Here is a 72089-nt window from a genome sequence, read left to right as displayed (position 1 = left end):
ACACCTATAATACCTAGAGACATGGAAACACTCAAGGCAAGCAATCTGTCAGTCAAAAACAAAAATGAACTTGAGAACTGACCTGCAACATCCCTGTGTGACTAATCATGAAGGTTACGAAATTTCGGCCGTGAGGTCGGGAGATTAACTGCCAAGAATGCGCAAGGCACAGTCTAGGCTGCTGAGAGACTGATTGATTGCTAGAACTGTGCAATGCATAGTCCAGTTTGGCTGCTAACTGTTGGAATTGCGCAATGCGCAATCTCAGCTGGGAATGGTTGCAGGCTCAGTGACTGCATTGCGCAATTTTCTGGGCCAACAATCATTGTCCCTCAGAAATGTGCAAAAAAGTCCTGGGGAACAGTCACTGGGCAGAAATGCGCATTTCCTAAGAGGAAGACAGAGCCTTCCCTCTTAGGATTGCACAATGTTGTCTTGGTGAGGCTCTTGGTGAGGCAGAGTCTGGGCCAAGGCTGCCCAGACTCGCCGACGGGCAACTGAAAGTGAATGTGAGTGCGAATGCATGGTGATACTAAGTGTAAGCATAAGTGAATGATCATGCATGCAAACGGTGAATGACTGATTCAGAAAACGAAGCAACATGCATGTGGGTGAGGCGAGTCGTCGAATCAGCGACCGTTCGTGAAAAACAGTTTCATGCATGCGACAACAGTGAGATAGAAACGAAAACTGAACAGTGCTAGGACAAGCTAATATACATGTAAATGACAACAAGCGCTCACTGAAATCAAGCAAACAGTACTCACACAAGCGAAAACACAAAAAGTGATAGAAATGCAACATAAGGCATAGGAAGCGAGCTTACCCCAAAATAGTTGAGCTGAATGTACCAACAACTCCTAGATGTGATGTGGGATGTCATAGTTGCAAGGTTGATGTGAGGAATGAGATCTATAATGTTCGGTTGATGAGTTTTGATAACATCGAGGTTGTGACGCGCATGCCACAAATCTAGGGAAAGTGACACTTGGTGGGAGGTTTCTGAAATGATCCTTGCATGTAACCTCCAACTGCTAGAAAAAGATCCCTGAAACAAGGGATGCCTTTGCATGCTGCCTTGGGAGAAGCAGCCCATGCATGCTGTTAGTGTCGGTCTTGAGCCCTCCATCAGTGATCAATAACTCTTTGCATATGCATTTATAGGTGTCTCATCAGTGTCACTTTTGCATCCCGCTAGGCATGCCATAACACTGAATGGAGGAGCTGGTCTTTGTTCCCTTCTTGGCTTTGCTGGATCAGGTCATACAACAATGTAATTGAGTCAGGCTTGTTCTTGTTTTTGTCTTGAGGTCCCATGGTCTTAGGTCTAGGGTTTTGAGTCAAATCATTTCAAGGTCATGAGTCATGGTCAGTAGGTGCCCAGCAAGCCGGAAGGAGTCTTGTACATACATTTCATTATCATTTTCTTCAGTTATAGCTCATTTTATGCCTTGGGTTTAAAAACCCTGTTTTTAAATCCAAGGTCATGTGGAATTTGAAAAAATAAAGAAATTTTCAAAAATTTGTAAAAGTGCCGGAAATAACCCTGGTTCCTTCACTACAGTCCCTCAGGCGGTCAACCTGCAAAAAGAAAGGAGTCAAACGCATCAGAAGGCTCATTTCAGGACAAAATGACTCCAAAACAGTGTTAAAAAAAATGTCCAAGTGGAAACATTATAAAGTGGGTTTTTGAGTTAAATTTTTTCAAATGTAAGCATATAAAGGTAAATTCCCTCTTTGAAGACCCTCATTGTGCATTTGAAGGCAAGAAAACGCAAGAGAAAGAGGTGAGAAGGCAAATTGGCAATTTGCAGCAAATTCTGGGCTTTCTGAGCGTGCGCGACCAAACCACAGGTGTGCGCGACCACGTGGGTGGGCGCGACCAAACAAAGCGCTTTTCTCTGTGTTAAAATACACGGGCGCGACCATTTGCTGGTGCGCGACCATTCTGGGGAGGTGCGCGACCAAAAAGTCTGCCCGCCTTAAAACTCACCCAAACGCCAAATCTCCCTCAAATTTGCTCGATTTTGTTGAGGTATGTCTCTTCCACGTGTTGTGTGATGGTTTTGTGGTTGCAAAGGAAGGTAATGCTCATGATTTTATGCAAGGAATCAATAGAGAATAAGCTAAATGACTTGATGTTTTGCAAGCAATATGCATGGACAGTTTGTGTGTTTTCAAGGCAATTTTTCCCTTATGTCCCTCCTTTCATTTTCCCATGTAAATTACATATGTTAACATGTCATATTTATTGATCTCATTTGCAAATTAATCATACCAACCCTACCCCTAAATCTTATCAAACCCTAGTCCCCTCTAATCATTTCATACATTTTCCCCATGTTATATGCTCAAAACCTAAACACTAGTATACACTGCAAATTATATATCAAATGCACAGCAAAAGAATGAACAGAAAACATTGTAAAAAAACAAATAGAAAAGTGATGACAAGGCATACATTCAAGAATTGTAAAAAACAGTGAAAATTGCTACTTGCATAGCCTTAGAAAAAATAAAGAAAAATGTCATCTTGCTGTATGATGTCAAGGACTTGAAAGCTGAATAAAGTCATGACAAAATTCATTAAAGGTATCAGCTGCATAGCTATCAAAAAAGACCAATTTTGCTGTGATTAGGGTTTTGCATTAACATGGTATTCTTCCCCATCCTTAAGACTCTGTTTTTCCCCACCTATTCCCTATATTAAAACCCTAATTCAATTGCATTTCCCTTCATTAAAACTCCTTATGCAATTGAATGTCCCTCCCTATGCTCAAAGCACACAGTGAAACCCTAATTCCCCATGGTAAAAGCATGATGAAGCTGCCTCTGTTCTAAATGAATTGCTGTTATGTAAATTAGATTGGCAGTGATTTGTAAAGAGGGTTTCATGGTCCCCCTAAACCTAATTCCTAATATCCTTTTTTTTTCCCTAATTCCCAAGTTACCAATTCCTTCTTCCTTCCGCTGCAGAATAATCACAGCAACCCCTTCCCATCATCTTGCAATCAAATACCCTAAACCCCTGTTTTTTATTAGCATCAAATGGATATTTTCACATGAGTAAAAACAGAGTATGCTCCTCAATGACATTCTAAACAAAATGAAATGAGCTGCCTGTTACTTGTACACAGTTGATGCTACCCTATTCCCCTATGCCCATGACATCCTCCCCTCCATCATGAAGATTTTCATTGTCCTTTCCCTTGATGCTTAAAAAACACAGTTTCCCTAAATAAAGTATTGATTTGCAAATGTTGAAAGATGGAATGACATGTTTAGCATTATGTGATGTTTTCCTTCAAAATTCCCTGCTTATATATATTTTTCCCTTTCCTATATTGTAAATTCCCTCCCCTAACATATCCCTCATGATGTTTCCCCTTGAAAACAGCATACTTCACAGCATTTTGCAGGCAGGGCAGCGGTCATTTTGACTTGTTTATTCCACCTTGCTCAATAACACCATGTCAACCACTGAGACTAATGAGCAAGGTGATGACCGGTCTTCTTCTACAGAGGTTGAGACACAGCAGAGGCCTCGTAAGGGTGGCAAAGGTGTTCATCATAGAGGTTACATGTTCGCAAGGCAAAAATGAAAATTCTCCAAAGGAAGCTGTCAGAGGCCCCGAAGAAGAAGAAAAGGACAAACCCACTCCGCATCTTGGCTGAGGCATCTCTCACTCATCATGGTACTGATCAGCCTTGATCTAGCATCAAAATGTGAAAATTTTGAGAATTTTGGAGCATTTTGGAAATTTTTGATAAAATTACAGGTTTTGCCCATGGTTTGGTCTCACCCCGGGTGAGACCATTTTGGAGGACTGCTCGGAATTTTGAAAACTTGGCATTTTTGGAAAGGGCTTGCAAAAAGAAAAATTACCAATGCTTGGGAGAAGCCTGGTTTTGAGTTTTGAGCCTCCAAAAGCTCAAAATACATCAAAAAAATGACTTTCTGCCCACTTTTTGAGTTGCAGAAAGTGACCTTGGGAGAAATGGTTTTTGAGGGGTCAAATCAACACCAAATTCAGAAATTCCACTTGGGATGGAAAGTAGACAGGCCAAGCTTTCCAATGAGCCATCTTGCACATGATTTGGACCAGTGGAACCCACTCAAAAACAGCTGTAAAGGGGCGCGACCAGAACTTCCAGGGGCGCGACCAGAACTTCCAGATTTGCCAGAATTGCCATTTTCGGTCAAAAAACGCTGTTTTGACTATGGTTGACTATTTTTACTTGTAGATGAAGGATAAATGTAATATTTTCATGGTACTTTGGTAGATTTTATCTCTCTTTACCCTTCTAGAAGCTTCTTTGATGTAAAAAGTGAAAAATTAATGCATGGATAAGTTAGCTAAGTAATAGAGGCAAGTTGTTTGGCTGCCTATTTTCTAGTTCTTAGTTTAGAATTAGTTCAAACTGCTCCTAGGAAGCTGAGCTCGACCCCTAGAGGTGGGGAAAGGAGTTAGATGGTCTATATTATGCTCTCTCCTTCTCATTTTCATGGTTGGACTCTTGTGGGAGAAAGCATTATTGTGTATTGTACATCTACTTCTGCAATTTAAGGAAAGGAAGGCCAGGGTTTTGCAGACTTCATTGTGGATTCTTGTGGATCATTGTGTTGATGGTGTGTCTTCTAATTGTTACTGTAAGTTTGTTTATGTGTTACATCTCTCTTTCTTTGCTGCTAATTGAACAAGATGAAGTGATAAAGTTTGAATTCATGCATGCCATGCTCAGCTTTTAATTCTGTTCAATATCTATGTTTTCCACTGTTTAAAGAGGATTCAAAGTCCTTGTTTTCCCTCTTTAACCTCCTCTCTTTCTTCCCTGATCACTCATCCAAGTCAAAGGCATCAGCACAAGTTCCTACCTTGCCCCAAAGATCCCCCTGCAAAAACTGTGCTCAATCCCCGCACCCTAAATTGCACTCCCTCCAATTGCCACCAAAAAACCAAAAATCTTTAAATCAACCCCCCTTTATCAATTTACTAGCCTAGTATCTTTGATCCTAATTGGTCAGCCTAATTATATTATAAGATCTATCAAATCTGACCCGAGAGAGCCTTCTCATACCTCGTAGGGCTAGCTACGAGGTGAAATGGTTTGATGTAGCCTTGAGAGTTTGTCTATCTCAGCCTAGGTGAATTCCAAGCGCTAACACATGCAATGTAGTTTTGCTTGGTCCCGGAGGGAACCGGTCAACTCGGCTGCACATGCAAGAGACTCCTTGACTGTTGGGCGAAAATGCGCAATTCTAGCTAGGAGCTGGGTTGGTTACCAAGGAGATTTGCACAATTTCTAGGCAGAGCAGCTGACTGCTGCCCAGATTTACAAAAATTCTGGGCTGAGCAGCCCTACTGGGGAAAATTGCGCAATTCCTGCTGGGAGTGTTGGCTGGCAGAATTGCGCAATCTTGGAGCCTAGCAGGCTTCCATACAGGATTGCACAATTTCTAGAGGGAAGGCTGGTTTCCCTCTAGAAATTGGCAATTTTCTTGGGGAAGTTGCTCAGCCTGCAGCTGGACCAAGTCTGGGAGAACAACCTGTGAGGGGAATGCATCAAGCTGTGATTGACAGGTTGCCTTTGTGCAAACAAAACACTGAAGCTTGTGAACTTGATGAAGCAAGACAAGTTGCAATGAAGGTTGGAAGGGAGGCTTTGAAATGAAGCTAAGGAAAAATTTTGGAGGGTGGTTGTAGCTGCTACAACACTTGGTGACACACTCGTAGAACTCCAGCTCTCTAAATGGACCTTGTTCATGAAAAGCAAGTCTAACACCTCCGGAAGTATTGCTCAGTTCTCGGCTCCTCTTGGTTTCACACTAGCTTGATTGTAAGATGTAGCATCTGCCAAACTCTTGATCGATTGACATGCATTCCAAGCCAAGTCAACACAGTTGTTTCGATTGGGGTTGAGGGGTATATTGATTCACAAGCAGTATAGTCGTCAAAGTCTTGGTTTCATCTCTGGTGTTGCTCCGCTGCCAGCAGGCCGGGATAGTACCCCTGCGAAGTCACATAGGAACACAAGCATGGCTATGCTGTCAACGAGCCTGGTCAGTACCCCGACAAAGTTACTTGCATCACCTCTCTGTGCAAGAAGCCTGTCTCTTCTTTTGCATGATTCATTTTCATTTTTTCACTTTCTCATTCCATTTTTTTTTCATCTTCGTAACTGTGCATAGCACTTATTCATTTTAGAGGCAGAAGAGGGATCCTGACTTATTAAGAGAAGAAGATTTTGTTCCTGCAAAGAAGTAGTTTATTATACCTCTGACGTACCTGTTAAGGTCTTCCCCCTCACCTTACTCTACTTGATTGAGCTAACAAGGGTTAACCCAAAAACAAATGACTGGAGTAGGTGACACTGGTTAGTGCACAAGCATTGTGTTTTCACCAAGGTTCACTTCAAACAGTATGTATTTTCCATCGACGTATCATGGAATGAAAGTAAAAAGTTCTTCATACAGAGGGAGGATGACAAATAACCAGGTAGTGATAGCAGCACACGGCCTCTTGTACTTTACCCAACTTTCTTCAAGAGTCATACATGGTTTCATGTGAAACTATCCTATGAAGCGAAACAAGTGAACTAACAAATAACAAAGCAAAGCAAGAGCAGAAGCAAAAGAGAAAGCAAAGAAAGTAAGCAAACAAGCAAGCATACAAACAAACAAACAAAGCAAGTAAGCAAACAAGCATGCAAGTAAACAACTCAAAAGAAAATACTACTCCTACTCCTAAGCTAACAATGCATGGGTCATCTCACGTGAAGTGATACTTCCAATGCACCCACCGGCGCATTGGTTGACCCATGTTGGTGAAGGAAAGGTTCGCGAACAAGACAGTTATGCAAACCAGCAAACAAGAAAGATGTAACAGTGAAGACAAACACACTCCGAGGTTACAAGTGACCACAGAACAAAGATGAGTGATAGTGCATGACATGCATTTTGTGTTGTTGCCATGATGTTGTGCTACACTGCATGCAGATGTTGAGTGTATGCATTCTCTCGATGATGACATGCAAGAAAACGCGAGAAAGGTAGACAACTTGTGTTGTGCATGTGTGCTTGATGTGTAAGATTCCTCCAATGCATGAGCAATGGGATCGTGTAGTTCGATTGGAGGAAGTGAAATATGGGTGTTTTCTTGATCTTTAGTGCAAAGCAGAGAGTGATGAGGAGCCTTGAGTCTTTCAACAATTTCCTAACCAAAAGTGAGACCAACCTCAAGACAACAAGGGCCTAACATAACCATCAGCTCGGGCTCAAGTGCCTCGATAGTCTGGGGGGTTTCGACCTCATGGAAAGATAGATCATCGTAGACCAGTGTCTTGGATAGATTAACAACAGTTGAATAAACATCATGATCAGATGAGGAAGTGAATAGATCGCGACAACCAAGATCAGAAAATTCAGGATGTTTGTTGGCATCCTCATGGTTTGATGAATCAGGTAGAGGGGTAGATGTGAAGTAAAGATGTTCACCCTCTGTGTTTTCGAGAAAGATAAATGACAGATTGAATGGATTTTCTAAGGAAGATGTGTCCTTTCTGCAATGTGATGACATACTGACATCCGAGGTGTCCTGTGAATGATCGGAAGTAGAAGCATCCAGAAATGAGTTTTCACAGATAAAATCAATAGTGGCATAACCACAAGGGATGTCAGGATGAAGTGGATGAGGCGTGGCCGGAAGGAAGTCACCCTTCACCACGAGATCTTCTTTAGATTCCACACACACTCATCATGAATGATGGCGCAGGTTGATTGCATAACACCAACTCCGTCGACATCTTGATCCTCGTTCACAGCGGGTGAGGAGTCAAAAATGGAAGAACACGAGACAGTAAAATCCATAGGATCAACAAAACGCGAGGATGAAGGTCGAGGGAATGAGTCCATGTGACAAGCAGCAGGCTTGCAAGCCAAATCTACGCAAATATCAAGAGCAGGGGTGGGAGGATGTGACGGTTCAACCGAGATGTGTGTATGATCTCCCACATCACTCTGCGGTGGTGGATCTGTTTGATGAGGTGGAGGTGGACAGTCACTTGTGACAACAACTGTACCTACATGTGATTACGTAGCTCCATCACTGGAGTGTGCTGAGCGGGGTTCAGATTACGTGAATAAGATACTCAAATCTTCCATCAAGAAATTCCCAATCAATATCATCTTCCAAGAATCAGTATGCAAGATTACAAAAGAACATGTAAATCTGCTCAACGGATTCATTGGTTGCTTTTCATAATTTCATAATTTCTTTGTTGAGTGTTAAACGGTCGAAGTGATTGGAAGCACGGTCTATCTCTACGACTAGATGAGCAAGAGAATGAATGGATTTTTCGAGCAGTGTGGCACACTAGTGCATAGGGTTCCCTCGAAGTGTGTAGATGAACAACGCGTAGGTCATGTATTCTTCAAAGAATCCATGTATTTCACATGAGCCTACAACGCCGACCGCGTACCTTACCAAGGCTACGTAGACTCCACCATCATATTTTTTATGAGACAAGTTATCCGAGATCTTTTTCGGGATGGGAATTGTTTCCATAAGACATACATTCCAGAAGAGAAACTTGGTAGTTAGTCATGATAGATGTGTAGAGATTCAAAACAGATGTGAGGAATCAGCTTGTCATCTGGCCCTCCTTCTAGTGCAAAAATGTTGATGATGTTGGACCCGCCAACATGTCAAGGGGATGTCCCCGGTAAGAAGTCCCAATTAGACCTTAGACCATTTGGTGTAGGAGTCCCAACAATGGGTCGTAAGGTAATGCCTTGACCGCGATGTCGCATAGAGGCAAGTAAGATCTATGTCAGTAGCAAAGGTGTGACCACTACAACGAGTCAAGGAAGGTGAATGAGAGGTTCTAACACAAGCGGGTTAGGATGAGTGTGCCACTTAACAACCTATATCAGTACTCAGTTGGGAAGGGAACACACGAGCGAAGATGCATCATAAGTTGGAAAGCAGATCAGTCGGCAATCTAAAGTGATGGTTAAACCAACAACACATTTGCAACAAGATTCATATAATTGCATACGAAGAAGTTCATACACAAATACGTAAGTTAAACAACATACATCATCAAAGCAAACGGAGTAGTCCAACTACAATAACAACATATGCATGAAAATGTGCTGGCTCTTATTATACATAGAAGTGTAAGTCCCAATCAGACAATACATCCATTTAAACATGCTAACCCCAACAATGAAGCATTACAGCCACATCCGCCTGCTCCTCCAAAGAGATGTACCAGCTCTGTGCAGTGGAGAAGCCAAGGTGCATTACAATATTGTCCAAGCTTTCTTCAAGATAGTCTTGGCAGAAGCTTGGATGACCAAAAGACCTTACAATGAGTTATGAGGGACCATTTATAGCAAAGGGTGGGGTGACACTTGACATTCCCCTTTGTGACTGTTCAACTACCCTCATGACTCTTCACCTACTCTATGACTATTACATCCAACTACTGACACTTAACGTACACTTGACATGACTCAAAATTACAATGCACATGTACTCGTGTGAGACAAAATGGCTTGAGCAAGCCATGCAAGGCATCACTAACACTCGGTCCGTTGTGATGAGACCAGCTCTTTGACATGCATGTGATGGTGAAGGTGGTGAGCTGATGCCAAGCTTGGTCGTCCATGATGGTGTGCATGCGCCCCATGGTGACATCTTGCTGAAGTGAACTCTTGCCTCTGTTATATCAATGCATTGGTTCGGTTCCTTCATCCAACTTGTCTGCCAACATGTGCATGGTCTTCTTGGGTGCGGTTGAACTGACACACACTGATGCATAGTGTCTATGCTGATCTTCAAGTGTATGTTGGTGGTCATGTGCATCAACTTGCTGAAGTACATGTTCAGCTCCATTTGGACTTGCTTCTTGTCTTCACCTTGGTGAGTGTGCTGAATGGGTTGGATTGCATGCGTGCACGTAATTACATGCATGCTGCTGAATCCCTTGCATGCGATCAACAACACTGCTCACCATGTCTGCTCCGTGCCAGCAGTTGGGATGGATATTTAACTTGTACGGACACAATTTCATCGTAAGTGCATGTTGCACCCACTCCTGTTCCTGTTCCTACTGCAACTCATTTGTTTGTCTATGCAGCTTCATGTTCTTCCTTGAGTTGTTCCTTCAACACATGCAACTCCTTCTTTGTTCCATTCTCTGCCTTCACGCGATCTTCATGTGGTGTCATCACCTCATAGCCTGAGTCTCTCAAGTTGCTTTCATCATAAGTGGATCTGCTTGATCTTGCAACTTTGTTTTGCCTCTGTGTTGTCAACAACCTTCCTCTTGCATTCATTGCATTCGTTGTGTTCACTGCATTCGTTGCATTCGTTGTGTTCGCTACATTCGGTATGCTGCCTTTAGCTGCTGTTCATGATGCTGCTCACTATGATATCTTGATGTTCTTGTCTATGAACAACTTGATGTCTTCGTGAGTAGGCAAGCTCATAGACATTTGATCAACTGCATCTCCAGGTGTGCTCTAAGAAGTGTCTTTGACTCTGCCCTCTTGGAAACCATTTCATCTGCATTGCTGAGAGGCAGATGAACACCTATAATACCTGGAGACATGGAAACACTCATGGAAGTCAATCTATTAGTCGAAAACCAAAATGAACTTGAGAACCGACTTGCAACATACCAGTGTGACTGATCATGAATGTTGCGCAAGTTCGGCTGGGAAGTCGGGAGATTGACTATGCAAGGCACAGTCTGGAATGTTGGGAGACTGAATGACTGCTGGAACTGTGCAATGCATAATCTAGTATGGCTGCTAACTGTTAGAATTGTGCAATGTGCAATCTCAGCTGGTAATGGCTGCAGGCTCAGTGACTACATTGCATAATTTTCTGGGCCAGCAGTCACTGTCCCTCAGAAATGCGCAAAACAGTCCTGGGGGACAATCACTGTGCAGAAATGTGCATTTCCTGAGAGGAAGACAGAGCCTTCCCTCTCAGGATTGTGCAATGTTGTCTTGGTGAGGCACTTGGTGAGGCAGAGTCTGGGGCAAGGCTGCTTAGACTCGCCGATGGGCAACTGAAAGTGAATGTGAGTGCGAATGCATGGTGATACAGAGTGTAAGCATAAGTGAATGATCATGCATGAAAACGGCGAATGAATGATTCAGAAAACGAAGCAACATGCATGTGGGTGAGGCAAGTCGCCGAATCGACGACCGTTCATCAAAAACAATTTCATGCATGCGATAGCAGTGAGATAGAAATGAAAACTGAAACAGTGCTAGGACAAGCTAATATACATGTAAACTACAACAAGTGCTCACTGAAATCAAGCAAATAGTACTCACACAAGTGAGAACACAAAAAAGCGACAGAAATGTAACACAAGGCATGGGAAGCGAGCTTACCCCAAAACAGCTGAGTTGAATGTGCCAACAGCTCCTAGATGTGATGTGGGATGTCAGAGCTGTTGGCATTATGAGACAAGTGTTGTCCTTGATGGCAAATCACACAGATGACAGATCATAGTGCAGTAGGTCAGCAGCAAGGATTTGATGATCAGACTACAAGAATGAAGAGAAAATATATATACGCAGGTTCATCGTGACCAAGCCGCGTATACACGCGGGTTAGACGTTACAAAGGCGCGTATGCGTATACACGCACTTTCATGCAAGGAAAAGCGCGTATATGTTGGAGAACTTACTTTTGGTCCGTGGTAGTTAGTCCTTGGTATTTGAACCTATGGTTTTGGACCATGGTATTGAGCAAGGCCTAAGACTATAAAAGGAGAAGAAGATCATTAGGCAATTGCATCCGAAAAGTCTTGAATATCTGAAGAAGGATGAGATCCAGTATGCAGGTTATGGGTTGATGATGCATTGCTTGATCTGAGCTAAGGAGGGATCTTACCGGTTGATGGAGAACAAGATCTAAGGAGTGATCGGGATCAAATGGTTTGAAATGAACTATCTTTATATGGTTGATTATGCTTATTCTAGATTTGCATACTGACGCATGTAATGTTCTGAACTAAGTATGATTTAAGTTGGAAATAGCCGCAAGTCATGTTTGAATATTTATAGATCTATACGCGGGTTGGCTTTGGTGTAAGCGCGTATGTACGCAGGTTTGGTTCATTGTAGTAGCGTATACAATTTGAGCTATGATATTTGAAGTTACATGTGGTTCTGGTTGTTGAAGGGTTCTGATGACAATTTAAAGGTGTCAGTATTCTGCATATCTTGTTTGGTTGATTGTGTTTAGCTTCAGTATTGATGGATGAGAACTAATATTGGATCAGGATCATAATGACTCATATTTATGAGATATGATCTGGGTGCTAACACATATATTATCCTTGTATATGTAATGATCTGGTTATGTCTGAAGTCAGGAAGTGCAACGAAGTTATGAATAAATAATTAATGACATATACGCTGGTTCGCTTTGGTGAAGTTGCGTATACACGCTGGTTCGGCACTTCGAAGTAGCGTATTCACTTTGATGCATGATTTTGATGGTACAGTTGGTTCTGATTGATATTGCAGAGTTCTGTGTCTGCTCTGTGTTCTGGTGACTGTGTTGATGATAGGGTTTCAGTGTTTCAGTGATTAAGAGATTGATGATGCTAGTATTGATTGTTTTGTGCTTCAATGATATTTATGGGTCCAATATGAAAACTTGATGAAACATGGCCTTCAGATTATAGTGTTGTGCTTCAGGAGTATCCAGTCTGAAAATGTATGAAACGTGGTACCTGGAGGAGAGAAGATTGTAGGCCGGCGCCTACGTACTAGTATCTTAGCTAGTACAAGAGCTAAGGGGGTTGTAGCTCCCATCCAGGAAAGTCTGGAAAACGAGAGAGGGTTGTAGCCCTCTGCAGGTTGCAGCCTGCGTACTGGTAAAGGACTGCACCAATACAAAATATTGTAAAATGAAGTTTCTTATTGAAAGAAGATAGAGATGACTTGCAGCAGGTGGTTTTCACCCACATTGGGTTTCCACCTTATATCATGGTGTTCATGTGTGCTTCTTGTGTGTGATGATATGTTCTATTTTACTGCACCTGCTTACTATACATATGGTTAATGAAGTTTTGATGCACTAACTAAAGATCAACATTTAATGGATTAACTGAATCATAAGTATTTTGGATATACGCTAGTCGCATTAGACACAGTTGCGTATACACGCGGGTTCCCTTGAATGAAGTAGTGTATATATGGAAATGGAAAAAGTTTTATTGATCTGATAATACTGATTCACCCCCCCCCCCCCTCTCAGTATTATTTCCAACAATTGGAATCGGAGTAGGTCCTTTGGTAGAAGCTTGATCGCTTGAAGGAGATCCGTGGAACTATGGGAAAGAAGCTTAAGAAGAAAGCACCTAAGAAGAAGAAGACATCTCAGAAGAACTATGACAATGGGAGAATCGATTGGGGACTAGGTGTAAGAAGCTCTTCAGATTCAGAATCATTTCAGAATGAAGATGAACTATCAGGTATGAATTTGTTATCCTCTGATGTTCCAGCTATCTATCCATTTGGAAAAGATGAAAGTGATAGCGAAACAACTAAATTTGCTCTTATGGGTGAACAAGAAAGATATCAAATAGAGGCAGAATTTAAAAGACTTTAAGATAAAATCAGAGATCAACAAGATCTTTTGAGCAAAAGGGAATGTGACTTCAAAGAAGAAGCTACCAAACTAAAGGCCCAACTAGAGGAAGGAAACAAGGTAAGGAAGTTATTTAAGGACAAATATCAAAAGTTGCAGGATGAAGTAACATCACTAAGAGACGAAGTCAATGAAAGAAGCACAACCATCAAGAAACTCAGAGATAGACCCAGTTACTATGAAAGTCTTGAAGCCACAATCCACTCACTAAAGGAAGATCTTGAAGAATCAAAGAAGCAAAATAAAGATTTACTCCAAGCTATTGAAAAACAAGAAAACGAAGTCATCAACTTAAAATCTCAGCTGGAATGTGCCTTCAGAATTCGTCAAATGCAGCAGGATCTGAATGAAGAACAAGAAAAGGAGATACTCAAACTAAGGCAACAAATGGAAGAAGGAAGAAAGTCTGAAGAAATTTTGAAGAAGCAATGTCTGGAAAGGGAGGAACAACTTCAGATTGAGGTAAATATCTTAAAAGGTAAATTAGAAGAAAAGGAGAAACTATTACGATTTCAAGATAGTACTAAAGCCTTGGATGATATTCTTAGTAGTCAAAGGTCTCCTACTATCAAGACTGGTCTTGGTTTTCATGAATCTATTGAAGGTGAATCTAGTTCACAAGGTGAGGCAAGGAACTCTAAAGAGAAATCTAAAATGATCAACAAGGAGATAAGAGAGATGAGAGGTCAACCCCATCAACAATCAAGGGAAGAGATTCTTCAAAGAAAATCTTTTACTCCTAACTATGGAAGTAATAGTCGGCCATTTACTCAGATGAATAATATTGAATGTTATGAATGTCATAATCTTGGACATGTTGCAGCTAGATGTAGAAGAAGAATGGTTCAAGATCATCACACAGAAAGGTACTTTAATGGATATTGTTTTTCTTGCAATATGTTTGGTCACAACGCTGCTGATTGCTACAGGAGGAATATGAAACATGTAAGATGTTATGCATGTAACAAGCTTGGACATATAGCAAAGGAATGCAGGAACAAAGGACGGACATCACACCAAAAGGAGAAAACATCATCACACTTGAAGATATGGAAGAAGAAGGAAGTATAGTCAGAAAGATGTGGCACAGCACAATGTACTGAGACACAGCACAACACAGACATAACAGACTCAGGGGGAGCTGAAAGTGTAAAACTTCAGTGTCCTGAATCTCATACACAAGTTTCTTAAAGGGAAGTCACGTATATATGCGAGTTAGACACTGAAAAGTCGCGTATATGTTAGTCTGAGGAAAAGCAGGGGGGACAGGCTCAGAAAAGGTGTCTGATATGATTCAGTCCATTATTTGCTCTATTGATTAATAGTTACAGTCTGTTGAGGATGTGTGGAAATGTCTTGTTACTTGTAAGATGTTTAGAAGTATTTTGATCCTAACTTGATGATGATGATGTCTTGATGCTTATTGTTGATATATGCATGATCAGATCTAACAGTAAACAGATGGCACAGGTTGAGGGGGAGCATATGCCTTTAATAATGCATTGTTGGCATTATGGTTAATAGTCCTTGGTGATGATGATTATATGGCTAAATGATATATCTTGCTATGATGTGGTTATGAGTTGTCCATATGATTCTTGGGGTTACATAGTTGATGTTCAGATCATATTTGTGGACTGATTCTTAGATGGTGCATATATGATGCTTACATGGTGATTTTCATAAGGATAAGGAGAAAAAAGCTTGGATACACATCTTCTTTACTTGATGATGAGTCACTCATATGCTGTTGTCGTCATATGCATAAAGATCATATATTACAGTTATGATGCGGGATTCCTATTGTTCTTGATGAGGATTGTTGGCTGGATACATGGATGATTATTCAAAGTTGCATTGTTGGAGACATGATGATGATGAGTTCTTACCTATATGATGATAGGTTGTTTCGTACATATGTTGATTGATGCAGATATTCCCAATTGATGATACTTGGTTCATGCAGATCTGGATGGCTATGGTGTTTTGCACATATGATATAATGTGAATGATTTTATGATGATGAGTTGTTATCTATCTGCAGACATACCCTGTCATAGGACATTTATAGGTTGCTGAACTGGAAATGGTTGTACACGAGTTTCATGAGGAGTATCTGCGTATATATGCCTTTTTCTGTGGATACATTCGCATATATGTTGGTTGAAGGAAATCAGTGGGCCAGACTCAGGGTGAGAAGAGTCTGATATGGGTCTGACAGAGACCATCTGGCACAGCTTCAAGGGGAGCAGATTAACTTCTAATAATGCATTGTTGGCATTACCTTAGAAGCTCTTGGTTCGTGTACACTAGCTGTTTTGGTAGATCAGGTGTAGAAGGAGAATAGAAGGAGATCATGGTTGCTGATCTAAAAAGTGTTTGACAGATGCCACTGATATTAGTCATTGGTGACTTTCATAAGTCTTGTTCTAGATATTTCGTCTCTATGTCATGTATCTCTTTTGTGATATCTCTTTTATGGTGTCAAGGTCATGTAATGGCCTATTTTGGTTTCCCCACTATGCCTGGGATGAACATGTAATGAACTTGGTTGTCATATGTAAATTTCTGATGTATCCCCACTTGGTTGGGTGATGGATGTATGTATTGAGTCTTTTGGTGATAGGAAGGTCTTTATGATGTATAAGTCTTGGTTCTTCTTGAAGAACATCTTTTGCAGATCTTGCCTACAGTCAGGGGGAGCATGAACAACACAATTCAACAAGAGCAGAGCTTTCAGCATGTAGCATGGTAAGATTGGTACACCTTGGCATATACAAAGGGGGAGCTCATTTGGAGATTTCAGTAGGTACTCAGGGGGAGTATGGTCAGCGGGATGTTTATCACAGAAAGTGAATATCTTGGTCCGCCCTTTGCCCTTGATGTCAAAGGGGGAGAGTGATTTGGTGTTGTTGCCATCAAGTCCAAAGGGGGAGATTGTTGGCATTATGATGCATGTGTTGTACTTGATGGCAACCCACTCATAGAAGAACATCTCACTTATTTATAACTAGTTGAATCTTCAGAAGAGATATCAGATGTGACTGAATGCATGGGATGCAGGACAACTCAAAGGAATCAGATGATAGTTCTAAGTGTGACAAGTTAGCTTTGCCATCAAGTCCAAAGGGGGAGATTGTTGGCATTATGAGACAAGTGTTGTCCTTGATGGCAAATCACACAGATGACAGATCATAGTGCAGCAGGTCAGCAGCAAGGATTTGATGATCAGACTACAAGAATGAAGAGAAAATATATATACGCAGGTTCATCGTGACCAAGCCGCGTATACACGTGGGTTAGACGTTACAAAGGTGCGTATGCGTATACACACACTTTCATGCAAGGAAAAGCGCGTATATGTTGGAGAACTTACTTTTGGTCCGTGGTAGTTAGTCCTTGGTATTTGAACCTATGGTTTTGGACCATGGTATCTCGTCATAAGTGTTGACCCCAGGTATTGGGTCCAAGGTATTGGTTTGTTATGGTTTTGGACCATGGTATTGAGCAAGGCTTAAGACTATAAAAGGAGAAGAATATCATTAGGCAATTGCATCCGAAAAGTCTTGGATATCTGAAGAAGGATGAGATCCAGTATGCAGGTTATGGGTTGATGATGCATTGCTTGATCTGAGCTAAGGAGGGATCTTACCGGTTGATGGAGAACAAGATCTAAGGAGAGATCGGGATCAAATGGTTTGAAATGAACTATCTTTATATGGTTGATTATGCTTATTCTAGATTTGCATACTGACGCATGTAATGTTCTGAACTAAGTATGATTTAAGTTGGAAATAGCCGCAAGTCATGTTTGAATATTTATAGATCTATACGCGGGTTGGCTTTGGTGTAAGCGCGTATGTACGCAGGTTTGGTTCATTGTAGTAGCGTATACAATTTGAGCTATGATATTTGAAGTTACAGGTGGTTCTGGTTGTTGAAGGGTTTTGATGATAGTTTAAAGGTGTCAGTATTCTGCATATCTTGTTTGGTTGATTGTGTTTAGCTTCAGTATTGATGGATGAGAACTAATATTGGATCAGGATCATAATGACTCATATTTATGAGATATGATCTGGGTGCTAACACATATATTATCCTTGTATATGTAATGATATGGTTATGTCTGAAGTCAGGAAGTGCAGCGAAGTTATGAATAAATAATTAATGACATATACACTGGTTCGCTTTGGTGAAGTTGCGTATACACGCTAGTTCGGCACTTCCAAGTAGCGTATTCACTTTGATGCATGATTTTGATGGTACAGTTGGTTCTGATTGATATTGCAGAGTTCTGTGTCTGCTCTGTGTTCTGGTGACTGTGTTGATGACAGGGTTTCAGTGTTTCAGTGATTCAGAGATTGATGATGCTAGTATTGATTGTTTTGTGCTTCAATGATATTTATGTGTCCAGTATGAAAACTTGATGAAACGTGGCCTTCAGATTATAGTGTTGTGCTTCAGGAGTATCCAGTCTGAAAATGTATGAAACATGGTACCTAGAGGAGAGAAGATTGTAGGCCGGCACCTACGTACTAGTATCTTAGCTAGTACAAGAGCTAAGGGGGTTGTAGCTCCCATCCAGGAAAGTCTGGAAAACAAGAGAGGGTTGTAGCCCTCTGCAGATTGCAGCCTGCGTACTGGTAAAGGACTGCACCAGTACAAAATATTGTAAAATGAAGTTTCTTATTGAAAGAAGATAGAGACGACTTGCAGCAGGTGGTTTTCACCCACATTGGGTTTCCACCTTATATCATGGTGTTCATGTGTGCTTCTTGTGTGTGATGATCTGTTCTATTTTACTGCACCTGCTTACTATACATATGGTTAATGAAGTTTTGATGCATTAACTAAAGATCAACATTTAATGGATTAACTGAATCATAAGTATTTTGGATATACGCTAGTTGCATTAGACACAGTTGCGTATACATGCGGGTTCCCTTGAATGAAGTAGCGTATATATGGAAATGGAAAAAGTTTTATTGATCTGATAATACTGATTCACCCCCCCTCTCAGTATTATTTCCAACAAGAGCTACAAGGTTGAAGTGAGGAATGAGCTCTGCAACGTCCGATTTATGAGTTTTGATAACATCGAGGTTGTGATGTGCATGCCACAAATCCAGGGAAAGCAACACTTGGTGGGAGGATTCTGAAATGATCCTTGCATGTAACCTCCAATTGCTAGAAAAATATCCTTGAAACAAGGGATGCCTTTGCATGCTGCCTTGGGAGAAGCGGCCCATGCATGCAAGTCAATTTTTCTCGGTCCCAGTGGGAACTGGTCAACTCGGATGCACATGCAAGAGACTGCTCAACTGATGGGAGAAAATGTGCAATTCTAGCTAGGAGCTGGGCTGGATGTCCATAAGATTTGCGCAATTTCTGGGTAGAGCAACTAACTTTTGCCCAGATTTGCACGAATTTTGGGTTGAACAAACTTGTTGGGGAAAATTGCGCAATTCCTGTTGGGAGTGTTAACATGCAGAATTGCGCAATCTTGGAGCCTAGCAGGCTGCTAGACAAGATTGCACAATTTCTCGAGGGAAGGCTGGTTGCCCTCCAAAAATGTGCAATTTTCTTGGGGAAGCTGCTCAGCTTGCAGCTAGACCAAGTTTGGGTGAACAACCCATGAGGGGAATGCATCATGCTGTGATCAACATGCTTCCTTTGTGCAAGCAAAACACTGAAGCTTGTGAACTTGATGAAGCAAGACAAGACGTTGTGAAGGTTGGAAGGGAGGCTCCAAAACGAAGCTAAGGAAAAATTTTGGAGGGTGGTTGTAGCCGCTACAACAGATCCTTACTTGAAGCATAGAAAAAGGCATGGATGGCTTACATAAAATATCAACCTAACACGGTTCTTCTCTTCTTCTCCATGTCTTCCAAAAAGGTGCAAACCCAAGGTACAACATGTTAGAGTCAGTATTTGCATATTGCCATCAGTGATCAAAACTCCTCTTTTATACCATATTAGGTTCCCATTCTGGAATTTTTGTCATTCCACCTATGTCCTCATTCAAAAATTTACTCATTGATGGTAGCCCTATGTCAAAAGCCTTACTCTCGTTCAAAAATCAATATTTGTTGGCCCACATTCTTGTGTCTTACTGAGCATACATTGATCATAAAAGCTCATTTCATCATGTTTTGTGTCAATCAAGTCCACATGGAGTCTGCTCATTCAAGGTCCCATTAGGTCACTAGGTTTCATTCTTTCAAGGTCCAATAATACTCCATTTCACTGCATAAAGCCAGCAAAAAGTATGAGAGTGAGAAAAATAATATCCTTTTGTCATTTAAAGAGGATTGGAAAACATGTAATTATGCTTTCCCAAGTTCTAATTTTCATTCCAGGTATCAGTTTTAGTTCAGATTGTAATTTTATTCTAAAAACAAAGATGTAATATTTTTTCTAATTTATGTAATTTTATGTTCATTATATGTAATAAGTTACTATTCCTAAGCTGTCAACTCAAAAAACTATGTGCCAACTTCATCCAAGCAAATTCAAATGTGAAAAGTGCCAAAAATCCAGCATCATCCACCTACAAAAAAGAAAGTCAGAGTGTAAAGGGAAATTAGCAAGAATTTAAAAAAGGAGAAGTGAAACATTAGAAAGTGGGTTTTTAAAGCTAAAGATCAATTTCACTCAAGTATAAAGGCCTTCCTAGCATCTAGCCCAACTCCATTTGTCTCCTATCATTTCTTGAGAAAACCCCAAACCAACATTCCTCACGATTTTGGGCAAATTCAACAAAACAGAGGCTGGTGCTGCGCACGGGCTGAAGGTGCTACGCACAGGCTAAAGGCAATGCACATAGAGTATACCAGTGTTGCGCACCGGTCAAACTTCGTCCATAGGCTCTCAAACTTCAAACAAATGTTCCAAGCCCTCTGTACATGGTTTCTAAACCTGTTAGCAAGTAAGTAAAGCCCTGTCCATCCCTCCTTACATCTCTCAAAGTCATCAATTCATGCTATGAAGTTCATGGTGTGAAATTTGGAATTCTTAAGACTTGCAAACCCTAGCTTCTTTCCTACACCCTCAAAATTGTTCCTAAGACCCTACTACCCTTGCCACATCACAATAAACCCCATCCCTACCCTTGTGTTGCTAAATCCCTATCCAAAATTCATTCTCCCTTAAACCCTGAGTCCTAGGCAACCTCTAGCATAAACCTATAATTTTTTTTATCATTCCAAACTCCCTTGACATTTTCACCTCCTATCACCTCCCACAGCTCCATAATCCCTCCCCTCATCTCCTCAAATTTTTATAGCCCTATCTCTATTCCTTAGACCTATTTCCACTTCCCATTCCCACCCACCTTATCCCTAGGGTTTCAAGCAAAAAGAAAAAAATACATCATGGAGGAAGAAAACAGAGATTTTTCAAAAGAGGAAGAAACAGAAGAGAGGAGACCACAAAAAGGAGGGAAAATCTTGAGGTTTGAACCTACCAACGCCAGAGAATTAATGGCCTCACCTATGACAGTCACTTCTTTCAAAGATATGGGATGTTTTGATTTTTGTGTAATGGTACAAAGAGTTCAAAGTCATCCTGTTTTGAATAGAGTTTTCATTTCGAATCTTAAGGACAATCAAGTGACCCTTGCTGGTGTAACCTTTACCATATCTTCAACCATTATTGTTGATGCTACTGGAATGCCCAATGTGGGTAAAAGGTGGTTTAAATCTCAAAACATAGATTATCAATATTATGAGCCATAATTGAAGCCTCGGTACAGAAATGAGAGAAAGAGATTCTTCCCTTTCAGCCACCTTCTTGATACATATTCTCCCATGATTAAAATCATCATGAAGTACTACACTTGTGAAGGAAGATTTTCCAGACTCTACACATACCATATCAGATTGCTCATGCATTTCACAAGATTTAAAATGCTAAATATCCCTTATTATTTGTTCAGGAGCATTGAGAAAATGGCATACACAGTTCAAGGAAAAAGGTATGAGCAGCAAATGAACAATCTTTTTCATCACTCTCTGATCAAGATCATTGTCCTCCATCACCTTAATCAGTTGAACATCTCATGGGACACTTTCATTGCCAATGATATTTTCACTGCTCCAAAACCTCCACATGCTGAAGATATGCCTTCTTCATCTCATCCCACTGATCATCATGCTAAAGACATACCCCCTCCATCTCAGCCCACTACATCTATCCCTCCATCATCTCAGCCTATTTCACCATCATCATCACCATTGTATGATCATGCAGGGTCACCTAGCAGAGCTGAGGTCATCAAGCCTAAGAGGGCAGATTTGGGCACATTGTCATGTATTTATCAAAGAGTTCATAGGCAAGTGTTTGCCCCACAAATTGTGGGAGGGGCCCTGCCTTCTTCATCAGCAAAGCAGGTATAGAAGGGCAAGCAAAAGATGACAGAGGCAAAGGTTCAGGCAGAGAGCAAACATGAGGATGAAGACTTCCATGAGACAGAAATAGAGTTTGACCTTGTTGACTTGGATCAGGATGATGATCATGAAAGCACAAGCTTGATCATCAAAGAGAAATAATCCCAAATCAAACAATTGCAAACTCAATTGGAAAGAGCTAAATATGTCATTTCATTTCTTGAGCAAGAAAACCAACAATTGCAAACAAAACAACTGATCATGGAGGTGGACCTTCTCAAAGCCAAAAGAGAAGAGAACAAGGCTAAGGCCTTACTTGATGAAGCATATGGAAAATATGGTGATCCTGATGAGCTGGAAGAACAAGTTCCAAGGAAAAGGCCAAGAACCAAAGGCCTAAAGAGAGCATTGGAATTAGAGAAACAAAAAGAAGCTGAACTAGCAAATGAGCTTACCCTAAATGAGCAAATGGCCATAATGATCAATGAAAATAGGGAGCATTGGCTTGAGAGGGTGAACAACCATCTTGAAAATCTCCTAGACAAGGCTAAAAGAGATAATGACATACAGAGGAGGATGGAAAAGTATTATTGCCAAAGAAGCCAAATAGCAAGGTCAAAACTCAAGAAAGTGAAGTCAAAGCTTGAAAACCTAAATGTGCAAGAGGAGAAAGGAAAATTGGACATCCTTGCTGAGGCCTCTTTCCATGCTTAACACACATCATCAATAACTCATACACCAATTTTGACAGGATTTTGGGCACTTTTTGGCATTTTTGGGCTTTTTATGCAACATTGGACAGTTCTGGCACAGTTGAACTATCCTAGGGCGTTGCGCATCTTCTAGAGGCCTCCAAATGGAAAACCAAGACCACCATTGGATTCAGAAGGCCATGAACATACAATTTTGACTATTGTCACACCAAAATTGGACAATTTGACAAGGAGAAATGGCCAAAAACACCTCAAAAATCACCTTTCTGCCCTCTTTTTTAGCTAGGCGTTGCGCACAGAAGCAGTCTTGGGAGATTGACCTTTTGGAGGGTCAAATCTTGTCAGTTTTTGGAACCAAGTGAATTTCTGGAAAGTAGACAGGATAAGATTTCCAATGAGATATCTTGAGCTCAATTTGGACGTCAGAAACCCCTTCAAAAATCAGCTAGAAGAAGGCATTGCGCACAAGCTAAAGGTGCTGCGCATAGGACAAATTGCTTGATTTTTTCACTGTTTTGCTCCAGTTTTGATTTTCATCCTTGGGAATCAATTTTGACTGATGTAACTGATATGGTAAATGTAATTATGGTCTTTTACTATTACCTATGGGTAAATACATTAGGTTAATAGTCTACATCAAGTCAGATGAATTAGTTTCAGTGTAATTAGGGAGGAGTCACTTTGACCACCCTAGCTATCAGTTCAGATTTTGGTGGAATTGCTCCTCCTCTCATGGATTCGACCCTTAAGGTTGAGAGGAGTTTGTTTTGATGTCTATATCTTCCCTTTCTTTACTCTTTTCATAGGTTGGACTCAGTTGGATGTTGTACTAGTGATCAGAGACATTCTTGTATTCAAACTTTGGCATGGAATATATTGGATGAGTTGCAACTATTTTGGTGGGATTCCTATGGCATGGTATTTTGACATTGTTTCTTCTTCAGTTACATGTGTGTGAATGTTTTGTATTTTCCATGATCCATTTCACTTCTAAATATGTTTTATTTTCAAGTATGATAAGCAGAATTCATCTCCTATGCTCTGTTTTGGGAAAATCATCATAATTTGTTTCATTTCTTCAGTTTAAAAAGAATTCATGATTTCCATGCTCTTTTTAGCACCTCATCAGTCTAAACCATTCCATTAAGATACCACAAAGTGTTAAAGTACTTGCCTACCTTGCCCCATTAGATGTGTGCAATTTTGACTTTCTTTTGCCCTGACCTAGTTCACTCTCTGACCTAATTCGCTCATCTAGTGATTACCCCAATCAAATGAAATCAAAACAACCTATGTGCATCATAACTAGCCTAAAACCCTAATCCATCCAGCCCCCTTGGCTGTGATTCTTTGGAGAGAGCCCTCTTCGGCTTGGTAGGGCTAGCTACCAAGTCAAAAGATTGGTTTGTGGCTACCTCAGTTGGACTCTTCCTCAGCCTTGGAGATCCAGAGGAGTGATAACACAACATATACACTTTATACATGTATGTTGATAAAAGAATGATGAAATTCCCTACTTCTCAACCTCAAAACTGAGTAATATCTTATATGGCTACACCAAATGCAACCCATGAGGATTAACACAACCTTATTGCTTCTTTCAAGTTCATGCCAAATAAAGTAATCTCCTATCCTTCAGTCCACATCTGCTGATCTTTATCATTTCTGTGCTCAAACTCCATAAGTCCACAAGCTATTTTAAGACCAGAATAACGTCTTTTTTCTCCTCCCTCTGATAATTCTCTACCAGGCCATGCTGGTATGTCTTTGCATACATCGTAGACAATACCTGGCCACATGTTCAACAAGTGCCTAATTATTAGAAGAAATGGCAGAGAATTTCCTAAAATCACTAGTGGAGTAGGAAAATAGATTTTTGAATGATTACAATATACTTTAAAAGGGCACATCTAATTTCCTTGCTCACTCTTTTTCTTATTTGAGAATTTACCACTGGTGTGCTTGCTCTTAAGTTTCACCACCACCTGCATCGTATTTTGGACATTTAAGAAAACATATATCCAATATCAAAGGGGGACTATTACCAAAATTTCCATACAAAAAAAAATTCACTAGGTAGGATCTGAATCAAGTAACAAAAATATAAAAAATTGAGACTGAAATTTCTCAAGACACAATGTATACCTGTTACTGTGCAAGACTCAAATATGACATTTAAAGAGAAAATATAAACAAAAGATTGATGTGTTCACCTGTGACCTCTTGTTGACATAAACGATAACTTGTTTCCAGCAAATTGCGCCTGACACCAAGAAAACATAACTAATCAATTAAAACCCAAATTTATTGAAACTTCCCAAACAACCATTAGCTTGAATAATAACACTACATTTTCTTGTGTGCTTTAGAAGTTCCGCTCCTCTTTCAGAAAAAATCCTGGGAGAAGATATCTGACTCAATATCCTCATAAACTAACACTTCACATAACCCAACTACCGGATTGGGCTCCTTTTCATATGGAAAAATAGGTGCATGGTTCCATAATTCTCTCTATGCTCTTGCCTTCAGAGTTGGCCGCTCCATGCAATGCTAGTTGATCAGGATACGAATTTTATGAGATATTCCAAAAACATGTGAAATATCCATCTATTAAAGACCCAAGTTATTAACTCCATACAAAATGTCCCAATGTCAAGTCATCTACTAATTCAAAGATGATCAAACATTGATTGCATAGAGGAAGATAGAATTTAATAAAAATATGGCACAACAACCCACAAACTTGTATTAATATTGTGTGCAAGATCTAACAGGATATTATGGAATTCAACTTTTGGCTAGAATTAACAGATTATAATTTCATTGTGCAAACATAAACTTGAAAGTGATAGTGGAATCAATGACTAATGTAATCAATGGATGCATTTTAACAAGGAAATCTACTCTATTCAGTTTTTCTAAATGGATGCCAATTGCTTGAAAGGTTGTTCTTTAGGAAAATTTGAGTACCTATGGTCTTGGGTGGCACGAAACTTAGGGTTGTAATATCTCTAGGGTTTTTAATGTTGATAGAAGAGCTTACCGCGAATTCCATTTGTTCTCTATCTACAACTTCCATACTTGTCTTTGACCAACTACTCTCACCACTACCAGAAGATGTAGTAGTTGCAGTTGCAACTAAAGCAACTACAAAACCTACACCAGTAACTAAAATAACTACATGGACTTATGCATTATGAATGCAGGTCTCTTATTTTTTCTTCTCTTTTATATGTTTCAACCACCGTCCTGTTGTGCTTCCCCCAAAGTGTGTTTTTTTGAGTTGACAGTCTTACAGAACTACCAATAAATTAAAATTTGTAAGGTTCGATTCTCCAAGCAAATGCTAGCTATCTTTGTACTATATCATAATCTAGATAAGATACCAAACACATGTGGCACGTCTTGGCAATAGAAGGGGGTTGTAATAATGTCTCTGCCACTACAGATAACAATTCATACAGCATCACAACTGCTCATCCTATCTCATCCTTCCATGGGCACTTTCATCAGCCATTATAGTTGGAATTCCATGATAGAGAGCGTCAACAAAGGGTTTGAACCCTTGACCTCGAAGGAATTGTTCATAGGCAGTGGCAACCCACTATGATCCCTTCCAAGAATTCAATAGCTAGAGGCAGATGACTAAAATCTTGATGAATAACCAGTCAAAGAAGCAACAACGGGTGCAAGCAATTCGAGCACAGTCGAAGAAGGAACAACACGGGTAAGAAATTTGAGTAGTAGCACATTAGACACAACCACGCATGGACTACAATTCGATGTACCCTTGGGTATATTGGAATCCCCCTAGGGTAACTTGAAACCTAACCTTAGATAAGTGGTCGGTCGTCTTGTTGCTACAGTACACTAAGAAAAACACTCAAGGATATTACTCGCACGTACAATAGGGTAGTTGGGTAGTACGGTTAAGGGTATAGTCGATCCTCCGTATTTAGAGCCTTGAAAGATTGGGTTGAGTGCTATTGTTGGACCCCTGTGTATATTGCGATTTGTAGAACCTAACACTCTTTTGAGACCATAGTTCCCTCAATTATCTAAAGATCACCCCCTACCTTTTCATCCAGATTAGATCTAGAAGTTTGAGTTATGATGCTGTTGTATATATCAAATTCAACATATGGGGTTTTCACAACGCAGATCAAACTCTTTGTGTAATGAGGGTTTTGGCCGCCATAGTCTAGATTAGATTGTCGCAGCACATTCTGCAGTACCAAGACCTTTGGGTTTCTATTACAACAGTCCAAGCCCGATTTTCGCAAGATATTTGGCAGTATCAAGCATTCTCAAATTTAGCCATTGCGGTATTGATTAGTTGGGAGTAAAACTCCTTTCAAAGTAAAAATAAAAAATATAAAAATTTTGGGGCCATCGCGGGACGCTTAGAAGAGATCTCACCCATAAGATTTGGGATGAAGAGCTTATTGCAATTTCACCATTCACCTGTAAGCCCCCAATTTTCATGTGGTCCCAAAATTTTCTGGACACTGCTTCAACTGACCCACATCACTAGACTCTTGATATTTCCCTCTTTCCAACCATACTACTCTCAAGTAAGCTCAAAATTTGACCAGGGCTAGTGTATGTACAGTACCAGGTCTCAAGTTATGGTTGTAGAGAAGGAAGTGGAGAGAGTCGAAGCCCTCGAGCGAAAATTCAATACCTTCCAAGCATCCCTTAACCAAATCACTGAAGCATTGGTTGACCTGAAGAGGTCTCGCGAACCCATGAGGGAAGAACCTAGTGTTGATGCACACATAGAAGGAGAATCCAACCATCACATTCATTTCCATGGAGGTCACCAATATTTGAGCCATCGGACACCCAAGCTAGACATGTACAAATTTGATGCCTCTAACCCCACAGTATGGGTGGCACAGATGGAACAATATTTTTGCCTTAACAATATCTTGGATAATGAAACTAAACTACATGTGGGAGATCTTTACTTAGACCATGAGTGATGGAAATAGTGGTAGTGGCATCGAAAATTCTATCCAGGGAAGCCAACTTGGAACATGCACTCAAAATCCATTTTTGACCACTTTGATCGGGAATCTCACTTTCTGGGTCATCTCACTAAGCTCAAGCAAATAGATACCATATGGGACTACATTACAGCCTTTGAACAATTAGCCATCTGGACTAAATGACTAGGAGATGCCTTTTAATTGGAATGTTTCATCAGTGGCTTAAAGGAAGCCATCCAAACCCATGTATGAATGCATCACCCACTTACTTGGCTAGAAGCATGCAACAAGGCCATAGAGGTAGAAGTCACTTTAAATGCCCAATCCAATCGTTCAAATTTCGGTGCAAGGGCATGTCCCACCCCTGCTACAAGCCCCACCAAACACTTAAGATTCAAAAGTTTCATCGGTGGAGATGGATGAAAGAAGGAAACAAGGACTTTTCTACTACTGTGATGACAAATACTCCCCGAGACATAAATGTAGGGAACCAAAATTCTTTCAAATTGACGCTACTGAAAACAACTTTGTTGATGAAGCTCCATCCACTAACGTGAATGAGGAGGAAGAGGGTGAACCCCTAACAGCCCCGGACACTGATACTTTAGTTATGCCAAATGAGTCGATTATCTCACTCCATGCCCTGGCCGATATTTCTTCTCCCTAGACTCTCAAAATCCTAGGTTTTCTTAAACATTGGGAAATAGTGGTGTTGATTGATAGTGGCAGCACGCATAAATTTTTCCATAAGAGAGTAGCAGAAGCAGTTCATTATTTTGTGAGGGCCATATCTCATTTCCAAGTCCTTATTGTTGATGGGGGGGCCACGAAATGTGAAGGTCGTTGTGAAAATATTAAGCTTCAAATGGGGGATTATCACCCCAAAACCCACATGTTTTCCATTGAAATGGGTGGTTGTGACATTGTCCTTGGGGCTTAATGGCTCTGCACATTGGGCCTTATCACAATGGACTTTTGAGGAGTTATATACGAGCTTTAAGCAGAACGATCACATTCATACATTGCAGGGACTCCAGGTAGGCACCCCTACTATCATCAGCTAGCATAGAATGGAGAAGCTTTTAAAAAAGGGCCATCATGGGGTAGTAACACAATTTAATGCCATTCATTCCATTGAATCGAATCTTCTGCCCATTCATCCCGATATGCAGCAGGTACTAGATCACCACCAATGGGTCTTTGACAAACTTAAGGAGCTCCCACCCTCTAGGGGTGAACATGATCATAGCATCCCTTTGCTCCCAGGTACCCAGCCACCAAATGTATGCCCCTATCGATATCCTCTTACCCAAAAGAATGAAATTGAAAAGATCATCAAGGAACTCCTTGAAGCCAGTGTTATTTGTCTCAACACTAGCCCTTATTCATCTTCAGTGGTCATGGTTCTAAAGAAAGACGGTGAATGGTGCATGTGTCCAGAATTTAGGGCCCTTAATAAGCTTACTATCAAGGACAAATTTCCTATCCTATTAGTTGATGATTTGCTTGATGAACTGCATGGTGCCAATTTTTTTACCAATTTGGACCTCTTCTCAGGCTATCACCAAATACGGATGAAGGGAGTTGACATTCCCAAGACATCCTTCTGAACTCAAGAAGGCCATTATGAATTCCTGGTCAGGCCATTTGGTCTCTGTAATGCCCCATATACTTTTCAGAGCCTCATGAACCACCTTTTGAAACCATATCTTAGAAAATTCATCCTAGTATTTTTTGATGACATTCTCATCTACAACATAACATGGGACACTCACCTTCAACATGTTGACCAGGTATTGCAACTGCTCCAAGATCATAAACTATTTGTCAAATTATCCAAGTGTTCCTTTGGCATGGAAGAAGTAGAGTATTTGGGACACATTGTGGGTCGTGAAGGAGTGAGGGTTGATCTGAAAAAGATTCAGGCAATGCAATATTGGCCCCAACCAAAAACCTTAAAGAGTTTGAGGGGATTCTTAGGTCTCACGGGCTACTATCGCAAATTTGTCCACAATTATGGACGCATTTCCTGAACCCTCACTAATATTCTCAAGAAAAATTCATTTCTTTGGACTGAAGTAGCTCAACAGACCTTTGTAGCTCTCAAACAAGGCATGTGCTCCACTCCAATATTGGCCCTACCAGACTTTACAAAATCTCTTGTGATTGAATGTGATGCTTTAGGTACAGGCATTGGAGCAGTGTTAATGCAGGAAGGTAGACCATTGGCTTTCACGAATCAACAACTCAGTGGCAAACATCTGGGTCAATATACATATGAGAAAGAAATGATGACCATCTTACATGAAGTAGACACTTGGCGACCATACTTATTGGGGCATCGTTTCCAAATCCACACTAACCATCATATCCTAAGCAACATTTATCGTCGCCACAACAAAACAAAAATGTTGGGATATGATTATGAGATAAATTACAAGAAGGGGGCATGACAATGTAGTGGTTGATGCCTTATCGTGCCAATTTGGGGATGAGGGAACCCTTTTTGTCCCTCTTTATACCCGTACTAGATTGGATTGAAGAATCCATTCATGAATGCTTCTCTAACCCATCTATGTCCCAACTCATTAATAGATTAAGAGTAGATCTTAATTCCTTAGATGACTACTCTTGGAAGGATGAAGTTCTTCGCTACAAATATCAGGTAGTTATATCCTTGACCTCCACCCTCAAAACCTGCATCTTGGAAGAGTTGCACTCCTCTCCAGTCGTACGACATTCAGGATTTCAGAAGACTTATGCACAAGCACAACACTCTTTCTTTTGGACCAACATGAAGAATGAAATTCTTACTTTTGTAGTTGAATGTGATGTATGTCAGTGCAATAAAGGGGAAACAATCAAGCTACTGAGAACCTTAAAACCATTGCCACTCCCTACTTCCATCTAGATAGATGTTTCCATGTATTTCATTACAAGTCTCCCAAAGTCAGGCAACAAATCAGTCATCATGGTGGTTGTTGACCAACTTTCCAAATATGGTCATTTTTGCACTTTACCACACCCATTTACCCCAACATTGGTGGCACAAGTTTTCATGGACCAAATCTTAAAACTACATGGCATGTCGACTTCCATTGTATCTTATCAATACCTCACTTTCACCAGCAAATTTTGGAAGGAACTTTTCAAGCTACAAGGCATGCAAATCCAATTGAGTACAACTTATCATCCCCAAACCGATGGTCAAACAGAAGCAATCAACAAATGTTTGGAGACCTATCTGTGGTGCTTCACTTCAGACAAGAAACATCAATGGGTATAATGGTTGCCTTTAGTTGAATGGTGGTATAATACTAACTATCATGGAGCCACCAAGATGACGCCATATGCGGCAATGTATGGCCAACTCCCACCTTCACCAACTTCTTATATCCTTGGATGTTCCAAAGTACAGACAGTTGATTAGGTCCTACAAAATCGTGCCGCCATGATCACTCATCTCAAAGATAATCTACATCAAGCTCAGAATAGAATGAAGCAACAAGCCGACCAACATGGTTCAAAGTGATCATTTCAAGTAGGTGATCATGTGTTCATGCAAATACAACCTTATAAGCAGGTGTCGCTCGAATAAAAGGGTTGCCATAAATTAGCACCAAAATTCTATGGGCCTTATTAGGTACTTTAGCATATAGGAGCAGTCACTTACAAACTGGCCTTGTTGACTACTTCAAAAATTCACTCAGTCTTCCATGTATCATGTCTCAATAAAGCTGTGGGAAACAATTGCAGGGTTCAAACAAGTCTGCCAGAATTAGATGAGGAAGGTTCACTTTGGCTCCAACTTGAACAAGTCCTCGATACTAGCGAAAGACATCTCTGCAGTCGCATGACCAAGGAAGTCCTCATAAAGTGGAAAGACACCTCTCCAGAAGATGCGAGATGGGAACCAACCACTATTCTCAGAGTTTTTTCATCTTTAGCCTTGAGGAAAAGGTTGCTTTTGATGGGGGAGGGAATTTTAGGGTCCAACCCTAACCCCTTTATTTATGTAATAAGCCCAAGTGGCCTAGTCAGAGTCATAGTTAGTTAGTTGAGTCAATAAAGCCCATAAGAGGTTATTCACATTAATAATAATTGTAAGTGGTTGACCCACATTATATAAAAGGGACCACAATTAGTTATAAATAGGCCATAGTTAATAAATAAAGTGGTTAACCCGTATTATGCAAGGGAAGAATCATTAGGTCTTATTGTAATTGAGCTATGCTCTGTTGGAGGTTGCCCCCTCGAAGAGGCAGGTGAACATTGTATTATGCTTTTGAATAATAAAATATCTTTGCAGTGTGTCTCAATTCATGTGATATTTCTGTACTTCAGGCTATATTGTTTCGTATTTATGCCATTCTGGTTTTCTCGCCAGTCAAGTGCATGACAATCTCCTTGATGTGAAGTCCCAATGAGACCTCACACTGTTTGGAGTAGGAGCCCTAGCCGGAGTATCGAACCAACCACCATAACTCTAAGGTTTGCCTTAACTACAAAGAATAACATAAGAGGGTATTTACATAACCTTCGAAATTAGTAAGTAAGTTGACACTATGAAACACCAATTGCAATGTGTAAAAGGAGGTTTTCATGATAGGGGAGAAAAGTGCGAGTCTCTAGAAGGAAAGTAAGCATTATCCTAAGAGAGGTACATGAGAGCAAGGAAATATTTGTTAATTATCTAGCGAATTCGTTCACATAGACACAATGATCGTTAAAACAAATACAACACACATTGACGCAAGTCTAGAGCTTGCCATACCCAGGATCATCAAATAACCATGCTTCAAAGAATGCATACTCAGCAAATTCCCAAACTTCAAACATCAATCACTGGCAAATTCATCTTTCTCCCATTTCAACATGCAGAAGCTTTCTTTCATATTTATGGTTATAAAACTCTTCCACAATAATCATTTCTCAAACATCAAATTATTTATCAATCAGATTTTACCTGCTTCTTAACACCAGAACTATGCCTTAAGTCCCTCATTTATTTTATCTCCAACATTCCTCATGTGTTTATACATCATCACAAATTCTTCCTGCATGTGTCGGATTCAGTTAAATGCGCCCTTGAGTTATCATAACAAATTAACAAAGTTATTTAAACCCCAATTTAGAAGTCAACCGACTAAATTGCGCCCTTTAATTTGCCACAGTCCTCATTATTATCATAATGGAACTCATTCAAGATTCTATTATGAAGCCCACTCAATTCTTCATATAAAACTTTATACAAAAGTATAGCTCCATGTTTGCACACTTTCATGCCATCATTCATATGATCATTCAATTTAAACCCATGTGCTTTTTCAAATTTCATTCACAATCAAACTTTAATCAAACAAATGCGCCTATGGACAAGTGAGATTCGAACTTGACCATAATACCCAGCATTCTACTTCATATTCAAAATATCCAGAATTCAATTTCAATTCTCATTAAATTCAGTTCATACCTTGACCGAATCCATCTCTAAATTTCATATTAACTTCTGGGTAAGTTGAAGATCGCCCTTAGCAATTCCTGAATTGTTTTCACAATTCATCTTCTGTCATATCGATTTCAGGCTTTGTTTGAAATCGAATGTTATCCGGAATGTACTTACCAGTTCTGCGTCCAACGCTTTTACCATATCATTTCGTTTACATATATATCAACGCTCTCTCTGCAAGAGGTTGTTTTCATAAATCACTTCCACTAATCGACCCACTGGTCTTCTGCACCTCCACAAAGAATAATCTTGCAACGTTCACCGCTTCTGCATCCAGTTATCAACATTCCGCTCCAATTCACCAATCGATTTCACCATAAAAACTTCTGGATGTAACCTCCAGCTCAAACACTGCAAAGTAGACCGAATTTCATTGGAGTCTCTGTTCCACCTGCAGATTAAACACTTAATCGATTTACCAGTTAGCGCCTCCAAACTCTGATAATATCGATCCTCCTACACATTGAATTCAGTTTTTATATAAGACTATTCCGGCAATCAATTCATTGCATCAACGCATTCACTGTCAATTGAACACACAGTTCTTGAAATCGAACTCCCTTTGATTGATTATAACCTTATGATTTTATATTTACTGGGCGCTCTCAACGCACAACGAATAGCAATTCTGCTATCGACCCCTCAAGATTTCAAAAGCTTGACACTGCAGACTTGTATTAAAACGCTGGTGCTCTCCTCTTTTCATTTGCAATTAATCGAATTCAGATCGATCATTCATACACAGATAACAAATGTTATATTAATCCCTTTTAGATTGGACATCTCGCAATTTCTTTCATTACAGGTTTCCTTTGGTCGATTTTCCAACAATCAATTCCTCATATATAAACATTTAACCAGAATTAACTATAACTTCCACAACCAATCACCAAATGTATATATATATAATCTGAGATCAAAACAAAATTACTTACAAATTTTATTTGGCCTGATATTCCAAATTGATGGCCCTTACAATTTACCAAAGGCTTACAGCCTTGGTTGTTCCAAACCAGCTCTCTACTCTTCTTACTATTCTCTATCTCCTTTCCTCTCAAAACCCCTCCTATTTATACAATTTAAAAAATCATTTAATTAAATGCTCAATCCCTTCAATTCCTCAACAAACCCCTAAATCTCTCAACATCCCTAAAGGATAGATCTTTATCCCTAAAATCCTTCAACTAATTAAATTTCCTCATATCCTTTTATTAATAAAAAGATATTTACATAAATCCTCACCTTCTCCTATCTAATTCCAATTAATTAATAAAATATTAAAAATCATCACACCCCATATTTACAAATTAATATTATCACACCCCATATTTACAAATGGAGAAAAAGGTCTTGATGCTCCCGCATCACACATTCAACAAAATTAGCACTGAAGCTAATGAAGTAGTTCAATTTCTTCAGTACATATGAACATAAGATATACCACAAACATCTAAAGAATAGTCTTACAATATTCACAATACATGCATGAAAGTGTGTTGGCTCAATGAGGTTCAGATGATTAAGAGAAATATCCAAGTACACAGTTACAATGGTGAGACACTACCTCCAATAGTGGAACATTAAGTCACTTCTTACTTCTCCAAAGAATAGACTTCTCTCTTATGCCAAGTTGGAGGAGCTAATACTAGCTCTCCAAAGTCTAAGCCTCCAAAAGGCCCTTTACTTGATTTATGAGGTTTATTTTATAGCAAGAGGAATGACCTTTCATATCCCTTATGATTCTTGAGTTATCCTCATGACTTTTGGACTTCTAAGTGACCTTTGAACTTCTATTGACTCTTTGGTCCACATGTGATTTTTCATATTCCACATGTGACTCTTGGACTTCCACACATTTATATTTTGTCAGTTTTGAAAATACATAATTATATTCCACATCATGTGGGAAAATACATGGACAACATAGGACTATGTGATGACACTTTGAGAGGCCATGAGTTGGCCACTATGACATAAGACTTCATTATGATGTATCCATGCCAAGTGCCTCTCCTTGCTGCTATGTCTTTCATTCTTGATGATATATTTGATCTGTACTTCATCTTCACCCTCCAAAGGGTCTTGGATCAGTGTTGGAACCTTCTGAGTCATCATCATGAAATGTCATCATTTTGTCATGGTCAAAGATCTCTTAATTTCTTCATGACGGTTCTTTTTGGTGCTTCTTCTCTGCAAGTGGCTCTTTGTTTCTTCTCCTTGACATCTTCCTTGAGCATCACCTTGCCATGTTGAGATGGTATGCCTACCAATGAAGTTCACTCATGAAAAGGAAAGATCATTTCGAAATCATCTATTCTACCCCTACTTTACTCAAGGAAGAAGTTTATTGTGATGGGCTTGTGTAAGAGTTGAGAGAGAGAGACTAGTTGGGAATTGTGCAATTAAGCTTAGTAGTGGTTGAGGAAAGACGCCACTATTCACTGGAAATTTGCAATGCACTATAAGTAGGGGTTCTTCATGGTTCAATGGACTGAGCAAGTGTAAGAGGCAAGGCTGATGATCTTGTTAATTGAAACTATGCAATGCGTAGTGCTTAAGGGAGAGGGAGGCAGTGATAGCACAATTGAGCTTCACAGTGACTGAGGGAAGACCTCACTATGCACTAGAATTGTGCAATGTGCATTGTGAGACAAGATAGAAAAATGCATAGTGTAGTGAAGGGTTCCAGTCAGTAGAGGAGGAAAGACTAGGCATTACAACTACACAATGTGCAATGCTCGAGGAGCATACTCCTATGCTTGTGCAGTTGAGGGTTGTAGTAGGATATACATGGATTGAATGTCTATGATAAATGTGCAATTCATAGAGGGAGGCTCATTGGAAGAGAGGATTACACAGATGACTGAGGCAAGTGATCTGAAATGTTGGGAAAACTTGTTAATGCTGTGCAAGCTCCCTCATCAATATTAAAAATGTGTCTATGATCGTCTCAAATTAACCAAAATGTGAAGGATTATGTGTCAAGTATTGAGTGTCTTTTATGAGAAATTTATGAGATTAATTAGATGTTTACAACACATATACAACAAGTAAATTATAGATAAATAAAACACAACAAACTCATAACAAAAATCTTATAAAGGAGTTCACCCCTCTTGGGCTACATCTCCTTGGACCTACTTCAATGGCTAGGCCCTCTCTGGATTAATGGTCAATTCTCTGATTACATGCACCTGTAGTGTTCCAATGGCTTTGAAACCTACTCCATTGGATTCAGAAAATCTAAAAACCCTAATAATGACCTTCCAAGCTCTGCAATTGGACTTCAGCTGATCTAGGCTTGACCTCCTCTCCTAGTGGCCCTAGGCTTCCTTAAACTTAAACGTAGTAAACTCACATACATAAATGCATTTCTCCCTCTGCAACCTATTCCATTGTGTTTAGAGCATAATCACCTAGGAATGACTCTTTCTGAGCCAAAAATGGTCGAAATGTGAAGAAGTTATGGTCTCTTTAGTTTTCCCTAGGAAAACTCCACCAAAACTGGAGAAATTCCAGTTAACTCCACCAAATATGGAGGAATTGCTGAATTTATCGGCTCGCCAAACTGTCGCCAACCTAATCCCAAAATTTATTAACGATTAAGCATAATTTAATTAGAACTAATCCTCCACTTAGCGCTTTAATCATGTGGTTAACACTTAATGCTAGTGGTTAAAGGTTTGTTGGTCACATGCTAGCAGTTACCGTTAGCCTTACCTCCAAATTTCACGATGCTATCACATCAAATAGAAATGGCGCTCATATTTTATTAAGACATATGGCCATGGTATAACAGTGGTGCTTGGTGCTTTTATAGGCGAGGTCACAGGTTCGACTCCCTGACTTGCCAATAAACTTTTAAATGACCTTTGAGAGGGCACGTTGTTAGGTTCCTATACCAATAGGAGTCATAATTTTGAATGATTAAGGTTAAGCCTTGTAATATTGTACATACCTTTGCTTTTTGCAAATGTTTTCCATATTATAAAAATTAAAAAATGTAAAGAGGGTATGTCTTAAAAGATAAATCAAAGGACAAAAGAATAAGAGAAGGTAAAAAAAATGAAGATATATGAACCCCAAAAACAAAAAGACCATGAAAGTGTGCAAGTCCAAATGCCACTACTATTTACTTTTTATGCTTAATAATGATTGTGTGCAACTTGTTATTCATGCCATGATCCATGGTAATCAAACAATTTAATCTTGGTTATTCCATGCTTTGAATTTGATGCTTATAGATTAGAGAATAAAATTTGACCAAACAGTTCAATCTTGGCAGATCATAATTAGGTAGAGAAAATAAAAAGAGCTCATAAGCTTAATCTGAGCCCTAGGATGATTAAGGTTAGAATTAGATAGATTTACTCTCCAAAGAAAAATAGATGAATAAGGGTCTGCTAGCCTAAATTCACCCTAAGAAATGAAGAAAATATGTTAGAGGTAAAGGGTAAGTAGAAGAAAGGTTGTTGAACTACCAAAGTTACTTGGATCAAAGAACATGCATCATGCTTAGATACATCTTTCAACATGTATGGTCAACTATGAAGGCAAAGACAAAAATTTACAAGTTCATATGATTAACTTCCCCTCATTCACTTTTCCCCTTTACTTACTAATTTCCTATCAACAATTATGTCCTAAGTACTTTTAACCCTACAAGTCAAAGAGGCTCAGAGCATTTATCTGACTTTTGGAGGGACCGGACCCTCGGCTTAATGACTTACGGATGCAAGTACTAGAATCCCCTTCATAAAACCCATTTCCCCTCATTACCCTAAGAAAACCCCTTTTCCTAAGGTTAAACACCATTTACCTAGGAAAAGTAAAAAACCCCCATATAAACCCCTTTCCTAAGGTTTAAACACCTTTTTTTCCTAAGGAAAACGATATCCCACATGTGAAACCCTTTCGCACAAAAAAACCCACTAAAAATCCCTTTTTCTTAAGTTCAAAGCTAAATGCGCAATCACATGCTTTTTGCCCATTTACTTAGGAAAAAAACCCATCTATCGCATTTCATATTAATAAACTAACTCTATTACATAAAACCCATATAACCCCTCTTCCCATAAATATATCTAAATCCATAATTAATATACCCCTGCTCCTTAGTTTAAATAAAAAGTATAAAAATTACCCCTTACCCCACTAAAACTTCACTTAGATTACCTTACCCCGGTAAAACTAAGTTAACCCCAGTAAAGCTTGAGTTAATCCTGCATCGGGCCTCACTCGACTCCCTAATCCATCTTAAAGCCCAACCTGATCACTTAACTAGGACTTAAGCTTAAACGGTTTAAACCCCTGGGCCCCCCCTCAACCTCCATTTATTTCCCCCGCGCAACTCTCCCACTCGACCACTATTAGATTGTAGTCCTGCAGATCTAACGGCCTATATCAATATCGGCCGAACCCAATCACCTAACTTTACCCGCCCAATAAGGCAATATTCCACTGTCTCCTGATGGCTACGTGTCGCGCTATAAAGCTCATTGGACGACCCCTCTCCAAAACCGTCCACGCCTCTAAAGCAGTGTGACAGCCTCTTAAAACTGCTTCCCCGCCGTCCCGATAAACCGCCCGTCCTCTATAAAATATGAATATCGTGCCTTTTTCAAATAATCCGCCTGTTAAAGATTCAAACCCCGAAAAACCCTTGTTTTCTTGCCATTTCGCTAGTTTCACAGCACAGACCTATGAAACCCTTCAACGCCTCTGCGATGCGATTTCACCTCCGTTCATGCCAAAAAAGAACTGCCCCGACCTTTCCCAAGTATCCTTGCGCTAAAGAAGCTATCCATCACCTTCCATGCAGACCAAAGATTTCTTAATTATTATTGGTTTTCTCAGGTTATCAGATTGAGATCAGAGTTTGGATAAACAGTCCTAATAGTAGTCAAAGGAACCTATTTACTCCAAGACTTGACCATAAACCTGTTAAAAGCACAAATTCAAATAAAGAAGACTAGCGATACAAGGAACGAATATGAAGACCCTTACACTCAGAGCCAAGAAGAAGACAAAGACAGAGCAGTGACAGTTCAAAACAGAGGAGCAAGACCAAGATGCAGTCAGAATCCAAACAAACCATACACACTGAAACTTGATCAAAATCGACTTCCAATTGCTGATACACATAAAAAACATAACAAATTACTGTTGAAAAACCCAGTTTAAGGTTAATTATAACAGTAAAAGGAAGAAACACAGAAAAGATAAAGAACGGGTCATTAGAGTGAAAGAATATCAGTGACAAAGAGTATCAGATGAAAGACACAAGTAAACACAACCTCCAGCGTAAATGATTCAAACAGCCAGAGCATAAAGAGCTAGAAATAAACCATAATAGCCAACAACACCACAATAAAAGGGACAACATGAATCAGTTCATTAGCTGCCTCTATCTTCCTGCGAGAAGATATTTTCTATTTCCTAGATTAAATCTCAATTCAGTTTGAGATATTTGTAATAACACCTTAGTATAAATACTTCACAAATTGAAGTATGTAGGGTGGATTCTTAGACATTTCTTTAGACTGCTTGATTGAAAGACTGTAAAAGCTATTGGAGCATTGACTGAGCCAACAAGATGGATTGGTGAATAAAGACAAGATATTTCAAAGGATTCATGTGCAGAGCGAAGTGTAGACAAGTATTTTCTATCGTTGATGTTATCTCTTTAAGTTTTCATACTGTTGATCTAAATCTGGATGCCATAACTGGAAGTATTATATCAAAATCTATTTAATTACACTTTGCTATAACAGTTAGGAAAATCTATGTTTTCTACAAATGATCTAATTTAAGGAATTCTCAATTGCTCCTTAGTTCAGGTTGTTTCTTTTAATTTATAGCAAAGGATTCTTAATTGCCCTTTGTTTATGATTACCCTCCCATTCCTCGTTTCAATCCCGGTCTGAGAATTCTTAATTGCTCTCTCACCCTAGTTAAAAGCTTTTCCATCCCTCTGGCCTAAAGACCTGCATTTTACTCTGCTATCTTGCCCTTTGAACATTCCCTTTAGTGAGTTGATCCAGTTTGCTGCCTTTCTTTTGACTCCATATGCCCAATGGTCTAGAGACATCATTCTATCCATCTGTTTAAAGATCCCCAACACCAAATCTTTCATTACAAATAAAAAACCCCCTGAACCTTAAGAACTAGCCTAAAATTTCAGCAAAACAAAGCTAAATCATATAGAGAGAGCCCTCTCTGGACTTAGGTTGGCTAGAGCCTAAGCCTAAAAGTTGGTTTGTGGTTACCTGGGTCATTTTCTCTCTTCTTATAACTTCTAGAGAAAATTCTGAGTGATAACATAGTGGCGACTCCGCTGGGGACCCAACAATTCGTCAGACCTAATAAAGCTTTAAGAAATTCCTGATTATGAATTTTAAGCCTCTTAAAGTCGTTTGTTAGAAGTTATATTGAAAAATCTTACAAAAACGATTAAAAATTTGAAATTCTGGCTTCTAGGAAGACTCATTTTACTAGGCTAATCCAGATCTCAATCCTCCCTCAGTAGTTGATAATCCCAACCTGATTTCAAGAAAAACTAAAAAAGGTGAAAGTTCATTTAGTCACACACCTTTAGTTAGAGCTAATTCATGTCCTGATGAGTGGTTGTTTTTAGAAGATCTTCCCTTTGATGAGCAATTTTGTCTATCATTATTCAAAGCAAAGTCTGAAACTGAAATATACGATATTGTTTTAGACCCTGAGTTCATTGCAGACCTTGAAGTCCAATAGGCCAACAGATCCATTGATGAGTATATTCTGAAATCTCCACAATCATCCATTACCACTACTACCCCTGAGTTTTCTGAACAGATCTCCACTACTTTGAGTTCACCATTATTCCCTTCGACTTCAGTACCTCCTGAATCCCATTCTGCACCACCCTTTACCCCTTCACTCCCTCACCAGCCTATCATTACTCATTCACCACCTACTAGTCTTGATTCTTCATCTACTACTATATTAGTCCCAATTATATCAACCCCACAACTTATCCCATCCCAATCAACAACAATGGAAAATAAATATGCTCCTCTTGTTTTACCTGCCCAACTTCATGCTATGCCTACAGATTATCAGAGTAAGATTCCCTTGTTTGATGCTATTGGTCAGTATACAGCCCAACAACATGTAAACAGGATGTCTGACTTCTTTGAACTACATGAATTAGATGAAGCCGATGTTCAGATGAGACTATTTGCCAATCTTTGACTGGTGATGTCAAGAAGTGGTTTAAAGCCTTCCCAGCCAATCACATAGCAGACCTAGCAAACTTCCAAAGGTTGTTTATTGATAGGTGGGAAAAGAAAAAGAATCCTTTACAAATCCTTTCAGAATATGAAAATATTAAGAGAGGACCTAACGAAACAGTTCAAGATTACTGCACTAGATTTAATGGTATATATAATGCAATCCCAGTTAACCTTAGACCCCCACCTGACTTAGCCTTAATAAAGTTCCCTGATGGTTTTGATACTGATATGTCATACCAGCTTAGGGAAAGAAACCCCCCTACTTTAGAAGAAATGCAAAGTGTAGCTGTTAGTGTAGAAGCAAACTTGTTAGCCAAAAGGGCTAGAGTAAGAAATGAAAAAAGAACTGCTAAGGAAGAAACTTCACCATCTGATCTTAAAATAGATAACTTGGCTAAAAACATGGAAAGACTAATGGAGAGAATAGGTAACATGGAAAGGAAACCCCAATGGGATAACCAACAAGCACCTCCAATTAGAAACCCAAATTTCAGAAATAACCAAAACATAGGGAAAAATGGACCAGATCAGAACATAAGGCCTCCTTTTCAAGAAAATTATGTAGAAACATCCAATCCAGAAAATCCAGAGCATGACACACAAATTAACCTAATGGGAGTAAATGATGAAGACATTGTTTTTCTAACTCAAGATGAGCAGGAACTGTATATGTTGTAGCAACTACAGGTACAGTCTGGTGAATCATTTGACTATAAACAAGGGTATGACTCTACTATTTTCGAAGTCCATAAACAATGTAACCTAAGAAGCAGAAAGAACACTGATGTCCCTGACCAAACCAAGAAAACAATGCAAAATCAACCTAAGAAAATAAAAGAAGCTCATGTTTCTAAAATCCTCTAGATTCTCCCTAGACAGAACCAAAATCCTTCTGGCCCCACCATTGTAGATATAACCCCTAATCAACCTTTTGATGATCAACCATCCACCTCAATTCCACCTAAGGAACTAGTGGACAAAACTCAAAACACCAGATTTGAAAATCCACATAAGGAGATCCCCAATAAAGGAAAGGAAGACAAATCTACTCAAATTCTTGCTTCAAAAATACAAAACCTTCAAACAGAAAAAGTTTCTTCACCATTTAATCTGGGAGCAGAGATAGCAAAGCTTAAGATTTCAGTTCCTTTAACAGAACTAATCAAGAATGAAACTTACAAATCACAGATAAACCAGACCTTAAACATTGCTGAAAATGAGGATTCTGTCAACTTGTTTGATGACCAACTAGAGCTCATATTTGGTCCAGATGTTAATGGCAAACCACTAGAAGGAGGAGTACCACCTTTCTACATTAGCCTTAGCGTCCATGACAAAATTCTACACAATGCGATGTTGGATTTTGGGGCCTCCCATAACTTAATGCCCAAATCAGTAATGGAAAAGCTGAACCTAGACATAACAAGGCCCTATAAAGACTTATTCTCTTTTGACTCTACTCAAGTAAAGTGTTTAGGATTGATTAAAGATTTGTGTGTTACTTTAGTTCAATATCCTGCCAAAAGCATCCTGATGGACATTGTAGTCGCTGACATCCCACCGAAGTATGGCATGCTTTTATCTAGATCATGGGGAGCCAAACTTCAAGGATCTCTTCAACTTGATATGTCTTATGCAACAATTTCTTTTTTTGGACAACCTAAGAAACTATACTGAGAAACCTTAATGAAATATATGGTAAGTAGCCAGGATCGGCCTCAAAACTTTCCCATCTACTCCATACACTTCGATATTGACTCTTTTATTTTGTATAATGCTGATCAGACTCAAGAAACACTTTTAGACAACACTGATACATAACTAAAAGAAGTTGCAGTTTCTACACCAGATGAGACTAATTAGACTATAGAGATATTCAATGAAGAAGAAGGTCTAATTGTTGTGAATGATAAAGAGTTTATTCCACCAGATAGTGAAAACTACGATCATGAAATCTTATGGCATTTAGAGTTTGATGGATCAGTAAATAGGTTAGGAGCAGGAGCAGGAGTATGGATATATAACTTAGAGAATAATTATTCATAAGGCCATGCCTATAGACTAAATTTTAAATGTACAAATAATATAGCTGAATATGAAGCATTAATTTTAGGTCTTAAGTTAGTTAGGAATTTAGGAGCTAAAAGAGTTTCTATTATGGGAGACTCTGAATTAATTGTGAAACAAATAGATGTTGTATATATGACTAAAGACCCTAGATTAAGTTGCTATAGAGACACTATTGTAGAAATACTAAATACTTTCTTAGAAACAAAGCTTGTAGTCATCCCTAGAAAACATAACATGCAAGCCCATAGTTTAGCAATGTTTTCTAGCACTTGTAAATTACCCTTCCAACCTAACTATCAGTACACTGCTGAAGTTAGGCATAGACCTGCAATTCCTGATAATTTGAAGAACTGGCAGATATTCACTAATGATAAACAAATAAATAACTTTTTACTTTCAGAAGAAGAATTTGTAAATAATAACATAGATACTGATACATCCATAGATCTTGACACTAAGGATAAAATAGAAATAAACAAGATAGAAGATGATAAAATAGATAGACTTAACCCAACCAAATTTAACAAATCAGATGTAGATAACCTAGAGATAATGGAAATTGATGAAATGATAAACGAAGAAACTGAAGTAATCAATCTAAAGGATAACTTCTTACCAAAGGGATTAACCCCTCTAGAAGATTTATTTGATTCAAATGATGTTCCTAAGAAACCTAAGATGGAACCATTAAGATCTGACATTGAGGAATGCAACATAGGCACTGATGAAAGTCCAAAATTGATCAAACTTTCAAAATCATTACCTCCAACTGAAAAAGCCAAATACATTGAGTTGTTGAAAGAATTTAGGGATGTTTTGCTTGGAGTTACGAGGACCTCAAATCCTATGACACCAATATCATCCAACACACTATTCCTATAAAATAAAATCAAAAGCCTTTCAAATAGAAACTAAGAAGGATCAACCCTGTCTTACTACCTACTATAGAGAAAGAAATTCAAAGAATGTATGATGCTAAAATAATTGCACCAATTAGATTCTCTGATTGGGTATCAAACTTAGTGCCAACAAGAAAGAAAACAGGTGAGATCAGGCTCTGTGTGGATCTCAGAAACCTCAATAAAGTATCATTAAAAGACAATTACCCTCTCCCCAAGATGGATCACATTTTGCAGAGAGTAGTTGGATCAACTAGAATCTCATTGTTGGATGGGTTTTCTGGTTATAATCAAATCTTAGTTCATCCTGATGACCAACCCAAGACTGCCTTTACTACTCCTTGGGGCACTTTTATGTATGTGAAAATGCCTTTTGGGCTAATGAATGCAGGAGCCACTTTCCAGAGGGCTATGGATATAGCCTTTGCTAAAGAAATTCATGATTTCCTTGTGATATATCTAGATGACATTACTGTGTTTTCAAAGTCAGACAATCAACATTTAGATCATCTAAGGCAAGTGTTTATTAAATGCAGGAAGTATGGAATCTCCTTGAACCCCAAAAAGTCCTTGTTTGGGTTAGAGGAAGGAAAGTTATTAGGTCATATAATCTCGAAAGATGGTATTAGAATAGACCCAACAAGAATAGAAGCCATCTTACAAATAAGACACCCCAGGAACATTAGAGAATTACAAGCTTTCTTAGGAAAAATCAATTTTCTTAGAAGATTTATATCTAACCTAGCAGAATTAATTAGATCACTTAACAATATGCTGAAAAAAGACTCCACAATAAAATGGACTGTTGAGGCTAAGAAATCCTTTGAAGACATTAAACTAGCCTTAACTAAAACACCAATACTAATAAGTCCCAAGTTTGATAGAGATTTCATTTTATTTTCCTTTGCCTCAGAGCACACAATAGCTGCAGTCCTATTACAGAAAAATGACCAGGGCTATGAACAACCCATTGCTTTCTTTAGCAAAGCCCTGAGAGATGCCCCCTTGAAATACAATATAATGGAAAAACAAGCCTTGGCTTTGGTCAAAGCCATTAAAGATTTTAGGGTATACATCTTATATTCTCACATAGTAGCCTACATTCCTAATTCAGTAGTAAAAGACATCCTAACTCAGGATGGTCCAGATGGAAAGAGAGGAAAGTGGATTGCTACTATCTTAGAGTATGACATAGAGATTAAACCAACAAAGTTGATCAAGGGCCAAGGTTTAGCCAAGCTAATGGCTGAATCGAACTGTCAGTTCTTGGATATTAACTTTATTGCAGCAATAGATAATGAAGAGGAGATGGCGACTCCACTAATCAACCAAGCCTTTCTTGAATCACCATGGTATGCTGATATGTGTTATATTGTACTTAATTTACAAGCTCCTCTTGAATTATCTAGGACTAAAAGCATGGTTTTAAAGATGAAATCCTTAAGATTTTGTATATTAGACAATGTTTTGTTTTAGAGAGATCATGAAGGTATTCTTCTCAATTGCTTATTAAAAGAAGAAGCTGACAAAGTTTTACAAGAGTTTCATGCAGGTGACTGTGGAGGACACCTTTACTGGAAGACCACTGCAGATAAAATCTTTAGGGCTTGTTTCTACTGGCCTACCTTGTTTGCTGATGTCAAGAAATATGTGACCTCCTGTCACAAATGTCAAATCTTTGAGGGAAAGAAAAAGCTCTTACCATTACCCCTAAAGCGAATCTCTGCTGAAATACTATTTCAACAATGGGGTATAGACTTCGTTGGTGAAATTAACCCACCCTCCTCTGCCCAACACAAATGGATCCTTACTGCCACTAACTACTTTACAAAATGGATAGAGGCCATACCTTCAAGCCAAGCTACAGATACTGTTATCATAACCTTCCTTGAAACCAATATTCTATCTAGATTTGGATGTCCAACGAAGCTCATTACTAATAATGCAATAGCCTTTAAATCCAAAAGAATGGTCGATTTCTGCAATAAATACCATATCATCCTTGGCCATTCCACAACATATTACCCTCAAGGTAATGGATTGGATGAATCCTCAAACAAAAGCTTAGTAAATATCATCAAAAAGCTACTAGAGGACAATAAGAAAACTTGGAATAGAAAGCTAGTCAATGCCTTATGGGCAGACAGATTGACTACAAAGAAATCAATTGCTACTTCTCCCTATCAACTAGTTTATGGAATTGAAGCTATCTTTCCATCCTCTTTGGGAGTGCCAATGATGAAAATGCTTCAAGAAATACAGGTTTAACCAAATAGTATCCAAAGAAGAATCAACCCAAGTATACATCTACAACAAACAAGAGAAGAGGTTTATGTCAAATCTCAAGTTGTGCAAGAAAAGATAAAGAAGATTTTTTATAAGAGAACCAAGGCTGATGATTTCTACATTGGTGACAAAGTGCTAAAGTGGGACTCAAGAAGGGAAGATAAAGGAAAGCATGGGAAATTTGATTTCCTATGGAAAGGTCCCTATGTCATTTATGCTTATAGAGGAAATAATGCTTTATTCTTAAGAGAAATTGATGGTACAGATGCAGAAGGTGGGCCAGTGAATGGTCGAATGCTGAAACACTACTTTGAACCTAATTACTAATTTTCATTTGTATATATTCTATTTTCAAAAGTCTAGTTTGGATTGGATAATGATCTTTGAGGTTGAAGCCCGAAGAGAAGGCCCTAAGCTTCAAAAGATTCACTATCATAAGTATCAATAATGCAGATTCATAGAAGGACATTTTGCAAGGCAACATCAACAAAAATTCAAAGGCTACTGATCTATAAAGTTCTTGACATTTCACAAGGAAATGCCATCCCCAAGTGGAGCCACTGTTAGGTTCCTATACCAATAGGAGTCATAATTTTGAATGACTAAGGTTAAGCCTTGTAATATTGTACATACCTTTGCTTTCTGCAAATGTTTTCCATATTATAAAAAAAATAAAAAAATGTAAAGAGGGTATGTCCTAAAAGATAAATCAAAGGACAAAAAGAATAAGAGAAGGTCAAAAAAATGAAAGAATATGAACCCCAAAAACAAAAATACCATGAAAGTGTGCAAGTCCAAATGCCACTACTATTTATTTTTATGCATAATAATGATTGTGTGCAATTTGTTATTCATGCCACAATCCATGGTAATCAAACAGTTTAATCTTGGTTATCCCATGATTTGAATTTCATGTTTATAAATTAGAGAATAAAATCTTACCAAACAGTTCAATTTTGGCAGATCATAGTTATAAGGTTAGAATTAGATAGATTTACTTTCCAAAAGAAAAATAGATGAATAAGGGTTTACTAGCTTAAATGCACCCTAAGAAATGAAGAAAATATGTTAGAGGTAAGAAAGGGTAAGTAGAAGAAAGGTTGCTGAACTACCAAAGTTACTTGGATCAAAGAACATGCATCATGCTTAGATACATCTTTCAACATGTATGGTCAACTATGAAGGCAAAGACAAAAATTTACAAGTTCATATGATTAACTTCCCCTCATTTACTTTTCCCCTTTACTTACTAATTTCCTATCAACAATTATGTTCTAAGTACTTTTAACCCTACAAGTCAAAGAGGCTCAGAGCATTTCTCTAACTTTTGGAGGGACCGGACCCTCGGCTTAATGACTTATGGATGCAAGTACTAGAATCCCCTTCATAAAACCCATTTCCCCTCATTACTTTAAGAAAACCCCTTTTCCTAAGGTTAAACTCCATTTACCTAGGAAAAGTAACAAAACCCCCATATAAACCCCTTTCCTAAGGTTTAAACACCTTTTTTCCTAAGGAAAACAATATCCCCCCCATGTAAAACCCTTTCGCACAAAAAACCCACTAAAAATCCCTTTTTCCTAAGTTCAAAGCCTAAATGCGCAATCACATGCCTTTTGCCCATTTACTTAGGAAAAAAACCCATCCATCGCATTTCATATTAATAAACTAACTCTATTACATAAAACCCATATAACTCCTCTTTTCGTAAATATATCTAAATCCCTAATTAAAATACCCCTGCTCCTTAGTTTAAATAAAAACTATAAATATTACCCCTTACCCCACTAAAACTTCACTTGGTTTACCTTACCCCAGTAAAACTAAGTAAACCCGGTAAAACTTGAGTTAATCCTGCATCGGGCTTCACCTGACTCCCTACGACTCCCTAATCCCTCTTAAAGCCCGACTTGATCACTTAACCAGGACTTAATCCTAAACTAATTGTAAACCGCCAAGGTTTAAACCTCTGGGCCCCCCCTCAACCTCCGTTTATTTCCCCCGCGCAACTCTCCTATCCGACCACCATTAGATCATAATCCTGCAGATCTAACACCTACATCAATATTGACCGAACTCGATCACCTGACTTTACCCGCCCGATAAGGCGGTATTCCACTGACCCCCGATGGCTAAGTGTCGCGCTATAAAGCTCATCGGGCGACCCCTCTCCAAAACCGCCCATGTCTCTAAAGCGGTGCGATAGCCTCCTAAAACTGCTTCCCCGCCAACCCGATAAACCGCCTGTCCTCTATAAAATATGAATTTCTTGCCTTTTTCAAATAATCCACCCGTTAAAGATTCAAACCCTGAAAAACCCTTGTTTTCTCGCCATTTCACTAGTTTCACAGCACATACCTATGAAACCCTTCAGCGCCTCTGCGATGCGATTTCACCTCCATTCATGCCAAAAAAGCACTGCCCTGACCTTTCCCAAGTATCCTTGTGCTAAAGAAGCTATCCATCACCTTCCATGCAGACCAAAGTTTTCTTAATTATTATTGGTTTTTTCAGGTTATCACACTGAGATCAAAGCTTGGATAAACAGTCTTGATACTAGTCAAAGGAACCTGTTTACTCCAATACTCGACCATAAACCTGTTAAAAGATCAAATTCAAATAAAGAAGACTAGTGATACAAGGAATGAATATGAAGACCCTTACACTCAGAGCCGAGACGAAGACAAAGATAGAGCAGTGATAATTTAGAATAGAGGAGCAAGACCAGAGATGCAATCAGAAGCCAAACAGACCAGACACACTGAAACTTGATCAATATCCCCTTCCGATGTGGAGACACATAAAAACATGAAAATTTACTGTTGAAAAACACAGTAATATGTTAATTGTAACAGTAAAAGGAAGAAACACAGAAAGGATAAAGACAGGTCATCAGGGTGAAAGAGTATCAGTGACAGAGAGTATCAAATGAAAGACACAAGTAAACACAACCTCCAGCGTAAATGATTCAAACAACCAGAGCATAAAGAGCTAGAAATAAACCATAACAGCCAGCAACACCACAATAAAAGGGACATCATGAATCGGTTCATTAGCTGCCTCTATCTTCCTGCGAGAAGATATTTTCTATTTCCTAGATTAAGTCTCAAGTCAGTTTGAGATATTTGTAACAACACCTTAGTATAAATACTTCACAAATTGAAGTATGTAGCGTAGATTCTTAGACATTTCTTTAGACTGCTTGATTGAAAGACTGTAAAAGCTATTGGAGCATTGACTGAGCCAAGAAGCTCGATTGGTGAATAAAGACAAGATATTTCAAAGGATTCATGTGTAGAGCAAAGTGTAGACACTGATCTTATCTCTTTAAGTTTTCATATTGTTGATCTAAATCTGGATGCCATAACTGGAAGTATTATATAAAAATTTGTTTAATTACACTCTGCTATAACAGTTAGGCAAATCTATGTTCTCTACAAATAATCTAAGTTAAGGAATTCTTAATTGCTCCTTAGTTTAGGTTGTTTCTTTTAATATATAGCAAAGGATTCTTAATTGCCCTTTGTTTCTGATTAGCCCCCTGTTCTTCATTTCAATCATGGTTTGAGAATTCTTAATTGCTCTCACCCTGGTTAAAACCTTTTCCATCCCTTTGGCCTAAAGTCCTGCACCCTACTCTGTTATCTTGCCCTTTGAACATTCCCTTTAGTGAGTTGATCCAGTCCTGCTACCTTTCTTTTGACTCCATAAGCCCAATGGTCTAGAGACATCATTTTATCCATCTGTTTAAATATCCCCACCACCCAATCTTTCAATACAAATAAAAAACCCCCTGAACCTTTCAGAACTAGCCTAATATCCCAGCAAAACAAAGCTAAATCATATAGAGAGAGCCCTCTCTGGACTCAGGAAGGCTAGAGCCTAAGCGTAAAAGTTGGTTTGTGGTTACCTCGGTCATTTTCTTTCTTCTTTTAACTTCAAGAGAAAATTCTGAGTGATAACACACGTGACGGCCTCTGGGCTTGCCACGTGTCAGCCTCTCATTGGTCCACCAAAACTGCCATATACCAATCACGTGCCGACACTTGTCATGACCCCATTGAGCCATATGTCAAAATATTCTAGGAATATTCCTTGGAATATTAATTTTGCTGACTGGGCTATACGGATGCCTAGTCAGCATCTTAGTCACAAAATTTTCCCTGTTTGACAAAACGAACACCACACTCTAACTTTCTCATACGAACTCTGTTTTGAGTGAAATGAGATGTGTTGGGATCATATCTCTGAGATGGACGTGATCTTTCAGGTTTTGAGTGATTCCGAGCACTTTGATTTTTGAACAAAATTTTTCCCCTAATGCAAATTCCGATCACTCCTTCCCATTAACAGGCTTTTGGACCCACAAAAGTTGGTTATCTAAAGAGAGTTGAATACTATTCTTCTTCCCAAGTTCTATCAATTGATTCTACTTGGAAAAATCTCCATGAAAATCACTTGGGTTCGCTGACATGCCTTTCCTTGCAAATGGCTTGGCACTTCAACCAATGTTTTCCTTTAGCTGCTGACCCAATCCAACACTTGATGGCTGCTTGCTGATTAAACAGGTTGTTGTACCAAAGCGATCCCTCGGTGCTTGGAAAGCTGACTGATGGCCTTCCCACTGAGAATCATGTTCCTCTTTTGCAACACATGCATTCGATGCAAGCTTCTCCTTGGAAACCACTTTTCCAAGTTAAGCCCATCTTAGTGAACTACAACAATGAGTTCCAATATCAGTAATAACAAGAAAATAAATGACTATTATTTTACCTCCACGGTTCCGAATTCCACATCTAGAAGAATGCATTCGCCATCTGTTTCGATTCTTGGTGTCAACACATCAAATCACATTGTAGACCATTTGATATTTTAGAAGGGCTGCAATTTTTTTTTGGCATTTTTGTCCACTTTTGCTTCTTGATTCCGTCATCCTCCAGTATTAGCACGCTACTCATGTCATGATTTGAGAATGAAGGCTAATCATGATCCTTTTGCTCAAGCGTGTACCTTCCAAAATCTTACGACATCTTATCATAACGAACACCATTAACCTTGCAAAACACTCATGAAAGAATATAACTTGACGACGTCTTCCTTTTGCTTCTTCAAAACAATGAATGTCACATCATGTGAACATCGCTTTGTACTCCTACATCTTGGTGTATAAACCATTGAATAAACACAATTCGGCAAAACTTGCTTCTTCAAACAACTGACTTTCAAGTCAAGCAAAACCATGTACAATAACTTGACGATTTACAACAAGAATTCCACATTCTCATGAAACAATTTGTCACATCTCCGTTTCATATTTGGAGACAAAATCAACTCTTCCAAGTAAATATAACATACATGTAACAATCAATCAACCACACAAGCCGACACTCACGCATGTGCAAATGATCAACATTCTCAAGTTGACATCATACATGTTAACAAAGCAATCAACCAACACAAGTCAATCACTCATGCATGTTCAAGCACAATGAAACTATTAAAAATTCCACTGTTCACACACACAAACTCTCATGCATGTGTAACAATTCTCAACTTTCTCGCAAGTACAACCACAAGAATAATCACAAGTACAAGAATCCCATTGGTATGTACGAGTACTTAAAGAACTGAAATGACCAAATTTGCTGCAATAAAGTGAGTCAACATACTCCACTTTTGAACACCTTCCTAGCGTAAACATGCAAGTTCAAGAATGCAACATGCATGCAAATTTGTAGTTGCAAATTGCCATCTTTGTTGAATCTAAGTGAGTCAACATAACTCTACTTTTCCAACATTTTTCTTCATGCAATATGCAACATAATTTCAGGAGAAAAGAAATGCATCCAAATAACAAGGAAATGCATCAATAAGGCAATATTTGCATCAATTATCAAAAGAAATGCAAGGCCTTAATTGGTTAAGAAATCTAACCATCTCTTTCCAAACCATTTCAATGGCACTTCTTTCATATGCACTTCATCATGTGTATCATCCTGACCCACATCAATTATGGAATCCTCTTTTCCATTCTTTCCAAAAGCTCTCTCCACCTTCTTCAAATGTCGTGGATGACTTTTTGGATGCAAAGTCTAACACTTATCTACAAGCTGATCATGCTTATGGCAATGAGTGAAAAATAATTACATCTTCTTTTCAACATGGTTTCCATTATCCAATGAACCTTTGGCTTTTTGTCTCTTTTATTTTGAAAGTTTCATGTGTATGGATTTCCTCTTCCTATACCTCGAAACAGTATGGTTATTCAAACCACAAAAGGAACATGCAAATTTTATCTAAATCTTATGTGAAGATTTACCATGTTTATCATAATCAAAATAAACTTGATTAAAGGCATATTTATAACTTGCACATTCACCTTTGTCGCCTTCTTGAAGAGGTGAATTTGATGAGGTAGTGGCTCTCTTCAGAATACCAACAATGGTTTCAATGACCTTAGAGCTTTTAACATCCTCTTGTTTTCCATTTCCACTAGTTGCATGCTTATGGGCATCTTCTTGCAAAGTGGGTATAAAACTTTTGCATTCCTCGTGAACACAAACTTCAGAAGCTTAAGGTAATGAACATGTAATGAAAATTCTTCTTGGAACACCTTCATGTGCCTCCTTGGCTTTGGGGCATTCTCCATCATGTTGTCAATAACCAAGACCCAAATACCTAGACCTTTCCTAAAAAACAGTTGGCTCAACTATGCCTTGTGCATTTTTTCCTAACCCTTTATCTTCCTAGCCCATCTTCATCAATAATTTGGACCCTATTCCTCTAGTGTGTCTTTCAAAAGCACCAAAACATTATTTTGATAGGAAATTGAAGATAAATTTGAATTGCATACCTCATTTTCATGCACATACTTGGCTAGGGTATCCTTGGCATCATGGATTTGAATTTCCATATCATGCATCTTTTCAAGAAGCTCTTGCTTCTCCTCCTTCATGGCCATCAACTGCTCTTGAAGTATAGTGTTATCCTTCCTATCTTCATACATCTCTTGCACCCTATCTCTCATGATGATAAACTCTTGCAACATCTATAAATCAAAGAGTCTTGCTAAGGAAGATGGATTAGAAACATCACTTGTTGAAGCTTCCATCACTCTTGTAATGCATCAAAAAGCTTCACAAAGCTTCAAAAATCTTACGCACAGTTAATTTCTCCTTGCACAAATACAAAACCAATAACTAATTTTCTAGCTAACCTTGCCAAACCATCTCAAAGTTAAAATGAGCTAACAAGTGCTATGATACCAACTTGATCTGAACTTTTCGGCAAACCTATTAATGCTATGCAAGCTCCCTCATCAGTATTAAAAATGTGTTTAGGATCGTCTCAAATTAACCAAAATGTGAGGATTATGTGTCAAGTATTGAGTGTCTTTTATGAGCAATTTATGAGATTAATTAGCTGTTTAAAACACATATACAACAAGTAAATTCTAGAGAAATAAAACACAACAAACTCATGACACAAAGCTAATAAAGTAATTCACCCCTCTCGGGCTACATCTCCTTGGACCTGCTTCAATGGTTAGGCCCTCTTTGAATTAATGGTAAATTATCTGATTATATGCACCTGCAGTGCTCCAATGGATTTGCAACTTACTCCATTGGATTCAGAAGACCCAAAAACCCCAAAAACTACCTTCCAAGCTTTGCAATTGGACTTCAGCTGATCTAGGCTTGACCTCCTCTCCTGGTGGGCCTAGGATTCCTTAAACTTCAATGTAGAAAAATCACATACAAAAGTGTCCTTATGCCTCCGAAACATATTCCAATGTGTTTAGAGCATCAAAATCATCTAGGAATGACTATTTCTGAGCCAAAATTGGTCGAAATGTGAAGAAGTTATGGTATCTTCAGTTTTCCCTAGGAAAAGTCCGCCAAAACTGGAGAAACTCTAGTTAACTCCACCAAAAATGGAGGAATTGCCGAATTTATCGGACCTGCCAAATTTCCACCAAACTAATCCCAAAATTAATTAACGGTTAAGCATAATTTAATTAGCACTAATCCTCCACTTAGTGCTTTAATCATGCTGTTAGCACTTAATGCTAGTGGTTAAAGGTTTGTTGGTCACATGCTAGCAATTATTGTTAACCTTACCTCCAAACTTCACGACGCTATCACATCAAATAGAAATGGCACTATTAGTTTATTAAGACATATGTCGTGGTATAATGGTGGTGCTTGGTGCTTGTGCGGGCGAGGTCACAGGTTTGACTCCCCGGTCTGCCAATAAACTTTTAAATGACCTTTGAGAGGGCATGTGGCGGCCTTTGGGCTTGCCACATGTCAGCCTCTCATTGGTCCACCAAAACTGCCATAGACTAATCATGTGCTAACATTTTTCACAAACCCATTGAGAAATATGTTGTAATATTCTAGGAATATTCCTTGGAATATTAATTTTTCTGACTGGGCTGTACGGATGCCTAGTCAGCATCCCAGTCACACAAATTTTCATGTGTGACAAAAAGGACAACAGGCTCTAACTTTCTCATACGAACTCCGTTTTGAGTGAAACGAGTTACATTGGGATCGTATCACTGAGAGGGATGTGTTCGTTCAGGTTTTGAGCAATCCCAAGCACTTTTATTTTTGAGCAAATTTTTGCCCCTAATCCAAATTCTGATCAACAAGCAACAAAAAATCGAGTCACTTTGTCAAGAAGGTTCTCATCGCACTATGAAGGAAAGGGAGCCTATGTATTGCGCAATTTGTCATTGCAAGGGGATGGAGAAGGAACTTATTTTTAACTATAAGTGATCCATTATCTATATAAGGCAAAAATAATCAAGGCTTAGTGCAATGTCAGTACATGCAACAAGAGTTAGTGACCATGCTTTGAAGTTTCTCAATGTGCAATGGTAGGACCCAACCTAGGAAAAGACCAGTGCCCAAGTCCACGAGGTAAATTTTTGATCAATGAGGCTCATGAATAGATAATTCTCATCACCTGGGCTGGTTTAATGCCTTCATAACTTGCATTGGACAGAAGGACCAAGAAGAGCTCCAGAATGGCTATGTGTGGGACCATTGGAGTAGGAGAGGAAAAGACATTTGAACAAATATGAAACACATATCACATACATGAATGCCATCAATACAAGCTAGTTCAATGCACATGACTCGCGATAGAAATCACACCTTGAAATGACAACAAAGCGACACTTATTTCTAAGTGCGACAATTGAAACATAGCATTGCGACACTTAGAACATGAGTTACAACAGAAGTATCATTTGTGACCAGAAAGTGTGCTAAGTTCTAGGAATGTGTCTAGTGCATATTATTATGTTATATAGGACCATATAGTGCAGAAGAGTGCACTAAATTTGCATCTAGTGATGCTTGAAGGTGCGACACATACAAGAGTGGAAATAATTAAAAATGACACTTGCGACAATAAGAAAAAGTGAAAATGACACTTGCAAAAGCTAAATAAAGTGAAAGTGACACATGCCAAAGCGAAGATAAAGTGAAAACAACACTTGTTAAAATTAAAGCAAGCAAAAATGACAACCACAAAAGTTAAAGCGACACTTGTGAAAGCAAAGGTACGCAAAAGCGACAATGGAGAAAACTCTTTGGAATGATGACACAATTGCAACTGGAAGTGATAGAGACTATCAAATGATATTGCACACTAACTGTTGACATAGGTTGCACAACTTACCATACTCAACATTGTGCAAGCACTATTCCCAAAGATTGTGCAAGCCTTACTTTCGGGAGTTGTGCAATGCCTATCTAAGCTTGTGTAGAAAAAAGTGCATTTATGAATCTATCAAGGGCTGATCATGTATGAGTAAGTGACTCTGACAATTATAACCTCACAACAAGACTTAAAAACTTCTCAAAACATCAATCGACCATGAAGTGACCATGGAACGACAAATCGCTAAATCCTTAGTAGGCTCCAAAATTTAAGTGTAGGCAAAATTTTGGAGTGTGTTTGTCGCAGCGATAACATAATGTTTTTTTGCGACAGTAACGGTTAGTTTTATTTGGGCGGCAAACAAGCTACCGCGTGCTTTTACATTTCTGCAGATTCAGAGACAGAGATCTGGGGAATTCTTAATGGAGTTGGGTATGTTCGCCACTAATCCGGAGATTTTCCAATCCATCCGATGTCCGGAGTCAGAGAAATCAGCTTCGTCGACTTTGACATGAGATCGCTTAGTGTTGGCTGTTGGAATAGTTGGAACAACGCACAGAGCCAGAGGACTTCCTACGGAGCCTGATCTTGCTGTGCCAAAGAGCATCAATGCTGTTGATCTTCCTGCGGATCTTGATCTAGCCGTTCCAAAGAGCATCAATGGCGTAGGAATCTGATTGACCACGCTTTGGAGAGAATGCTTCTTCAGCGGGAAGCTCCAACGCAAATTTTTGCGTAGCACAGCGAATGCTGCTTTCCGGTAGTGAGAGGCTCTGAATATGCTGAATCCAGCCTTCAGGAAAGAGATTGGAGAGAAGATTAAGGCTGAAACTGAGATGCGCCCTTGAGGGTCCTTTGAGGGCTCTTGGGAAGCAGGAACTAAACAGTAATCAGAGGTCGATAAACGGAGGCTGATATCAGGCTTGAAATTATCGGATTACTTAGTTTGATTTGAGCAGAGGTCCCGAAGAGCAGGAATAAGGGGGGAATAGGAAGCCCTTAATTCAGGAAGGGTAGGAGGGTCGATCAGCAGGTATATTAAGGAACAGAACAAGAAGATTCAATTGAGTTGGCCACCAGGGATCTCCGAGAATAGAGGGAGCCAAGATTGGCCTCCATATCAGCTTGAGAATTGAGGTTCCTTAAGGTATGATAGAAGGAGATTTTATTGAATTTGGGCAGTAATAGCCTGATTTTTCTGATAATGGTGGCTAACTGAACCTGATGGGAGGTCTTAGGGTGTAGCATTGCCTGGATGATAAGTCTTGAATCTCCAAAGACTGAGAGAGAAAGGATATTTCTGTTAATCGCCAGAGTCAGCCCCTGCCACAATGCAAGAGCCTCCGCTCTGTTGTTGGTTTCGATTCCCAGACCCCAATGGAATCTCAGTTTCGGAGAACCTCCAGGACTCAATAGAACTCCACCACTGCCAGCAACCCCAGGGTTTCCTTTAGAGGCCCCATCGAAGAATAAACAGTGATCATCCAGGGCCGATCTCCACTTAATGAACTCTAGTTCTTCCAGCCTAATCTCCCAGTTGGAATGGACGGAAACAGGATGAAAGGGCCTTTCTTTCAGATTTGGAACCAGTTCTTTGAACCATTGCTCCTCCTCTTTGACCAGACTCATTTCGTTCCTTGAGGAAGTATTGGCTTCCAAAGCCTCGCCCAGCAAAGCTTTTATTTTTGAGATAACTCTTATTGCATTGCAACTTTCTTCTCGAAAAATTCTGTTATTCCTTTCCAACCACAGTTTCCAGCAAATGAATTTAGGGATCCACATCCAACTGGTTTTAAGAAGACTTTTATTTTTAAGGCAGAAGGGAGATAAGCTGGCCCAAGTTCTGAACAGGGTAGGGATGTTATCTGGAAAATCAAGGTTAGTTGGATCTAACAGCAGAACTCCCCTCCAGACTTCTTGAGCAAAGGGGCAAAGCAGCAACAGGTGACTGATAGTTTCTTCATCAGACCAGCAAAGTGGACATCTGAAAGGTCCTTCCATCCCTCTTCTTCGCAAGTTATCTCTGGTAAGAATGCTTTGGTGTGCCACGGTCCAACAGAAGAAGTCGATTTTGGGAAGAGCTGGGAAATCCCATATAAATTTCCATTGGGCTGGATTTGGCGGAGCATAAGGGACAGCCATAGTTCTTTTATAACCTTCGGAAATAGTGTAATGGCCAGAGCTAGATCCCCAGCCTCTTTTGTCTTTAGCAGTGGCCTTTGAAGGATATTTACCTTGGAGCAGATCTAATAGTAAAGAAGCTTCCCCCTGCAGCATAATGGGGACCTCCCCCAGGTTCCAACCATCCCAGGTTCTATCAGGAGCTTCCTTCCAATTCGAGATATCCCACAATGTGTGCAGATTGCAAGACTGAAGCCAATCTTTGATGTTTGCAAGACCTTCCACATGATTCATTGGTTGGTCACCCAAGATCGAATCATCCCAGATTTTGATTTTTCTTCCATTACCAGGGATCCAATAAAGGTAATGGCTGAATTGCTCCCTAGCAGCATTGCAAAGATTGAAGATTGGAGATCCTTTTAGAATTCTTGGAGGCTTATCCAGGCATCTCAAGCGCTGCCCTTGGAAGTATTTCTTCCAAATGACTCTTTTACTCCAGCTAGTATTTCCAGAGACTAAATTCCACAGAATCTTGGATCCCAAAGCAAGATTTTGGGCAGCCAAGTTACGCAGATGGAGGCCTCCTTCCAGAAATGGTTGCTTGAGAGTTTCCCAGTTCACTAAATGGATCCTTCTATCATTGTTATTCCCACCTTCCCACAGAAATCTTCTCAACAGGCTGTCCAATTTGCTGAGAAAGGTTTTGGGGGCAAGGAGAATAGAGTTTTGGAATAGGGGCATACTTATTAGGACCGATTTCATAAGGGTGACTTTCCCTGCATTATTCAGCCAAGAGGCACCCCAAGCTTGGATTCTATTCTTTATCTTATCGAGCAGAGGCAGCCAGTGAGCAACTTTAGGCTTAGATTTGAAGATTGGGATCCCGAGGTATTTAAATGACTCCCAGTTTCGAATTCCATCCATTTCTAAAAGTCTTGCAATGTCAGACAACTCTTTGGTCGAGCAGTTCCAGCCATAAATAGAGCATTTTCGATAATTGATTTTGCTGCCCGAGATCAACCTGTAAATGTCCAGCTCCCTCTTGAAATGTCTGGCAGAGATTATGCTGGCTCCTCCGAGCAGCAAGGTGTCGTCGGCGAACTGGGCATGATTAATGTCTTTCACCTTGTGAGTAGTTCTGAGGCCAGGCAGAGTTTGATTTTGCTGGTTATGATCTAGTTGGAAACTAAGCACCGAGGCCTGGACAGCATATAGAAGCGGAGACAAAGGGCATCCTTGTCTCAGGCCCCTAGAAGCTTGGAAGAAGTCAGTAGAACGGCCGTTGACCAAAGGCGCGATCCAAGGTGAGGCAATACAGGCTTTCACCCAGTTTATGAAGTCTGTTGAGAAGCCTAGCTTCTTCATCACAGCGAACAAAAAATCATGTCTCACCCTATCAAATGCGTTAGCCAAATCGAGCTTAATCACCATACCTTTCTCGTTTCTTTGGCAACTAGAGTGAACTGCTTCTTGGACCAGCACAATGTTGTCCAATATCTTTCTTCCTTTTATGAATCCGCCTTGATTTTCAGGGATGATGTCTGGAAAAATGTTTTTAAGCCTGTTGGCTATTATTTTGGAGACCAACTTATAACTGGAATTGCACAAGGATATTGGCCTAAATCTGCTGAAGTCTGAGGCGCCTTTCTCTTTTGGGATCAAGGCGAGAAAGGCTGAGTTGATGCCACCGCCTAGCTTTACACAATTCTGGGATTTTCTGACCATTCTCAATAGGTCTTTTTTAATTGTTGACCAGCAAGTCAAAAGGAACCTGACAGAGAACCCATCTGGGTCTGGGGCTTTATCAGGCTCCATGCTGTTCAGAACATCCTTTAGCTCTTCCATACTAATCGGAGCTGTCAGCATGGCGTTGTCCGAATCCTTGACGCAATTGGGAATTAAATCGATCGGATAGGAATGGGGATCAATAGCTGGTTCTTCAGGAGCCGAATAAAGATCTTGGTAGAAGGAATATGCAGCTCCCTTAATGCCTTCGAAATCCTTAATCACAGTATTTTGGTATTGAATCTCTGAGACTGATTTGAAATTCTTTCGGGCTTCGACTTGCTTATGGAAGAAGCTGGTGTTCTTATCTCCGGATTGCAGCCAAAGATTCCTAGACTTCTGTCGCCAAAATTCTTCCTCCTCCCTGCTAGATCTATGAACCTCTTTTTGGAGCTCGACTTCTTTTAGTAGCAGGCTTTGAGAAACAGGATTATGCTCCATATCTAATTGATGAGCAGCGAGCCTGTTTAGATTTTCTTTTCTTTTGGCTATGGGGGATTGCAGTCTTTTAGCCCAATCTTTAAGGTTTCTTTTTAGAACCCTGATTTTCTCTTCCCACACAAAGAATGGAGAACCGTGGACGGGCCTATTCCAAGAATCGGAGACCACCTCTTGAAAGCCTTCTTGCTGGATCCAAAGAGGGCTGAACCGAAATGGGATGGGGCCTAGATTGCAATCCAGGGAAAGCTCGAGAAGAATGGGCTTATGATCAGAGGTGAGATTTGGAAGAATTTTAGAGGTTGCCATAAGACCGCAGGTTAGGAAAGAAGAGTGGACAAGAAATCTATCCAAACGGGCAGCAATGTGGTTGGGGGCTATTCTTTTATTGGACCAAGTGAATTTACCTGAAGAAGGTTTAATGTCCTCCAGGTCCCAGCCCAGCATTATATCTTCAACCCATTCTTTGGCAGGATCCCTGACGATGGAGCCTCCCTTTTTCTCATCAAGAGCAAGGGTGACATTCAGGTCACCTGCAATGATGATATTCTCAGGATTTTGCTCTAAAAGAAATGAATGAAGCGAGTTCCAACATATTTTTTTCTCGCTTGGCAATACAGGAGCATAAACATTAAACATACTTACTTGCTGACCAGAATCCTTGTGAAGTAGCTGAATGAAGAGCCAGTGGGGGCTGCTTTTTTCTTGAATAAAGTCATATATGGCGCTGTTCCAGAAGGTGGCTATTCCACCAGAGGTGCCTCTTGCACTAACCGCTCTTCCATGGCCTTTTTTCCAAAAAACTTTACTGGATTGGAGGAGAGGAAGATCCTCCAGTTTTGTCTCCTGGATGAGAAGGATTTCAGGCGAGTATATTCTCACTATATCTTTCAGGGCTTCCTCTTTCGACCTGCTACCTAAACCTCTGCAGTTCCAGGAGACGTATTTCATTATTTACTATTTTGGGGAGATGAGGCTCCTATTGGAGCCTTGTTACTCTTGCGCCCAGATCTGGTATTCATCATTGCTTTGAGAGTTTTTTGGGAACCTTGGAGGACATCTATGTAAGTTTTTTCCTCTCTCTGTTTCTTCTTGGATTTCCGCCCTCTAGTCGTCTTGATTGGGGTGACTAGCGAGTTGTCAGTTTCAGAATCTCTCTCTTCTGATTCTCCCTCAGAGTCTGAGGCTAGACTAATGTGTTCTTCATTGCCTTCATTTCCCCTCTGACAGTCCTCAGGTGGAGGGACTGTTGGTTCAACTTCATTTACTTTCCCTTGTTTCTCCTTATTTTCTGTTTCCTCTTGGGTCTCCTTGTCATCCACCTTTTCTCCAGAGGAGGATCCATCTTTAGAAGTAGCAACGACTTTTGGGTTAAAGTGAGGCTTCCCCATTGGAACGGAATTGTTCTGTCCCGGAGGCTTTGGAACAACCTTTCCCTTTCTGATTTCTTTCCATCCTTCTTCTTCAACCGTGTTCCCTGTTGGAGCTTTTGGGCAGTTTCTCTGGAAGTGTCCGTGTTCATGACAGGTTCGGCATTTGAAAGGCAACTGCTCGTAGTCCAGCTTCTGGTAGTGCTTCCATTCTCCAACTTTGAGTTTGATCGCTTCTGGTAGCCCGGCTTCCAAATCGACTTCCACACAGATTCTAGCACATGTATATTGGCCCTTGTGATCAGCTTTGTCAATGAATCGACCCAACCCATTACCAATCTTCTGTAGAGATTGATAGCTCCAACAATGTAGAGGGAGATTAGGTAAGCAAACCCAGACCGGCGCCTCCTTGGGGACATCGACGGATGGGTCAAAGTTAGGACTCCATTTGTTGAGATACAGTCCCTGATTTCCCATAAAATACGACCCGTTTCTGAACACCAGGTCGCGATCTTCTTTGGTGGTAAATTCAAAAATGAAATAGCCTCGTCCTACAGCATAACAAATCACATTGTTTTTCAGCTGAGGTCTCCAGTTTCGCTGAATCCAATCGTCCGTGGTTTTAGTGGACGGCCATCGGCCCATAAATTTCCCTACCAGGCTTCTGTCAGACAGCGCAAGAGCAATTTTAATCGGTTGTTCCTCTGGAAGTGCTATCTCTGGTATTTCCTCAAGCTTTTTTATGAATTTCGGCACCTCAGAGTGCTGTTGCTTCTTCCCTTTCTGCGTTAACAGTCTTCGAAATGCATCTTCGGAGGATAATGGAGGGGTGGGAGCGGACTCCCCACCCCCAGGTCCGCTCATGGCTGCGTCCAAGAACTGTGGCGGCGGCAGACCTAAACTCGGCTCCGCGGTTCAGAGTAGCGCGCGCGTCTCCTTCTAGCGATAACATAATGTTAATGGCAGGTTGAACAAGCACTTTCATATAGAGACAATATTTTGCATCCCCTTTCAACAATAAATGCTAATACTCTATCATCTATCCAACACATCTCATGTAGAGAATGAGACATGTGGTGATGGTAGGCAGGGTGCACCGCCATCCTTCAACCATTAATGTACTTGATCAAGCTGTCATGAAGGCCCTCAATACATTTGGTCACCACTTGTACACCTAGATCTGACTCGGGTGTGGCCAACTATAATAAATTTGTAGTGTAGTTGTGCCTATGATTGGGTAAAGAGTGGAAATCCATTCTTCAATTTCCAACACAAATAGATAAGTGTGTATCTATCTTGTAAATGAATTGTGAATGTTGTTCAATGCTTCATATTTATATACCATGCTAGATTTATTGTGTGTATATGTCTTTGTGGTTTGAAAGTTGTTATACATATATTCATATTAAATGTTTTGTTGAAATGGACATGAATAGAGAGTCGACTTCTAGTATAGTTGTTTGAATGTTGATAAGCATTTTGTCATGATTATGAATGTTATGTAAATGAAAGTATTTATCTTATGTTATTTGAGATCACTATACGATTTGTCTTCATAAAATGGAGATATTTTTTCATGGTTATATTTATAAAATGCCATGAAAGTTGCACGTTAAAGGCCATGGGGTTTTTGTTAAAGGTAGTTGAAAATTGTTGTGTTAACATTGGTGAAGTTGGGTAGAAATCCCTGAGTTTCCTTTAGGAATTTGGATTCTAGGGGCCCAGACCTTAGCCCTTGGTCATGTAAATTGATGGGAGTTCGGACAAGGATCTAGTTGTAAAGGGGGCTTACTAAGATATCATGTCCTAGAGGAATGCAAGTAATTTGAGGATTCCCATATTTGGCACAACCCAGGTGATGAACCATTAAATGATCATCCTATTACCATTCACTGGGGCTATCAACTAACACCCTAAGAGAAACTAGAGTATTTGGTACCCAAGAGTAATGAGGGATGACAACACTATTGTGACGTGGAAATTCCACATGAACGACACATGTATCTTAGAATTATCCCTTTTGACATGCCATCCCCGCGAATATGAGTGACACATGGCACACATCAATAGTGCAACATAACAATGGACTCGTCAACACATGCCATGTGTTGAGTGATGATTACCTGCCCATGAATGACATGGGATGTCAAGTTGTCATATCCATGTATTCGGAGTTCAATAGGGTTGCATCCTAGAAAATCATCGATATCTCGATATACATGGCATCCATGTCATGTGTTAGACACGTTAGCCTACACCATGTGGTGAGTTGTGATTGGGAAGAAGAGTAATGAGTGTAGGTTTTAACCCTGTTCAAATAATTTTTGCAAACTGATTCTTAATAAAATTGAAAAGATGTGATGGCAAACACACACATTAACAAATATATTTTATCTTGGAAATGCAAATTGGGAAAACAAACAATATCATTTTTATATATACTCTTCTATACAATATCCCAATACAATATATATTCCACAACATCCATAAACCACCAATTATTTTACCATGGATTAGGATACAATTGTAATTCCTCAATCAAAACTAAAAAACCATGGGAAAAACCACCATGTACCACAAAACCACTAAAGGTGAAAATTATGTGTTGAAAATTGCTAAAATGGACACAAAAAACTACCCAAAGTTTTTCGATGGTGCATCCTTAAACCCCAATGTAAGGGGGATTTTGCCCCCTTGCGAAACCCCCGGGCAAGGGGAGCTCCACCCTCCCTGTGATCCCTCGAACCGGGGGGATGTTGCCAACCCCATTATGCCTAGCGCAAAGTACAACACATGGGGATAATCATGCAAAGACTATAACACGTACCCAAATTTCTCCTACTTGTTGTTTTCTTAGGCACATACAGGGTCACCGACGTACATGATCGATAATCCAGTGAAATAATGCCTATTTTTTCTCTACATCAAGAGAATTTTTTGATGCTCACATGTTTTGTTAATGAATCTATAGGATTCTTCAAAGTGTCCACCTTTTCTAGTAGCATCTTGTTGTCTTCAATCATATCTCTCACAAAGTGATATTGAACCTCAATATGCTTTGTCTTTGAATGATAAGATGGGTTCTTTGCTAGGAATATTGCACTATGAGTGTCATAATTTATCCTCACAACTCATTGTACTAACCCAATACTTGAACATAACCTATGTAACCATATTGCTTCCTTGCTTGCATGAGTAGCTACCATGTATTCAAATTGTATACCAACCCAATATCTAAACACAATCTTTGTAACCATGTTGTTTCCTTGATTGCATGAGTGGATGCCATGTATTCAACTTTTATAGTTGAGAGTGCCAACATTGGCCATGTGTCAAACTATGATTGGTTATTGGAAGAATTAGGTGGAAAGATAAGTGGCCCCCAAAGCCTTAAAATCCTAGGGTGATGTTTTTCTATCTAATCACCTTATGCTTTCTCTTCATGTCTTCGAACCACTTGGGCCTCAACACCAAATGAAACTTCCAACAATGATCATCATCGTGCCCCTCTCTCTTGTAATGGGTGTAAGAAAGTGTTTCATCGCCCTTTTTCACTGAGGATGTTCTCTTGGATTCTCTTTTCCTCTGTCTTTATCTTCCTTCCACTATATGGCTTCCACAGAGACTTCACCACCTTATTTACCTACTTCAATATAGGTTACTTATACACAAAAATCATCTAGGTTAAATGGCTTTAACGAAAAAATAATGTTGCATATATACCCATGCAAACTGCCAATGTATTTCAAAATAGTCTCTTGTGTGTTTAGTGGAATATTTAGTGCAAATGCCTTTATCCTAAACTCCTTCATAGAGTTTTGCACACTTTGGCCTTTACGATGCCACAAATTTTTCCATTCTATTATTGCCTTATGATTATGTGCCAAGGGGTAAAATATCTTTTTCAACGTTGAGGTAAAGTCAAACCATGAGGAAAGAGTTTTACCTTCTCGAAGTCTAGTCTCCCATCATATAAGAACAATACCCTCCAATCAAAGATAGACTAACTCAATTTTTACCTCGTCATCAATTATTTGCTGCACATGGTAGTAGACTTCCATATGGTGAATCCAATTGTCAATATTTTTAGCATTGAGCTCCCCATCATAAACTGGAAAATTGAATTTGATGTTCAACTTCAATAAAGTCTTCTTTGAAGCATCTTTCTCACGAGGAGAATGAAAACTTAAAGGAGGATATTTTTTTGAATTGTCTTCATCTTTAAATTTCTTTGATGAGATATCATCTACGTTTCTTCCACTCTCGATACATCTCTTCAACCATGGCTTTCACTGCCATGAAAGCTTCACAGAATTCTGCCTCTGATTCAAATGGATTATGCTCTTCCTTTTGTGATAGTATCTCCTCTTCCAGTAAAGCTTCTCGATCTAATTTCTAGATTTCCTTCAACAAGTGTTCATTCACCTTGCTTTAATTTTCTCCTGGTTATCATGCACATGCACAAACAAACATTAAATTGCTATGGTACCACTTGATATATATATTTTATGGTGATTTGGTTGGTTAAAATGTTAAAGTGTGTATGATTACTTTTAAACAACTTGAAATATGAGAATAGTTAAGTTAAATCAAGCATGAAGGACTTAATGAAGCAACAATTAAAGAGGAATGTAGCAAAGCAATAAGAGAAGAGAAACAAGACAACAATGTGATAATAGAGTTCGTCTAGTGTGGACTACGTCTTTTGGTCCTGCCTCCAAAAGAGTGGCTTTTTTTATTAATCAGATGCTAAGATTTAATTTGTTTTGTTACATCACCAAAAGCTTTCAATTTTCTAAAGGAATCCTACAAAATTGCAACTAAGGTAGCGGTGTTTGTAAGCAACTTTCCTCCCTTCTTGCTGCCAAAAATTAGGCTCAAAACACTTTGTCTACAAATTGAACTCACATACAAAAGAAGCCTTCAAAGATTGCACAAAAAGATAGATCTCTCTGCCACCAGGAAGTGGTATTGAAAACCACTTAAAAACTCCTGTGGTTGTTGCAAGAAAATGAGCTCCAAAACCCACTTGGTTTACAAATACACAAACTTACAACTCTATTCAAAGGATCTCGACTCTGTCTATTATTCATAATTCAAAACTATGGCCCATTGGAAATTCTTTAAGAATATAAAATATTTGTTACAATAAACCAGAGGTCGAATCCCCACGAGCCATGCGATTTTTCATCCATGTAATAGTATGTAAACCATATGAAATTAGAACTATATGTCATATTAACATAATACAAAAGTGAACCAATCCAAATGGGTTTTCATGGTACGTTAGTTACAATGTATCATCACATTATAGGACAGGTCATGTAGTCAAACCTGCCCTTTAACCTCTTACAATGATCCCACACAACTATTTTGGCATGTCATCCAATGTGTCCATGGCTACGGTTGGTTAACATAAGCTCATTTAACAATGCTTCGCTCAGTTTAGATATCAGATAGTTGTGGCCCACATATCACCCAACACGCGGGCACATTGGTTGAACTAATGGGTGTATATATTATTGGTTCATTGTATAATATATTGTCGATTCTGGAGAGGTCGCAGGGTCAAACCCATCGCAGTCCCCACTTTGGCATTTACGTTACAACAAATTTTAAACAAAAAATTTCCAAGATTATAATGAAAACAAATGTGTGGCCCAAAAGTTAGGTCGTTGGCTTGCCTCCACGTAGGTCGAGGTTTCAAACCTGACAACATCTGGATTTTGTTGACCTCAAACCTTCTATCTTGTTTAGAGGTGTCATGTGGTGCCTTCTAATTATGCCACATGGCACGATCCCATTGGTCCACTTGCATACACCATTAGTGCCCAACTCAATGCCATATCAACCTGCCACATATTAGTCTGTGGCCTTGCCATGTGTCGCTGCCTTAGTATGCCATGTCATTCCAACTCAACATACCTAAACACCTGCCACATGTCACTTGTTGGTGTTGGCAAATTAGCTCATACAATTCGACATGGCACTTCCTGGTGCTACCACATGGTAGCCCTGCTAACATTTTTCCTGTTCCATGCAAACTTCAGAACACAATGACTTTCACGTGTGAAATCTATTTTCGCCCGTTCAAGTTGTGTTGGAATCATCTCGTTGAGTTCTTTGAAATAATGTTGTTTATAATAGGTTTTGAGTACTTTTTTTTAATGCCTTCTTTCAAGATCCTCTTGAATCAGAGACTTTGACCACAAGAAAGCACATGATCCCAGGAGAACACTTTGTCAGAGAATGGAAAAATGATGAGATGGGTTCTTTGCCAGGATAATTGCAATACGATTTTCATAATTTATCCTCACAACTCATTTCACTAACCCAATACTTGAACATAACCTGTGTAATTATACCACTTCCTTGCTTGCATGAGTGGCTGCCATGTATTCAACTTTGTACCAACCCAATGCCTAAATAAAATCTTTGTAACCATGTTGCTTCCTTGCTTGTACAAGTGGCTGCTATGTATTCAACTTTTATAGTTGAGAGTGCCACTACAAACTATCTCTTTCTCATCCAACTAATTGCTCCTCCAAATAGGTTAAACACATACTTACTAATAGATCTTCTACAATACAGATTTGAAACCTAGTATACATCAACAAAGTCTACTAATACAATTTGTCCAATCCTAGTCTTCCTTTGTAGCACAATGCATAAATATTAGTGCCACACCAATAACTAAAAACACTCTTTACTATTGTCCAATGTTCCTTCCTTTGTTTTGATATATACTTGCTCAATACTCCCACTACATGTGCAATGTCTAGTCTAGTATAGACCATTGCATGCATCAAGCTTCAAACCAAAATGGCATATGGAACATGGGACATATTCTCTTCCACTTCATGTATATTGGGACTGTTAGCGCTTGAATTTGGCCTCAGGCTGAAAAAGACAAAATCCAAGGCAACATCAAACCACTTAGCCTCGTAGCTAGCCCTATGGGGACAGGAGAGGGCTCTCTCCGGGTCTATCTCGGCAAAAGGTTTTCAAAGGGCTGAGATGACCAATAAAGAACACTGATTTTAGGCTAGTAAACTGATAGGGAAAATTTGATTTTAAATTTTTAGGGTTTTGCTTGAAAACTGAGCATGGCAATTTTGGGTGCGGGGATGAGACACAGTTTTTGCAGAGGTCTTTTTGGGGCAAGGTAGGAGATTGTTTTGATGCCTTTGAAATAAGTGAATGGATAGATATGACCAGTGAGGAGCTAAGGAGAGCAAGAAACCATCGAGAGTTCTCCTTAAATAGATGAAAACATAGATATTAAGCAAACTTAAAGGTAGAGCATAGAAACCATGAATTCTACCTTAACACTTCATTTACTTAATTTGCAGAAGAGAAGAGTGGGAAAATGATACACATAACAAACTTACAAGTACATGAGAGAAACACACCATCAACACAAATCACCACAGGAATCCCAAATAGTGTTGCAAAATCCTGGTCTTTCCTTTGCCAAAATTGCAGAGATACAAAGAGTAATACAGTCTAAGCTTATCCCTCAAGAGTCCAACCTCTCCAACCATGAAAATGATTTACAAAATACATAATATAGACCATGCCAACCCATTCCCTAGCCTCTAGGGGTCGAGCTCATCATCCTAGGAGCTGTTTCAACCAATTCTAAACTGAGCACTATAATCTAGGCAATCAAAACAACTTGCCTCTATAAGCTAGGAAACCAATTCATTCATTAATTTTTTGCCATTTTATGAATGAATCTTCTAGAATAGGTAAAAAAGTGTCATGTCAACATGAAATTACATCGATTACATCAAGGGGGATGAAAAATCCCACCAAAAATTCAAAACTAGTCAATGCTGCGTTTTCCTGAGTTGAAGGTGCAAAACTGGCAAACTTTCCCAACGCGTAGCGCGCCATTTCTCAACGCGTAGCGCGCCTTTCAGGCCACTTTTGAGGCACTTCCCGGCATCCAAATGAGGCACAAGTGGGCTTGTTGGAAAGTTCTGGATGTCTACTCTCTAGCCCAAGTGGTATTTCTCAATTTGGTGGCCATTTACCCCTCCAAAATTGCAATCTCCCAAGACTGCTTCCTGTGTGTCCAAAAAGTGGCAGAAGGTCATTTTTTGCTTGTTTTTTGACCTTTTGGGGGCTCAAATCTCCATGAAACTTCTTGGCAGTGGCTGAGCAAGTGTATTTTGTCATAAAAAATCCAAAAATGCTGAGTTTTTGTGAAATGGACCTCCCCAACTTAAGGGTAGCGCGCGGCCAAAACCCTGACGCGTAGCGCGACTTTCAGATGCTTTTTGGAGGCCTTCCCGGTGTCCAAATTGGGCGCAGGATAGCTTTTTGGAAAGGTCTTTGAGTCTACTTTCCAAAACAACTAGAATTTTTCAATTTGGAGTTCATTTTCATTGTCAAAAAGCAAATCTCCCAAGACTGATCAAAATGTGCCAAATGAGGCTGCCTCAAGGCAGAGTGCTGTTGCAGTCAACGTTTGAATGCCTTCCTCAACTCCAAATTGAGCTCATGATAGCTCATTGGAAATATCTTTGTGTCTAGTTATCATTTGACTCATCAAGAAAGTAATTTGGCCAACCAAGCTAGGAGAAAACTTGATTTTCCCAAGGTCACTTCAGAGGTGCATTCGATTCTCCTGAGGCAACGGTATTTTTTACATTTCTCCAAAACCATGACACCTGTGTAAAAAGTGAAGGAGGTTTTTCTTCCTTGGCATGTTTTGAACAAAAACCTCTCTTAGTTTTCCAAAATTCATCTTTGATAATAGCTTTTGAGTGAAACTTGTCCCGATATGTGAAACAAGGAATTTTGTCGAAATGAAGCGAAATGAAGGAGATAAGGGGCTTCTAAATTCTTGGGGAAATTTTTGGAAGTAGGGAGGGATGTTAGGAAGCAGGGGAAAGTGGAATCATGGAAATCGAGTGAGGGGAAGGGGTCCAAAAGGGCAAAACACAGGCCCAACCTAGAAAATTGCTAGGTTGTAGCAAGAAACTAGGGTTTGTGCGAAAATGAGGAATTTGACGGATCTAAGGGATGGGAAGTATTTGATAAGGTACATGAAGGATAGGGAAAGGTGTATGAATATCTGGATACAAGGTTTTCTAATTATTTGACCATCCAAGAGAAATTTCCTTCAAAACCCTAGGAGAGGCAAATGAACCTTGCCTAGGCGCAACTGAAGCATGAACAAGGTGTAAAATGACCCAATGGAACCTGTCATGATGAGGACAACCCTATGAATGATGATAGACTCAACTGAATGATGACCTGGACCGACATTTGGACAACTTTAGAAGGAGTGAAAGCAAACCCTAGACCTAATGCCTAGTGACCAAATTTTGCTTGAAGACTCTTTGAAATGACAAAATTTGACCTTGACACTCTGAGACCACTTTGTAAGAGCATATTTGATCACTGGAGGAAGGCTGGAAAGATTGACACTAACAGGGACAATGATTTGTATATAACTTTATACCTACAGGAATAGGAACCTTTACCAATTTCTATTCCTACATATTAAACCTCTGCAAGTTTTTTGTTTTCGCACTCTTCTAATTTCAATGCCCAAGATGAAATTTGCAGCACCAATATCCTTCATGTCAAATTTAGAAGACAATTGAGATTTCGCTTTCTTGACGATTTCCTTGTCATTTCTAATCATCAACATATAATCCACACACAATACCAACTAAATAAGATGATCCCCAACTAATTTGAAATACATGTGGTGGTCTACTTTGCTCCCTATGAAGCGAAGTCCCAATATATAAGTATCAAACCTTTTATACCATTTTCTTAGTGATTGCTTTAACCCACATAGAGACCATTTTAGTCTGCATACCGCCTCTTTCTTTCATTTCACAACAAAGCCTTATGACTGCTTCAAG

The 72089-nt window shown here is 39.4% G+C and overlaps 1 protein-coding gene across 1 annotated transcript; it reads right to left on the bottom strand.

The window, feature by feature from the left end:
• Nucleotides 1-24413: 24413 nt before the first annotated feature.
• On the bottom strand, nt 24414-63066 carry LOC149255515 (uncharacterized). The gene is made up of 6 exons (XM_089455065.1): nt 61967-63066; nt 57740-61757; nt 56891-57281; nt 24999-25048; nt 24713-24770; nt 24414-24574 (listed from the first exon to the last, which is right to left on the bottom strand). Exons 1-6 carry the CDS (start codon nt 63064-63066, stop codon nt 24414-24416), a joined length of 5778 nt encoding a protein of 1925 aa, XP_089311191.1.
• Between the last annotated feature and the right edge of the window lie 9023 nt (nt 63067-72089).

The sequence above is a fragment of the Pinus tabuliformis genome, chromosome 7, assembly GCF_031772625.1.
Source record: "Pinus tabuliformis cultivar Carrire ecotype Pingquan chromosome 7, CPIR1, whole genome shotgun sequence".
Taxonomy (NCBI): domain Eukaryota; kingdom Viridiplantae; phylum Streptophyta; class Pinopsida; order Pinales; family Pinaceae; genus Pinus; species Pinus tabuliformis.
This window is presented reverse-complemented; position numbering and strand designations above follow the sequence as displayed.

What these genes read in the sequence shown, in the direction of transcription:
- LOC149255515 (XM_089455065.1), bottom strand. Translation starts at nt 63,066, where the DNA reads ATGAGCGGACCTGGGGGTGGGGAGTCCGCTCCCACCCCTCCATTATCC. An exon ending in GATTCTGAAACTGACAACTC is followed by an intron (nt 61,758 to 61,966) that starts GCTAGTCACCCC and finishes CTGGAACTGCAG; the next exon opens with AGGTTTAGGTAGCAGGTCGA. An exon ending in ATTCAAGACTTATCATCCAG is followed by an intron (nt 57,282 to 57,739) that starts GCAATGCTACAC and finishes TCTTTCCTGAAG; the next exon opens with GCTGGATTCAGCATATTCAG.